This window comes from Balaenoptera ricei, chromosome 9 (assembly GCF_028023285.1).
Source record: "Balaenoptera ricei isolate mBalRic1 chromosome 9, mBalRic1.hap2, whole genome shotgun sequence".
Lineage (NCBI taxonomy): Eukaryota > Metazoa > Chordata > Mammalia > Artiodactyla > Balaenopteridae > Balaenoptera > Balaenoptera ricei.
Genome location: NC_082647.1, coordinates 85442539 through 85514627, shown reverse-complemented (window position 1 = coordinate 85514627; position 72089 = coordinate 85442539).

Genomic DNA, 72089 nt, shown 5'->3' with positions numbered 1-72089 from the left:
GTGGTCCACGTACACAGTGGAAAATTACGCCAATAAAAAATAAAAATTAAATGTAAAAATCCAACAAAAGTAAGGAGACATCAGCTTGTGTGGGTTTGTCCGGGCACACTCCACTCTAATTTATAACCAAGAAACACCACAGGCCGCAAGGGCTTTTCCCTAGTTACCAGGGTGGGGGACATAGAAAGGCTGCCGCCCTCTGGCAGTTACCTGCAAAAGCAGCTTTAAAGCCTGTGCTAATGGTCACTTCATAGGAACAAGTACTGCAGAACTGTAAATGAAACAGGCCCTCAAAATGTCTTGAGGGAGGTAAAGGCCAAAACATTTCAAAATGTGACACATACTTAAAGAGAACACTTTGAAGAACTAAGGGGTAATCACAGCTTGAAAAATAGAAAAGGACATGCCTTAAAGCTCAATTTCAACAGATTATGCGGCACATTCGAATTCAACCACAGACAGGTATCAGCTCACACTTGTCAGAATAACCATCAGCAAGAAAACTACAAACAATAAATGCTGAAGGTGTTGTGGAGAAAAGCATACCCTCAACTTCAAAGGGGACGTAACTTGGAAAGGGCCACGAATGAGAACAGAATGGAGGTGCCTTAAAAAGGTAAACATTGAGCTACCATATGATCCAGCAGGCCCACTCCTCGACGTATAACCTAAGAAGAGAGAACTGGAAAGACACAGGCAGGCAAATCTGCATTGCACACCATTACAATAGCCAAGATATGGAAGTAACCAAAAAGTCCACCAACAGATGGATGGACAAAGAAGAACTCCTCCATGTACAGATGGAATATTCGCTAGTGAAAAAAATGAAACAATGCCGTTTGCAGCACCATAGATGAGTCTAGACGTAATCACGCCACGTGTAGTAAGTGAGAAAGCAAAAGACACATATCCTATCATATCACTTTTAAAAGATACTTAAAAATTGATACCAATGAAGATATTTCCACAGAGAAAGGCAATCACAGATTCATTAAAAAACTTATGGTTCACCAAATAGAAAGGGATGAGGATTGGACACATTGCCACATTGGGGTTAACAGAGATATACAAACCATGTGAAATATATAACCACCAAAGACGTACGGAAGACCAGGAGAAGACTACTCAACATTGTGTCATAACCTACATGGGAAAAGGATGCGAGGAAGAATAGATACATGTATATGTGTGAAAGAACCACATCTTGCACACCTAGAACAAACAAACCATTGTAATCATATATGCTGGGATAAAAAATAAAAAGTAAATTACAAATATGAACAAGAAGTAATGAGACATAAACTTAAAGGGCTTTTCCCTGGCACATTCCATTCTAATTTACAACCTACAACACCACTTCCATTAAGGCTCTGTTTCCCTAGTAACCAAATATGGTAAAGCGGAAATGCTGCCACCTTGTGGCCGTTTCCTGCAAGAGCAGCTTTAAACTCACAGCTAATGGTCACTTAACATTCCCAAGGACTCAGGGCTGTAAAGGACACCTGCCCTAAAAAATTGTGCTGAAGGAGGGAATGGACAAAACAATTCAAAACAGGCAAATGTTTCAAGAAGAGAGTATGAAGAGTTAAGTTTTACTCACGCTCTTTTAAAAAAAAGGAAAATGGATAAAAGCTCAACCTCAGGGAATGTTAGACCCATGCAATCTAATCTACAAAAAGTTTCAACTTACACCAGTTGACTTACTATCAGCAAAAAGTCTACAAACAATAAATGCTGAAAGGGTTTTAGAGAACTGTGTACACTCTACCTGCTGGTGAGACGTGAAGGGGTAACAGCCAATAATGAGAACAGAAAGGAGCTGTGTTTAAAAGTAAAACTGCAGGCACCATTCGATACAGCAGACGCACCATTGGACCTCTCACCTGAGAAGACAAGAATCGAGAAGACACAGGCCGCAAAAGCTGCAGTGCAGCCTTATTCACAATAGCCAAGACAGTGGGGCAATCAAAATGTCCAACAACAGGTGAATGGATAAAGAAGAAGTGGTCCATGTACACAATGGAATAATAGCCATGGAAAACAATGAACCACTGCTCTCTGAGGCACCACAAATGAGTCTGGAGATAATCACGAAACATGAGGTAAGTCGGAAAGCAAAAGACCTATATTCTATGATATCACTTATAGGCGTTATCTAATAACTGACACAAAGGAACATATTTCCACAGAGAAAGACACTCACAGACTTAGAAAACAAACTATGCTCATCTAAAAGGAAAGGTGGGGGGAATGGATAAATTAAGATTAGTGTTACTATATGTATACAAACACATATTATATACATATCTCAAAAAGACCAACCATATAGCAAGGGAGGTGTGCGGAACCCTCAGTAACATTTTACATGGGAAGAGGATCTGTACTTGAATAGACATATATAATGTACAAACGAACCAGATGGTGTACACCTAGGACAAACAATATTCTAAGCTTTACCCCAATTAAAAAAAAATTTAATACCAAGAAGAAATAATGAGACATAAACTTATGGGGCTTTCTCCATGCACATTCCAATGTAATTTACAAACTAGGAACACGACTTCCAGAAAGGCTCTGCTGCCCTAGTAGCCAGATATGGGAATGGAGATATGCTTCCTGCTTGAGGCCACTTCCTACAACAGCAGCCTTAAACCCATTGCTAAAGGTCACTAAATATTCACCAAACTTGCAGTTCGGTAAAAGACACCTGCTTTCTAAAAAAATTCTGCGGTGGAAAATCGACCAAAAATTTCAAAAGAGGGCAACCTTCCAAGAACACAATTTCAAGAGTTCTATTGTACTCCCAATTGTTTCCTTTTTTTTAACAGAAAAGAAAACGGTGGAGAAAAATGATGAGTTTTACGAATTTTCAAAGACATGCAAACCCAAATTACAAAAACCTATCAGCTCACAGCAGCCAGAAGGGCCATTAGCATAAATGCTGCAAACAATAAATGCTGAAGCGATTGTGGAGAAATGCGTACCCTCGATTCTAAGGGGGACGTGGTAAGAGCCAATAATGAAAACACAAAGAAGGTGCTTTGAAAAGGGAAACACGGTGCTACCAGTCAATCAGTCACACCCACTGCTGGGCCTATCACCTGAGAAAATGAGAATCGAAAAGTCACAGCCTGGCAATCCTGCACTCCAACAATATTTACCATAGCCAACACTTGGAAGCAATGAAAATGTCCATCAACCGAGGAATGCACAAAGTAGAAGTGGTCCACGTACACAGTGGAAAATTACTCCAAAAAAATAAAAATTAAATGTAAAAATCCAACAAAAGTAAGGAGACATCAGCTTGTGTGGGTTTGTCCGGGCACACTCCACTCTAATTTATAACCGAGAAACACCACAGGCCGCAAGGGCTTTTCCCTAGTTACCAGGGTGGGGGACATAGAAAGGCTGCCGCCCTCTGGCAGTTACCTGCAAAAGCAGCTTTAAAGCCTGTGCTAATGGTCACTTCATAGGAACAAGTACTGCAGAACTGTAAATGAAACAGGCCCTCAAAATGTCTTGAGGGAGGTAAAGGCCAAAACATTTCAAAATGTGACACATACTTAAAGAGAACACTTTGAAGAACTAAGGGGTAATCACAGCTTGAAAAATAGAAAAGGACATGCCTTAAAGCTCAATTTCAACGGATTATGTGGCACATTCGAATTCAACCACAGACAGGTATCAGCTCACACTTGTCAGAATAACCATCAGCAAGAAAACTACAAACAATACATGCTGAAGGTGTTGTGGAGAAATGCATACCCTCAACTTCAAAGGGGACGTAACTTGGAAAGGGCTATGAATGAGAACAGAATGGAGGTGCCTTAAAAAGGTAAACATTGAGCTACTATATGATCCAGCAGGCCCACTGCTCGACGTAAAACCTAAGAAGAGAGAATTGGAAAGGCACAGGCAGGCAAATCTGCACTGCACAGTATTAAAATAGCCAAGATATGGAAGTAACCAAAAAGTCCACCAACAGATGGATGGACAAAGAAGAACTCCTCCATGTACAGATGGAATATTCGCTAGTGAAAAAAATGAAACAATGCCGTTTGCAGCACCATAGATGAGTCTAGACGTAATCACGCCACGTGTAGTAAGTGAGAAAGCAAAAGACACATATCCTATCATATCACTTTTAAGAGTTACTTAAAAATTGATACCAATGAAGATATTTCCACAGAGAAAGGCAATCACAGATTCATTAAAAAACTTATGGTTCACCAAATAGAAAGGGATGAGGATTGGATACATTACCACATTGGGGTTAACAGAGATATACAAACCATGTGAAATATATAACCACCAAAGACGTACGGAAGACCAGGAGAAGACTACTCAACATTGTGTCATAACCTACATGGGAAAAGGATGCGAGGAAGAATAGATGCATGTATATGTGTGAAAGAACCACATCTTGCACACCTAGAACAAACAAACCATTGTAATCATATATGCTGGGATAAAAAATAAAAAGTAAATTACAAATATGAACAAGAAGTAATGAGACATAAACTTAAAGGGCTTTTCCCTGGCACATTCCATTCTAATTTACAACCTAGAACACCACTTCCATTAAGGCTCTGTTTCCCTAGTAACCAAATATGGTAAAGGGGAAATGCTGCCACCTTGTGGCCGTTTCCTGCAAGAACAGCTTTAAACTCACAGCTGATGGTCACTTAACATTCCCAAGGACTCAGGGCTGTAAAGGACACCTGCCCTAAAAAATTGTGCTGAAGGAGGGAATGGACAAAACAATTCAAAACAGGCAAATGTTTCAAGAAGAGAGTATGAAGAGTTAAGTTTTACTCACGCTCTTTTAAAAAAAAGGAAAATGGATAAAAGCTCAACCTCAGGGAGTGTTAGACCCATGCAATCTAATCTACAAAAAGTTTCAACTTACACCAGTTGACTTACTATCAGCAAAAAGTCTACAAACAATAAATGCTGAAAGGGTTTTAGAGAACTGTGTACACTCTACCTGCTGGTGAGACGTGAAGGGGTAACAGCCAATAATGAGAACAGAAAGGAGCTGTGTTTAAAAGTAAAACTGCAGGCACCATTCGATGCAGCAGGCGCACCATTGGACCTCTCACCTGAGAAGACAAGAATCGAGAAGACACAGGCCGCAAAAGCTGCAGTGCAGCCTTATTCACAATAGCCAAGACAGTGAAGCAATCAAAATGTCCAACAACAGGTGAATGGATAAAGAAGAAGTGGTCCATGTACACAATGGAATAATAGCCATGGAAAACAATAAACCACTGCTCTCTGAGGCACCACAAATGAGTCTGGAGATAATCACGAAACATGAGGTAAGTCGGAAAGCAAAAGACCTATATTCTATGATATCACTTATTGGCGTTATCTAATAACTGACACAAAGGAACATATTTCCACAGAGAAAGACACTCACAGACTTAGAAAACAAACTATGCTCATCTAAAAGGAAAGGTGGGGGGAATGGATAAATTAAGATTAGTGTTACTCTATGTATACAAACACATATTATATCCGTATCTCAAAAAGACCAACCATATAGCAAGGGAGGTGTGCGGAACCCTCAGTAACATTTTACATGGGAAGAGGATCTGTACTTGAATAGACATATATAATGTACAAACGAACCAGATTGTGTTCACCTAGGACAAACAATATTCTAAGCTTTACCCCAATTTAAAAAAAAAAATTAAAACCAAGAAGAAATAATGAGACATAAACTTATGGGGCTTTCTCCATGCACATTCCAATGTAATTTACAAACTAGGAACACGACTTCCAGAAAGGCTCTGCTGCCCTAGTAGCCAGATATGGGAATGGAGATATGCTTCCTGCTTGAGGCCACTTCCTACAACAGCAGCCTTAAACCCATTGCTAAAGGTCACTAAATATTCACCAAACTTGCAGTTCGCTAAAAGACACCTGCTTTCTAAAAAAATTCTGGGGTGGAAAATCGACCAAAAATTTCAACAGAGGGCAACCTTCCAAGAACACAATTTCAAGAGTTCTATTGTACTCCCAATTGTTTCCTTTTTTTTAACAGAAAAGAAAACGGTGGAGAAAAATGATGAGTTTTACGAATTTTCAAAGACATGCAAACCCAAATTACAAAAACCTATCAGCTCACAGCAGCCAGAAGGGCCATTAGCATAAATGCTGCAAACAATAAATGCTGAAGCGATTGTGGAGAAATGCGTACCCTCGATTCTAAGGGGGACATGGTAAGAGCCACTAATGAAAACACAAAAAAGGTGCTTTGAAAAGGGAAACACGGTGCTACCAGTCAATCAATCACACCCACTGCTGGGCCTATCACCTGAGAAAATGAGAATCAAAAAGTCACAGGCTGGCAATCCTGCACTCCAACAATATTTACCATAGCCAACACTTGGAAGCAATGAAAATGTCCATCAACCGATTAATGCACAAAGTAGAAGTGGTCCACGTACACAGTGGAAAATTACGCCAATAAAAAATAAAAATTAAATGTAAAAATCCAACAAAAGTAAGGAGACATCAGCTTGTGTGGGTTTGTCCGGGCACACTCCACTCTAATTTATAACCAAGAAACACCACAGGCCGCAAGGGCTTTTCCCTAGTTACCAGGGTGGGGGACATAGAAAGGCTGCCGCCCTCTGGCAGTTACCTGCAAAAGCAGCTTTAAAGCCTGTGCTAATGGTCACTTCATAGGAACAAGTACTGCAGAACTGTAAATGAAACAGGCCCTCAAAATGTCTTGAGGGAGGTAAAGGCCAAAACATTTCAAAATGTGACACATACTTAAAGAGAACACTTTGAAGAACTAAGGGGTAATCACAGCTTGAAAAATAGAAAAGGACATGCCTTAAAGCTCAATTTCAACAGATTATGCGGCACATTCGAATTCAACCACAGACAGGTATCAGCTCACACTTGTCAGAATAACCATCAGCAAGAAAACTACAAACAATAAATGCTGAAGGTGTTGTGGAGAAAAGCATACCCTCAACTTCAAAGGGGACGTAACTTGGAAAGGGCCACGAATGAGAACAGAATGGAGGTGCCTTAAAAAGGTAAACATTGAGCTACCATATGATCCAGCAGGCCCACTCCTCGACGTATAACCTAAGAAGAGAGAACTGGAAAGACACAGGCAGGCAAATCTGCATTGCACACCATTACAATAGCCAAGATATGGAAGTAACCAAAAAGTCCACCAACAGATGGATGGACAAAGAAGAACTCCTCCATGTACAGATGGAATATTCGCTAGTGAAAAAAATGAAACAATGCCGTTTGCAGCACCATAGATGAGTCTAGACGTAATCACGCCACGTGTAGTAAGTGAGAAAGCAAAAGACACATATCCTATCATATCACTTTTAAAAGATACTTAAAAATTGATACCAATGAAGATATTTCCACAGAGAAAGGCAATCACAGATTCATTAAAAAACTTATGGTTCACCAAATAGAAAGGGATGAGGATTGGACACATTGCCACATTGGGGTTAACAGAGATATACAAACCATGTGAAATATATAACCACCAAAGACGTACGGAAGACCAGGAGAAGACTACTCAACATTGTGTCATAACCTACATGGGAAAAGGATGCGAGGAAGAATAGATACATGTATATGTGTGAAAGAACCACATCTTGCACACCTAGAACAAACAAACCATTGTAATCATATATGCTGGGATAAAAAATAAAAAGTAAATTACAAATATGAACAAGAAGTAATGAGACATAAACTTAAAGGGCTTTTCCCTGGCACATTCCATTCTAATTTACAACCTACAACACCACTTCCATTAAGGCTCTGTTTCCCTAGTAACCAAATATGGTAAAGCGGAAATGCTGCCACCTTGTGGCCGTTTCCTGCAAGAGCAGCTTTAAACTCACAGCTAATGGTCACTTAACATTCCCAAGGACTCAGGGCTGTAAAGGACACCTGCCCTAAAAAATTGTGCTGAAGGAGGGAATGGACAAAACAATTCAAAACAGGCAAATGTTTCAAGAAGAGAGTATGAAGAGTTAAGTTTTACTCACGCTCTTTTAAAAAAAAGGAAAATGGATAAAAGCTCAACCTCAGGGAATGTTAGACCCATGCAATCTAATCTACAAAAAGTTTCAACTTACACCAGTTGACTTACTATCAGCAAAAAGTCTACAAACAATAAATGCTGAAAGGGTTTTAGAGAACTGTGTACACTCTACCTGCTGGTGAGACGTGAAGGGGTAACAGCCAATAATGAGAACAGAAAGGAGCTGTGTTTAAAAGTAAAACTGCAGGCACCATTCGATACAGCAGACGCACCATTGGACCTCTCACCTGAGAAGACAAGAATCGAGAAGACACAGGCCGCAAAAGCTGCAGTGCAGCCTTATTCACAATAGCCAAGACAGTGGGGCAATCAAAATGTCCAACAACAGGTGAATGGATAAAGAAGAAGTGGTCCATGTACACAATGGAATAATAGCCATGGAAAACAATGAACCACTGCTCTCTGAGGCACCACAAATGAGTCTGGAGATAATCACGAAACATGAGGTAAGTCGGAAAGCAAAAGACCTATATTCTATGATATCACTTATAGGCGTTATCTAATAACTGACACAAAGGAACATATTTCCACAGAGAAAGACACTCACAGACTTAGAAAACAAACTATGCTCATCTAAAAGGAAAGGTGGGGGGAATGGATAAATTAAGATTAGTGTTACTATATGTATACAAACACATATTATATACATATCTCAAAAAGACCAACCATATAGCAAGGGAGGTGTGCGGAACCCTCAGTAACATTTTACATGGGAAGAGGATCTGTACTTGAATAGACATATATAATGTACAAACGAACCAGATGGTGTACACCTAGGACAAACAATATTCTAAGCTTTACCCCAATTAAAAAAAAATTTAATACCAAGAAGAAATAATGAGACATAAACTTATGGGGCTTTCTCCATGCACATTCCAATGTAATTTACAAACTAGGAACACGACTTCCAGAAAGGCTCTGCTGCCCTAGTAGCCAGATATGGGAATGGAGATATGCTTCCTGCTTGAGGCCACTTCCTACAACAGCAGCCTTAAACCCATTGCTAAAGGTCACTAAATATTCACCAAACTTGCAGTTCGGTAAAAGACACCTGCTTTCTAAAAAAATTCTGCGGTGGAAAATCGACCAAAAATTTCAAAAGAGGGCAACCTTCCAAGAACACAATTTCAAGAGTTCTATTGTACTCCCAATTGTTTCCTTTTTTTTAACAGAAAAGAAAACGGTGGAGAAAAATGATGAGTTTTACGAATTTTCAAAGACATGCAAACCCAAATTACAAAAACCTATCAGCTCACAGCAGCCAGAAGGGCCATTAGCATAAATGCTGCAAACAATAAATGCTGAAGCGATTGTGGAGAAATGCGTACCCTCGATTCTAAGGGGGACGTGGTAAGAGCCAATAATGAAAACACAAAGAAGGTGCTTTGAAAAGGGAAACACGGTGCTACCAGTCAATCAGTCACACCCACTGCTGGGCCTATCACCTGAGAAAATGAGAATCGAAAAGTCACAGCCTGGCAATCCTGCACTCCAACAATATTTACCATAGCCAACACTTGGAAGCAATGAAAATGTCCATCAACCGAGGAATGCACAAAGTAGAAGTGGTCCACGTACACAGTGGAAAATTACTCCAAAAAAATAAAAATTAAATGTAAAAATCCAACAAAAGTAAGGAGACATCAGCTTGTGTGGGTTTGTCCGGGCACACTCCACTCTAATTTATAACCGAGAAACACCACAGGCCGCAAGGGCTTTTCCCTAGTTACCAGGGTGGGGGACATAGAAAGGCTGCCGCCCTCTGGCAGTTACCTGCAAAAGCAGCTTTAAAGCCTGTGCTAATGGTCACTTCATAGGAACAAGTACTGCAGAACTGTAAATGAAACAGGCCCTCAAAATGTCTTGAGGGAGGTAAAGGCCAAAACATTTCAAAATGTGACACATACTTAAAGAGAACACTTTGAAGAACTAAGGGGTAATCACAGCTTGAAAAATAGAAAAGGACATGCCTTAAAGCTCAATTTCAACGGATTATGTGGCACATTCGAATTCAACCACAGACAGGTATCAGCTCACACTTGTCAGAATAACCATCAGCAAGAAAACTACAAACAATAAATGCTGAAGGTGTTGTGGAGAAATGCATACCCTCAACTTCAAAGGGGACGTAACTTGGAAAGGGCCACGAATGAGAACAGAATGGAGGTGCCTTAAAAAGGTAAACATTGAGCTACTATATGATCCAGCAGGCCCACTGCTCGACGTAAAACCTAAGAAGAGAGAATTGGAAAGGCACAGGCAGGCAAATCTGCACTGCACAGTATTACAATAGCCAAGATATGGAAGTAACCAAAAAGTCCACCAACAGATGGATGGACAAAGAAGAACTCCTCCATGTACAGATGGAATATTCGCTAGTGAAAAAAATGAAACAATGCCGTTTGCAGCACCATAGATGAGTCTAGACGTAATCACGCCACGTGTAGTAAGTGAGAAAGCAAAAGACACATATCCTATCATATCACTTTTAAGAGTTACTTAAAAATTGATACCAATGAAGATATTTCCACAGAGAAAGGCAATCACAGATTCATTAAAAAACTTATGGTTCACCAAATAGAAAGGGATGAGGATTGGATACATTACCACATTGGGGTTAACAGAGATATACAAACCATGTGAAATATATAACCACCAAAGACGTACGGAAGACCAGGAGAAGACTACTCAACATTGTGTCATAACCTACATGGGAAAAGGATGCGAGGAAGAATAGATGCATGTATATGTGTGAAAGAACCACATCTTGCACACCTAGAACAAACAAACCATTGTAATCATATATGCTGGGATAAAAAATAAAAAGTAAATTACAAATATGAACAAGAAGTAATGAGACATAAACTTAAAGGGCTTTTCCCTGCCACATTCCATTCTAATTTACAACCTAGAACACCACTTCCATTAAGGCTCTGTTTCCCTAGTAACCAAATATGGTAAAGGGGAAATGCTGCCACCTTGTGGCCGTTTCCTGCAAGAACAGCTTTAAACTCACAGCTAATGGTCACTTAACATTCCCAAGGACTCAGGGCTGTAAAGGACACCTGCCCTAAAAAATTGTGCTGAAGGAGGGAATGGACAAAACAATTCAAAACAGGCAAATGTTTCAAGAAGAGAGTATGAAGAGTTCAGTTTTACTCACGCTCTTTTAAAAAAAAGGAAAATGGATAAAAGCTCAACCTCAGGGAGTGTTAGACCCATGCAATCTAATCTACAAAAAGTTTCAACTTACACCAGTTGACTTACTATCAGCAAAAAGTCTACAAACAATAAATGCTGAAAGGGTTTTAGAGAACTGTGTACACTCTACCTGCTGGTGAGACGTAAAGGGGTAACAGCCAATAATGAGAACAGAAAGGAGCTGTGTTTAAAAGTAAAACTGCAGGCACCATTCGATACAGCAGACGCACCATTGGACCTCTCACCTGAGAAGACAAGAATCGAGAAGACACAGGCCGCAAAAGCTGCAGTGCAGCCTTATTCACAATAGCCAAGACAGTGGAGCAATCAAAATGTCCAACAACAGGTGAATGGATAAAGAAGAAGTGGTCCATGTACACAATGGAATAATAGCCATGGAAAACAATGAACCACTGCTCTCTGAGGCACCACAAATGAGTCTGGAGATAATCACGAAACATGAGGTAAGTCGGAAAGCAAAAGACCTATATTCTATGATATCACTTATAGGCGTTATCTAATAACTGACACAAAGGAACATATTTCCACAGAGAAAGACACTCACAGACTTAGAAAACAAACTATGCTCATCTAAAAGGAAAGGTGGGGGGAATGGATAAATTAAGATTAGTGTTACTATATGTATACAAACACATATTATATACATATCTCAAAAAGACCAACCATATAGCAAGGGAGGTGTGCGGAACCCTCAGTAACATTTTACATGGGAAGAGGATCTGTACTTGAATAGACATATATAATGTACAAACGAACCAGATGGTGTACACCTAGGACAAACAATATTCTAAGCTTTACCCCAATTAAAAAAAAATTTAATACCAAGAAGAAATAATGAGACATAAACTTATGGGGCTTTCTCCATGCACATTCCAATGTAATTTACAAACTAGGAACACGACTTCCAGAAAGGCTCTGCTGCCCTAGTAGCCAGATATGGGAATGGAGATATGCTTCCTGCTTGAGGCCACTTCCTACAACAGCAGCCTTAAACCCATTGCTAAAGGTCACTAAATATTCACCAAACTTGCAGTTCGGTAAAAGACACCTGCTTTCTAAAAAAATTCTGGGGTGGAAAATCGACCAAAAATTTCAAAAGAGGGCAACCTTCCAAGAACACAATTTCAAGAGTTCTATTGTACTCCCAATTGTTTCCTTTTTTTTAACAGAAAAGAAAACGGTGGAGAAAAATGATGAGTTTTACGAATTTTCAAAGACATGCAAACCCAAATTACAAAAACCTATCAGCTCACAGCAGCCAGAAGGGCCATTAGCATAAATGCTGCAAACAATAAATGCTGAAGCGATTGTGGAGAAATGCGTACCCTCGATTCTAAGGGGGACGTGGTAAGAGCCAATAATGAAAACACAAAGAAGGTGCTTTGAAAAGGGAAACACGGTGCTACCAGTCAATCAGTCACACCCACTGCTGGGCCTATCACCTGAGAAAATGAGAATCGAAAAGTCACAGCCTGGCAATCCTGCACTCCAACAATATTTACCATAGCCAACACTTGGTAGCAATGAAAATGTCCATCAACCGAGGAATGCACAAAGTAGAAGTGGTCCACGTACACAGTGGAAAATTACTCCAAAAAAATAAAAATTAAATGTAAAAATCCAACAAAAGTAAGGAGACATCAGCTTGTGTGGGTGTGTCCGGGCACACTCCACTCTAATTTATAACCGAGAAACACCACAGGCCGCAAGGGCTTTTCCCTAGTTACCAGGGTGGGGGACATAGAAAGGCTGCCGCCCTCTGGCAGTTACCTGCAAAAGCAGCTTTAAAGCCTGTGCTAATGGTCACTTCATAGGAACAAGTACTGCAGAACTGTAAATGAAACAGGCCCTCAAAATGTCTTGAGGGAGGTAAAGGCCAAAACATTTCAAAATGTGACACATACTTAAAGAGAACACTTTGAAGAACTAAGGAGTAATCACAGCTTGAAAAATAGAAAAGGACATGCCTTAAAGCTCAATTTCAACGGATTATGCGGCACATTCGAATTCAACCACAGACAGGTATCAGCTCACACTTGTCAGAATAACCATCAGCAAGAAAACTACAAACAATACATGCTGAAGGTGTTGTGGAGAAATGCATACCCTCAACTTCAAAGGGGACGTAACTTGGAAAGGGCCATGAATGAGAACAGAATGGAGGTGCCTTAAAAAGGTAAACATTGAGCTACTATATGATCCAGCAGGCCCACTGCTCGACGTAAAACCTAAGAAGAGAGAATTGGAAAGGCACAGGCAGGCAAATCTGCACTGCACAGTATTACAATAGCCAAGATATGGAAGTAACCAAAAAGTCCACCAACAGATGGATGGACAAAGAAGAACTCCTCCATGTACAGATGGAATATTCGCTAGTGAAAAAAATGAAACAATGCCGTTTGCAGCACCATAGATGAGTCTAGACGTAATCACGCCACGTGTAGTAAGTGAGAAAGCAAAAGACACATATCCTATCATATCACTTTTAAGAGTTACTTAAAAATTGATACCAATGAAGATATTTCCACAGAGAAAGGCAATCACAGATTCATTAAAAAACTTATGGTTCACCAAATAGAAAGGGATGAGGATTGGATACATTACCACATTGGGGTTAACAGAGATATACAAACCATGTGAAATATATAACCACCAAAGACGTACGGAAGACCAGGAGAAGACTACTCAACATTGTGTCATAACCTACATGGGAAAAGGATGCGAGGAAGAATAGATGCATGTATATGTGTGAAAGAACCACATCTTGCACACCTAGAACAAACAAACCATTGTAATCATATATGCTGGGATAAAAAATAAAAAGTAAATTACAAATATGAACAAGAAGTAATGAGACATAAACTTAAAGGGCTTTTCCCTGGCACATTCCATTCTAATTTACAACCTACAACACCACTTCCATTAAGGCTCTGTTTCCCTAGTAACCAAATATGGTAAAGCGGAAATGCTGCCACCTTGTGGCCGTTTCCTGCAAGAGCAGCTTTAAACTCACAGCTAATGGTCCCTTAACATTCCCAAGGACTCAGGGCTGTAAAGGACACCTGCCCTAAAAAATTGTGCTGAAGGAGGGAATGGACAAAACAATTCAAAACAGGCAAATGTTTCAAGAAGAGAGTATGAAGAGTTCAGTTTTACTCACGCTCTTTTAAAAAAAAGGAAAATGGATAAAAGCTCAACCTCAGGGAGTGTTAGACCCATGCAATCTAATCTACAAAAAGTTTCAACTTACACCAGTTGACTTACTATCAGCAAAAAGTCTACAAACAATAAATGCTGAAAGGGTTTTAGAGAACTGTGTACACTCTACCTGCTGGTGAGACGTGAAGGGGTAACAGCCAATAATGAGAACAGAAAGGAGCTGTGTTTAAAAGTAAAACTGCAGGCACCATTCGATACAGCAGACGCACCATTGGACCTCTCACCTGAGAAGACAAGAATCGAGAAGACACAGGCCGCAAAAGCTGCAGTGCAGCCTTATTCACAATAGCCAAGACAGTGGAGCAATCAAAATGTCCAACAACAGGTGAATGGATAAAGAAGAAGTGGTCCATGTACACAATGGAATAATAGCCATGGAAAACAATGAACCACTGCTCTCTGAGGCACCACAAATGAGTCTGGAGATAATCACGAAACATGAGGTAAGTCGGAAAGCAAAAGACCTATATTCTATGATATCACTTATAGGCGTTATCTAATAACTGACACAAAGGAACATATTTCCACAGAGAAAGACACTCACAGACTTAGAAAACAAACTATGCTCATCTAAAAGGAAAGGTGGGGGGAATGGATAAATTAAGATTAGTGTTACTATATGTATACAAACACATATTATATACATATCTCAAAAAGACCAACCATATAGCAAGGGAGGTGTGCGGAACACTCAGTAACATTTTACATGGGAAGAGGATCTGTACTTGAATAGACATATATAATGTACAAACGAACCAGATGGTGTACACCTAGGACAAACAATATTCTAAGCTTTACCCCAATTAAAAAAAAATTTAATACCAAGAAGAAATAATGAGACATAAACTTATGGGGCTTTCTCCATGCACATTCCAATGTAATTTACAAACTAGGAACACGACTTCCAGAAAGGCTCTGCTGCCCTAGTAGCCAGATATGGGAATGGAGATATGCTTCCTGCTTGAGGCCACTTCCTACAACAGCAGCCTTAAACCCATTGCTAAAGGTCACTAAATATTCACCAAACTTGCAGTTCGGTAAAAGACACCTGCTTTCTAAAAAAATTCTGGGGTGGAAAATCGACCAAAAATTTCAAAAGAGGGCAACCTTCCAAGAACACAATTTCAAGAGTTCTATTGTACTCCCAATTGTTTCCTTTTTTTTAACAGAAAAGAAAACGGTGGAGAAAAATGATGAGTTTTACGAATTTTCAAAGACATGCAAACCCAAATTACAAAAACCTATCAGCTCACAGCAGCCAGAAGGGCCATTAGCATAAATGCTGCAAACAATAAATGCTGAAGCGATTGTGGAGAAATGCGTACCCTCGATTCTAAGGGGGACGTGGTAAGAGCCAATAATGAAAACACAAAGAAGGTGCTTTGAAAAGGGAAACACGGTGCTACCAGTCAATCAGTCACACCCACTGCTGGGCCTATCACCTGAGAAAATGAGAATCGAAAAGTCACAGCCTGGCAATCCTGCACTCCAACAATATTTACCATAGCCAACACTTGGTAGCAATGAAAATGTCCATCAACCGAGGAATGCACAAAGTAGAAGTGGTCCACGTACACAGTGGAAAATTACTCCAAAAAAATAAAAATTAAATGTAAAAATCCAACAAAAGTAAGGAGACATCAGCTTGTGTGGGTGTGTCCGGGCACACTCCACTCTAATTTATAACCGAGAAACACCACAGGCCGCAAGGGCTTTTCCCTAGTTACCAGGGTGGGGGACATAGAAAGGCTGCCGCCCTCTGGCAGTTACCTGCAAAAGCAGCTTTAAAGCCTGTGCTAATGGTCACTTCATAGGAACAAGTACTGCAGAACTGTAAATGAAACAGGCCCTCAAAATGTCTTGAGGGAGGTAAAGGCCAAAACATTTCAAAATGTGACACATACTTAAAGAGAACACTTTGAAGAACTAAGGGGTAATCACAGCTTGAAAAATAGAAAAGGACATGCCTTAAAGCTCAATTTCAACGGATTATGTGGCACATTCGAATTCAACCACAGACAGGTATCAGCTCACACTTGTCAGAATAACCATCAGCAAGAAAACTACAAACAATACATGCTGAAGGTGTTGTGGAGAAATGCATACCCTCAACTTCAAAGGGGACGTAACTTGGAAAGGGCCATGAATGAGAACAGAATGGAGGTGCCTTAAAAAGGTAAACATTGAGCTACTATATGATCCAGCAGGCCCACTGCTCGACGTAAAACCTAAGAAGAGAGAATTGGAAAGGCACAGGCAGGCAAATCTGCACTGCACAGTATTACAATAGCCAAGATATGGAAGTAACCAAAAAGTCCACCAACAGATGGATGGACAAAGAAGAACTCCTCCATGTACAGATGGAATATTCGCTAGTGAAAAAAATGAAACAATGCCGTTTGCAGCACCATAGATGAGTCTAGACGTAATCACGCCACGTGTAGTAAGTGAGAAAGCAAAAGACACATATCCTATCATATCACTTTTAAGAGTTACTTAAAAATTGATACCAATGAAGATATTTCCACAGAGAAAGGCAATCACAGATTCATTAAAAAACTTATGGTTCACCAAATAGAAAGGGATGAGGATTGGATACATTACCACATTGGGGTTAACAGAGATATACAAACCATGTGAAATATATAACCACCAAAGACGTACGGAAGACCAGGAGAAGACTACTCAACATTGTGTCATAACCTACATGGGAAAAGGATGCGAGGAAGAATAGATGCATGTATATGTGTGAAAGAACCACATCTTGCACACCTAGAACAAACAAACCATTGTAATCATATTTGCTGGGATAAAAAATAAAAAGTAAATTACAAATATGAACAAGAAGTAATGAGACATAAACTTAAAGGGCTTTTCCCTGCCACATTCCATTCTAATTTACAACCTAGAACACCACTTCCATTAAGGCTCTGTTTCCCTAGTAACCAAATATGGTAAAGGGGAAATGCTGCCACCTTGTGGCCGTTTCCTGCAAGAACAGCTTTAAACTCACAGCTAATGGTCACTTAACATTCCCAAGGACTCAGGGCTGTAAAGGACACCTGCCCTAAAAAATTGTGCTGAAGGAGGGAATGGACAAAACAATTCAAAACAGGCAAATGTTTCAAGAAGAGAGTATGAAGAGTTCAGTTTTACTCACGCTCTTTTAAAAAAAAGGAAAATGGATAAAAGCTCAACCTCAGGGAGTGTTAGACCCATGCAATCTAATCTACAAAAAGTTTCAACTTACACCAGTTGACTTACTATCAGCAAAAAGTCTACAAACAATAAATGCTGAAAGGGTTTTAGAGAACTGTGTACACTCTACCTGCTGGTGAGACGTAAAGGGGTAACAGCCAATAATGAGAACAGAAAGGAGCTGTGTTTAAAAGTAAAACTGCAGGCACCATTCGATACAGCAGACGCACCATTGGACCTCTCACCTGAGAAGACAAGAATCGAGAAGACACAGGCCGCAAAAGCTGCAGTGCAGCCTTATTCACAATAGCCAAGACAGTGGGGCAATCAAAATGTCCAACAACAGGTGAATGGATAAAGAAGAAGTGGTCCATGTACACAATGGAATAATAGCCATGGAAAACAATGAACCACTGCTCTCTGAGGCACCACAAATGAGTCTGGAGATAATCACGAAACATGAGGTAAGTCGGAAAGCAAAAGACCTATATTCTATGATATCACTTATAGGCGTTATCTAATAACTGACACAAAGGAACATATTTCCACAGAGAAAGACACTCACAGACTTAGAAAACAAACTATGCTCATCTAAAAGGAAAGGTGGGGGGAATGGATAAATTAAGATTAGTGTTACTATATGTATACAAACACATATTATATACATATCTCAAAAAGACCAACCATATAGCAAGGGAGGTGTGCGGAACCCTCAGTAACATTTTACATGGGAAGAGGATCTGTACTTGAATAGACATATATAATGTACAAACGAACCAGATGGTGTACACCTAGGACAAACAATATTCTAAGCTTTACCCCAATTAAAAAAAAATTTAATACCAAGAAGAAATAATGAGACATAAACTTATGGGGCTTTCTCCATGCACATTCCAATGTAATTTACAAACTAGGAACACGACTTCCAGAAAGGCTCTGCTGCCCTAGTAGCCAGATATGGGAATGGAGATATGCTTCCTGCTTGAGGCCACTTCCTACAACAGCAGCCTTAAACCCATTGCTAAAGGTCACTAAATATTCACCAAACTTGCAGTTCGGTAAAAGACACCTGCTTTCTAAAAAAATTCTGGGGTGGAAAATCGACCAAAAATTTCAAAAGAGGGCAACCTTCCAAGAACACAATTTCAAGAGTTCTATTGTACTCCCAATTGTTTCCTTTGTTTTAACAGAAAAGAAAACGGTGGAGAAAAATGATGAGTTTTACGAATTTTCAAAGACATGCAAACCCAAATTACAAAAACCTATCAGCTCACAGCAGCCAGAAGGGCCATTAGCATAAATGCTGCAAACAATAAATGCTGAAGCGATTGTGGAGAAATGCGTACCCTCGATTCTAAGGGGGACGTGGTAAGAGCCAATAATGAAAACACAAAGAAGGTGCTTTGAAAAGGGAAACACGGTGCTACCAGTCAATCAGTCACACCCACTGCTGGGCCTATCACCTGAGAAAATGAGAATCGAAAAGTCACAGCCTGGCAATCCTGCACTCCAACAATATTTACCATAGCCAACACTTGGAAGCAATGAAAATGTCCATCAACCGAGGAATGCACAAAGTAGAAGTGGTCCACGTACACAGTGGAAAATTACTCCAAAAAAATAAAAATTAAATGTAAAAATCCAACAAAAGTAAGGAGACATCAGCTTGTGTGGGTTTGTCCGGGCACACTCCACTCTAATTTATAACCGAGAAACACCACAGGCCGCAAGGGCTTTTCCCTAGTTACCAGGGTGGGGGACATAGAAAGGCTGCCGCCCTCTGGCAGTTACCTGCAAAAGCAGCTTTAAAGCCTGTGCTAATGGTCACTTCATAGGAACAAGTACTGCAGAACTGTAAATGAAACAGGCCCTCAAAATGTCTTGAGGGAGGTAAAGGCCAAAACATTTCAAAATGTGACACATACTTAAAGAGAACACTTTGAAGAACTAAGGGGTAATCACAGCTTGAAAAATAGAAAAGGACATGCCTTAAAGCTCAATTTCAACGGATTATGTGGCACATTCGAATTCAACCACAGACAGGTATCAGCTCACACTTGTCAGAATAACCATCAGCAAGAAAACTACAAACAATACATGCTGAAGGTGTTGTGGAGAAATGCATACCCTCAACTTCAAAGGGGACGTAACTTGGAAAGGGCCATGAATGAGAACAGAATGGAGGTGCCTTAAAAAGGTAAACATTGAGCTACTATATGATCCAGCAGGCCCACTGCTCGACGTAAAACCTAAGAAGAGAGAATTGGAAAGGCACAGGCAGGCAAATCTGCACTGCACAGTATTACAATAGCCAAGATATGGAAGTAACCAAAAAGTCCACCAACAGATGGATGGACAAAGAAGAACTCCTCCATGTACAGATGGAATATTCGCTAGTGAAAAAAATGAAACAATGCCGTTTGCAGCACCATAGATGAGTCTAGACGTAATCACGCCACGTGTAGTAAGTGAGAAAGCAAAAGACACATATCCTATCATATCACTTTTAAGAGTTACTTAAAAATTGATACCAATGAAGATATTTCCACAGAGAAAGGCAATCACAGATTCATTAAAAAACTTATGGTTCACCAAATAGAAAGGGATGAGGATTGGATACATTACCACATTGGGGTTAACAGAGATATACAAACCATGTGAAATATATAACCACCAAAGACGTACGGAAGACCAGGAGAAGACTACTCAACATTGTGTCATAACCTACATGGGAAAAGGATGCGAGGAAGAATAGATGCATGTATATGTGTGAAAGAACCACATCTTGCACACCTAGAACAAACAAACCATTGTAATCATATTTGCTGGGATAAAAAATAAAAAGTAAATTACAAATATGAACAAGAAGTAATGAGACATAAACTTAAAGGGCTTTTCCCTGCCACATTCCATTCTAATTTACAACCTAGAACACCACTTCCATTAAGGCTCTGTTTCCCTAGTAACCAAATATGGTAAAGGGGAAATGCTGCCACCTTGTGGCCGTTTCCTGCAAGAACAGCTTTAAACTCACAGCTAATGGTCACTTAACATTCCCAAGGACTCAGGGCTGTAAAGGACACCTGCCCTAAAAAATTGTGCTGAAGGAGGGAATGGACAAAACAATTCAAAACAGGCAAATGTTTCAAGAAGAGAGTATGAAGAGTTCAGTTTTACTCACGCTCTTTTAAAAAAAAGGAAAATGGATAAAAGCTCAACCTCAGGGAGTGTTAGACCCATGCAATCTAATCTACAAAAAGTTTCAACTTACACCAGTTGACTTACTATCAGCAAAAAGTCTACAAACAATAAATGCTGAAAGGGTTTTAGAGAACTGTGTACACTCTACCTGCTGGTGAGACGTAAAGGGGTAACAGCCAATAATGAGAACAGAAAGGAGCTGTGTTTAAAAGTAAAACTGCAGGCACCATTCGATACAGCAGACGCACCATTGGACCTCTCACCTGAGAAGACAAGAATCGAGAAGACACAGGCCGCAAAAGCTGCAGTGCAGCCTTATTCACAATAGCCAAGACAGTGGGGCAATCAAAATGTCCAACAACAGGTGAATGGATAAAGAAGAAGTGGTCCATGTACACAATGGAATAATAGCCATGGAAAACAATGAACCACTGCTCTCTGAGGCACCACAAATGAGTCTGGAGATAATCACGAAACATGAGGTAAGTCGGAAAGCAAAAGACCTATATTCTATGATATCACTTATAGGCGTTATCTAATAACTGACACAAAGGAACATATTTCCACAGAGAAAGACACTCACAGACTTAGAAAACAAACTATGCTCATCTAAAAGGAAAGGTGGGGGGAATGGATAAATTAAGATTAGTGTTACTATATGTATACAAACACATATTATATACATATCTCAAAAAGACCAACCATATAGCAAGGGAGGTGTGCGGAACCCTCAGTAACATTTTACATGGGAAGAGGATCTGTACTTGAATAGACATATATAATGTACAAACGAACCAGATGGTGTACACCTAGGACAAACAATATTCTAAGCTTTACCCCAATTAAAAAAAAATTTAATACCAAGAAGAAATAATGAGACATAAACTTATGGGGCTTTCTCCATGCACATTCCAATGTAATTTACAAACTAGGAACACGACTTCCAGAAAGGCTCTGCTGCCCTAGTAGCCAGATATGGGAATGGAGATATGCTTCCTGCTTGAGGCCACTTCCTACAACAGCAGCCTTAAACCCATTGCTAAAGGTCACTAAATATTCACCAAACTTGCAGTTCGGTAAAAGACACCTGCTTTCTAAAAAAATTCTGGGGTGGAAAATCGACCAAAAATTTCAAAAGAGGGCAACCTTCCAAGAACACAATTTCAAGAGTTCTATTGTACTCCCAATTGTTTCCTTTGTTTTAACAGAAAAGAAAACGGTGGAGAAAAATGATGAGTTTTACGAATTTTCAAAGACATGCAAACCCAAATTACAAAAACCTATCAGCTCACAGCAGCCAGAAGGGCCATTAGCATAAATGCTGCAAACAATAAATGCTGAAGCGATTGTGGAGAAATGCGTACCCTCGATTCTAAGGGGGACGTGGTAAGAGCCAATAATGAAAACACAAAGAAGGTGCTTTGAAAAGGGAAACACGGTGCTACCAGTCAATCAGTCACACCCACTGCTGGGCCTATCACCTGAGAAAATGAGAATCGAAAAGTCACAGCCTGGCAATCCTGCACTCCAACAATATTTACCATAGCCAACACTTGGAAGCAATGAAAATGTCCATCAACCGAGGAATGCACAAAGTAGAAGTGGTCCACGTACACAGTGGAAAATTACTCCAAAAAAATAAAAATTAAATGTAAAAATCCAACAAAAGTAAGGAGACATCAGCTTGTGTGGGTTTGTCCGGGCACACTCCACTCTAATTTATAACCGAGAAACACCACAGGCCGCAAGGGCTTTTCCCTAGTTACCAGGGTGGGGGACATAGAAAGGCTGCCGCCCTCTGGCAGTTACCTGCAAAAGCAGCTTTAAAGCCTGTGCTAATGGTCACTTCATAGGAACAAGTACTGCAGAACTGTAAATGAAACAGGCCCTCAAAATGTCTTGAGGGAGGTAAAGGCCAAAACATTTCAAAATGTGACACATACTTAAAGAGAACACTTTGAAGAACTAAGGGGTAATCACAGCTTGAAAAATAGAAAAGGACATGCCTTAAAGCTCAATTTCAACGGATTATGTGGCACATTCGAATTCAACCACAGACAGGTATCAGCTCACACTTGTCAGAATAACCATCAGCAAGAAAACTACAAACAATACATGCTGAAGGTGTTGTGGAGAAATGCATACCCTCAACTTCAAAGGGGACGTAACTTGGAAAGGGCCATGAATGAGAACAGAATGGAGGTGCCTTAAAAAGGTAAACATTGAGCTACTATATGATCCAGCAGGCCCACTGCTCGACGTAAAACCTAAGAAGAGAGAATTGGAAAGGCACAGGCAGGCAAATCTGCACTGCACAGTATTACAATAGCCAAGATATGGAAGTAACCAAAAAGTCCACCAACAGATGGATGGACAAAGAAGAACTCCTCCATGTACAGATGGAATATTCGCTAGTGAAAAAAATGAAACAATGCCGTTTGCAGCACCATAGATGAGTCTAGACGTAATCACGCCACGTGTAGTAAGTGAGAAAGCAAAAGACACATATCCTATCATATCACTTTTAAGAGTTACTTAAAAATTGATACCAATGAAGATATTTCCACAGAGAAAGGCAATCACAGATTCATTAAAAAACTTATGGTTCACCAAATAGAAAGGGATGAGGATTGGATACATTACCACATTGGGGTTAACAGAGATATACAAACCATGTGAAATATATAACCACCAAAGACGTACGGAAGACCAGGAGAAGACTACTCAACATTGTGTCATAACCTACATGGGAAAAGGATGCGAGGAAGAATAGATGCATGTATATGTGTGAAAGAACCACATCTTGCACACCTAGAACAAACAAACCATTGTAATCATATTTGCTGGGATAAAAAATAAAAAGTAAATTACAAATATGAACAAGAAGTAATGAGACATAAACTTAAAGGGCTTTTCCCTGCCACATTCCATTCTAATTTACAACCTAGAACACCACTTCCATTAAGGCTCTGTTTCCCTAGTAACCAAATATGGTAAAGGGGAAATGCTGCCACCTTGTGGCCGTTTCCTGCAAGAACAGCTTTAAACTCACAGCTAATGGTCACTTAACATTCCCAAGGACTCAGGGCTGTAAAGGACACCTGCCCTAAAAAATTGTGCTGAAGGAGGGAATGGACAAAACAATTCAAAACAGGCAAATGTTTCAAGAAGAGAGTATGAAGAGTTCAGTTTTACTCACGCTCTTTTAAAAAAAAGGAAAATGGATAAAAGCTCAACCTCAGGGAGTGTTAGACCCATGCAATCTAATCTACAAAAAGTTTCAACTTACACCAGTTGACTTACTATCAGCAAAAAGTCTACAAACAATAAATGCTGAAAGGGTTTTAGAGAACTGTGTACACTCTACCTGCTGGTGAGACGTAAAGGGGTAACAGCCAATAATGAGAACAGAAAGGAGCTGTGTTTAAAAGTAAAACTGCAGGCACCATTCGATACAGCAGACGCACCATTGGACCTCTCACCTGAGAAGACAAGAATCGAGAAGACACAGGCCGCAAAAGCTGCAGTGCAGCCTTATTCACAATAGCCAAGACAGTGGGGCAATCAAAATGTCCAACAACAGGTGAATGGATAAAGAAGAAGTGGTCCATGTACACAATGGAATAATAGCCATGGAAAACAATGAACCACTGCTCTCTGAGGCACCACAAATGAGTCTGGAGATAATCACGAAACATGAGGTAAGTCGGAAAGCAAAAGACCTATATTCTATGATATCACTTATAGGCGTTATCTAATAACTGACACAAAGGAACATATTTCCACAGAGAAAGACACTCACAGACTTAGAAAACAAACTATGCTCATCTAAAAGGAAAGGTGGGGGGAATGGATAAATTAAGATTAGTGTTACTATATGTATACAAACACATATTATATACATATCTCAAAAAGACCAACCATATAGCAAGGGAGGTGTGCGGAACCCTCAGTAACATTTTACATGGGAAGAGGATCTGTACTTGAATAGACATATATAATGTACAAACGAACCAGATGGTGTACACCTAGGACAAACAATATTCTAAGCTTTACCCCAATTAAAAAAAAATTTAATACCAAGAAGAAATAATGAGACATAAACTTATGGGGCTTTCTCCATGCACATTCCAATGTAATTTACAAACTAGGAACACGACTTCCAGAAAGGCTCTGCTGCCCTAGTAGCCAGATATGGGAATGGAGATATGCTTCCTGCTTGAGGCCACTTCCTACAACAGCAGCCTTAAACCCATTGCTAAAGGTCACTAAATATTCACCAAACTTGCAGTTCGGTAAAAGACACCTGCTTTCTAAAAAAATTCTGGGGTGGAAAATCGACCAAAAATTTCAAAAGAGGGCAACCTTCCAAGAACACAATTTCAAGAGTTCTATTGTACTCCCAATTGTTTCCTTTGTTTTAACAGAAAAGAAAACGGTGGAGAAAAATGATGAGTTTTACGAATTTTCAAAGACATGCAAACCCAAATTACAAAAACCTATCAGCTCACAGCAGCCAGAAGGGCCATTAGCATAAATGCTGCAAACAATAAATGCTGAAGCGATTGTGGAGAAATGCGTACCCTCGATTCTAAGGGGGACGTGGTAAGAGCCAATAATGAAAACACAAAGAAGGTGCTTTGAAAAGGGAAACACGGTGCTACCAGTCAATCAGTCACACCCACTGCTGGGCCTATCACCTGAGAAAATGAGAATCGAAAAGTCACAGCCTGGCAATCCTGCACTCCAACAATATTTACCATAGCCAACACTTGGAAGCAATGAAAATGTCCATCAACCGAGGAATGCACAAAGTAGAAGTGGTCCACGTACACAGTGGAAAATTACTCCAAAAAAATAAAAATTAAATGTAAAAATCCAACAAAAGTAAGGAGACATCAGCTTGTGTGGGTTTGTCCGGGCACACTCCACTCTAATTTATAACCGAGAAACACCACAGGCCGCAAGGGCTTTTCCCTAGTTACCAGGGTGGGGGACATAGAAAGGCTGCCGCCCTCTGGCAGTTACCTGCAAAAGCAGCTTTAAAGCCTGTGCTAATGGTCACTTCATAGGAACAAGTACTGCAGAACTGTAAATGAAACAGGCCCTCAAAATGTCTTGAGGGAGGTAAAGGCCAAAACATTTCAAAATGTGACACATACTTAAAGAGAACACTTTGAAGAACTAAGGGGTAATCACAGCTTGAAAAATAGAAAAGGACATGCCTTAAAGCTCAATTTCAACGGATTATGTGGCACATTCGAATTCAACCACAGACAGGTATCAGCTCACACTTGTCAGAATAACCATCAGCAAGAAAACTACAAACAATACATGCTGAAGGTGTTGTGGAGAAATGCATACCCTCAACTTCAAAGGGGACGTAACTTGGAAAGGGCCACGAATGAGAACAGAATGGAGGTGCCTTAAAAAGGTAAACATTGAGCTACTATATGATCCAGCAGGCCCACTGCTCGACGTAAAACCTAAGAAGAGAGAATTGGAAAGGCACAGGCAGGCAAATCTGCACTGCACAGTATTACAATAGCCAAGATATGGAAGTAACCAAAAAGTCCACCAACAGATGGATGGACAAAGAAGAACTCCTCCATGTACAGATGGAATATTCGCTAGTGAAAAAAATGAAACAATGCCGTTTGCAGCACCATAGATGAGTCTAGACGTAATCACGCCACGTGTAGTAAGTGAGAAAGCAAAAGACACATATCCTATCATATCACTTTTAAGAGTTACTTAAAAATTGATACCAATGAAGATATTTCCACAGAGAAAGGCAATCACAGATTCATTAAAAAACTTATGGTTCACCAAATAGAAAGGGATGAGGATTGGATACATTACCACATTGGGGTTAACAGAGATATACAAACCATGTGAAATATATAACCACCAAAGACGTACGGAAGACCAGGAGAAGACTACTCAACATTGTGTCATAACCTACATGGGAAAAGGATGCGAGGAAGAATAGATGCATGTATATGTGTGAAAGAACCACATCTTGCACACCTAGAACAAACAAACCATTGTAATCATATTTGCTGGGATAAAAAATAAAAAGTAAATTACAAATATGAACAAGAAGTAATGAGACATAAACTTAAAGGGCTTTTCCCTGCCACATTCCATTCTAATTTACAACCTAGAACACCACTTCCATTAAGGCTCTGTTTCCCTAGTAACCAAATATGGTAAAGGGGAAATGCTGCCACCTTGTGGCCGTTTCCTGCAAGAACAGCTTTAAACTCACAGCTAATGGTCACTTAACATTCCCAAGGACTCAGGGCTGTAAAGGACACCTGCCCTAAAAAATTGTGCTGAAGGAGGGAATGGACAAAACAATTCAAAACAGGCAAATGTTTCAAGAAGAGAGTATGAAGAGTTCAGTTTTACTCACGCTCTTTTAAAAAAAAGGAAAATGGATAAAAGCTCAACCTCAGGGAGTGTTAGACCCATGCAATCTAATCTACAAAAAGTTTCAACTTACACCAGTTGACTTACTATCAGCAAAAAGTCTACAAACAATAAATGCTGAAAGGGTTTTAGAGAACTGTGTACACTCTACCTGCTGGTGAGACGTAAAGGGGTAACAGCCAATAATGAGAACAGAAAGGAGCTGTGTTTAAAAGTAAAACTGCAGGCACCATTCGATACAGCAGACGCACCATTGGACCTCTCACCTGAGAAGACAAGAATCGAGAAGACACAGGCCGCAAAAGCTGCAGTGCAGCCTTATTCACAATAGCCAAGACAGTGGGGCAATCAAAATGTCCAACAACAGGTGAATGGATAAAGAAGAAGTGGTCCATGTACACAATGGAATAATAGCCATGGAAAACAATGAACCACTGCTCTCTGAGGCACCACAAATGAGTCTGGAGATAATCACGAAACATGAGGTAAGTCGGAAAGCAAAAGACCTATATTCTATGATATCACTTATAGGCGTTATCTAATAACTGACACAAAGGAACATATTTCCACAGAGAAAGACACTCACAGACTTAGAAAACAAACTATGCTCATCTAAAAGGAAAGGTGGGGGGAATGGATAAATTAAGATTAGTGTTACTATATGTATACAAACACATATTATATACATATCTCAAAAAGACCAACCATATAGCAAGGGAGGTGTGCGGAACCCTCAGTAACATTTTACATGGGAAGAGGATCTGTACTTGAATAGACATATATAATGTACAAACGAACCAGATGGTGTACACCTAGGACAAACAATATTCTAAGCTTTACCCCAATTAAAAAAAAATTTAATACCAAGAAGAAATAATGAGACATAAACTTATGGGGCTTTCTCCATGCACATTCCAATGTAATTTACAAACTAGGAACACGACTTCCAGAAAGGCTCTGCTGCCCTAGTAGCCAGATATGGGAATGGAGATATGCTTCCTGCTTGAGGCCACTTCCTACAACAGCAGCCTTAAACCCATTGCTAAAGGTCACTAAATATTCACCAAACTTGCAGTTCGGTAAAAGACACCTGCTTTCTAAAAAAATTCTGGGGTGGAAAATCGACCAAAAATTTCAAAAGAGGGCAACCTTCCAAGAACACAATTTCAAGAGTTCTATTGTACTCCCAATTGTTTCCTTTGTTTTAACAGAAAAGAAAACGGTGGAGAAAAATGATGAGTTTTACGAATTTTCAAAGACATGCAAACCCAAATTACAAAAACCTATCAGCTCACAGCAGCCAGAAGGGCCATTAGCATAAATGCTGCAAACAATAAATGCTGAAGCGATTGTGGAGAAATGCGTACCCTCGATTCTAAGGGGGACGTGGTAAGAGCCACTAATGAAAACACAAAGAAGGTGCTTTGAAAAGGGAAACACGGTGCTACCAGTCAATCAGTCACACCCACTGCTGGGCCTATCACCTGAGAAAATGAGAATCGAAAAGTCACAGCCTGGCAATCCTGCACTCCAACAATATTTACCATAGCCAACACTTGGAAGCAATGAAAATGTCCATCAACCGAGGAATGCACAAAGTAGAAGTGGTCCACGTACACAGTGGAAAATTACTCCAAAAAAATAAAAATTAAATGTAAAAATCCAACAAAAGTAAGGAGACATCAGCTTGTGTGGGTTTGTCCGGGCACACTCCACTCTAATTTATAACCGAGAAACACCACAGGCCGCAAGGGCTTTTCCCTAGTTACCAGGGTGGGGGACATAGAAAGGCTGCCGCCCTCTGGCAGTTACCTGCAAAAGCAGCTTTAAAGCCTGTGCTAATGGTCACTTCATAGGAACAAGTACTGCAGAACTGTAAATGAAACAGGCCCTCAAAATGTCTTGAGGGAGGTAAAGGCCAAAACATTTCAAAATGTGACACATACTTAAAGAGAACACTTTGAAGAACTAAGGGGTAATCACAGCTTGAAAAATAGAAAAGGACATGCCTTAAAGCTCAATTTCAACGGATTATGTGGCACATTCGAATTCAACCACAGACAGGTATCAGCTCACACTTGTCAGAATAACCATCAGCAAGAAAACTACAAACAATAAATGCTGAAGGTGTTGTGGAGAAATGCATACCCTCAACTTCAAAGGGGACGTAACTTGGAAAGGGCCACGAATGAGAACAGAATGGAGGTGCCTTAAAAAGGTAAACATTGAGCTACTATATGATCCAGCAGGCCCACTGCTCGACGTAAAACCTAAGAAGAGAGAATTGGAAAGGCACAGGCAGGCAAATCTGCACTGCACAGTATTACAATAGCCAAGATATGGAAGTAACCAAAAAGTCCACCAACAGATGGATGGACAAAGAAGAACTCCTCCATGTACAGATGGAATATTCGCTAGTGAAAAAAATGAAACAATGCCGTTTGCAGCACCATAGATGAGTCTAGACGTAATCACGCCACGTGTAGTAAGTGAGAAAGCAAAAGACACATATCCTATCATATCACTTTTAAGAGTTACTTAAAAATTGATACCAATGAAGATATTTCCACAGAGAAAGGCAATCACAGATTCATTAAAAAACTTATGGTTCACCAAATAGAAAGGGATGAGGATTGGATACATTACCACATTGGGGTTAACAGAGATATACAAACCATGTGAAATATATAACCACCAAAGACGTACGGAAGACCAGGAGAAGACTACTCAACATTGTGTCATAACCTACATGGGAAAAGGATGCGAGGAAGAATAGATGCATGTATATGTGTGAAAGAACCACATCTTGCACACCTAGAACAAACAAACCATTGTAATCATATTTGCTGGGATAAAAAATAAAAAGTAAATTACAAATATGAACAAGAAGTAATGAGACATAAACTTAAAGGGCTTTTCCCTGCCACATTCCATTCTAATTTACAACCTAGAACACCACTTCCATTAAGGCTCTGTTTCCCTAGTAACCAAATATGGTAAAGGGGAAATGCTGCCACCTTGTGGCCGTTTCCTGCAAGAACAGCTTTAAACTCACAGCTAATGGTCACTTAACATTCCCAAGGACTCAGGGCTGTAAAGGACACCTGCCCTAAAAAATTGTGCTGAAGGAGGGAATGGACAAAACAATTCAAAACAGGCAAATGTTTCAAGAAGAGAGTATGAAGAGTTCAGTTTTACTCACGCTCTTTTAAAAAAAAGGAAAATGGATAAAAGCTCAACCTCAGGGAGTGTTAGACCCATGCAATCTAATCTACAAAAAGTTTCAACTTACACCAGTTGACTTACTATCAGCAAAAAGTCTACAAACAATAAATGCTGAAAGGGTTTTAGAGAACTGTGTACACTCTACCTGCTGGTGAGACGTAAAGGGGTAACAGCCAATAATGAGAACAGAAAGGAGCTGTGTTTAAAAGTAAAACTGCAGGCACCATTCGATACAGCAGACGCACCATTGGACCTCTCACCTGAGAAGACAAGAATCGAGAAGACACAGGCCGCAAAAGCTGCAGTGCAGCCTTATTCACAATAGCCAAGACAGTGGGGCAATCAAAATGTCCAACAACAGGTGAATGGATAAAGAAGAAGTGGTCCATGTACACAATGGAATAATAGCCATGGAAAACAATGAACCACTGCTCTCTGAGGCACCACAAATGAGTCTGGAGATAATCACGAAACATGAGGTAAGTCGGAAAGCAAAAGACCTATATTCTATGATATCACTTATAGGCGTTATCTAATAACTGACACAAAGGAACATATTTCCACAGAGAAAGACACTCACAGACTTAGAAAACAAACTATGCTCATCTAAAAGGAAAGGTGGGGGGAATGGATAAATTAAGATTAGTGTTACTATATGTATACAAACACATATTATATACATATCTCAAAAAGACCAACCATATAGCAAGGGAGGTGTGCGGAACCCTCAGTAACATTTTACATGGGAAGAGGATCTGTACTTGAATAGACATATATAATGTACAAACGAACCAGATGGTGTACACCTAGGACAAACAATATTCTAAGCTTTACCCCAATTAAAAAAAAATTTAATACCAAGAAGAAATAATGAGACATAAACTTATGGGGCTTTCTCCATGCACATTCCAATGTAATTTACAAACTAGGAACACGACTTCCAGAAAGGCTCTGCTGCCCTAGTAGCCAGATATGGGAATGGAGATATGCTTCCTGCTTGAGGCCACTTCCTACAACAGCAGCCTTAAACCCATTGCTAAAGGTCACTAAATATTCACCAAACTTGCAGTTCGGTAAAAGACACCTGCTTTCTAAAAAAATTCTGGGGTGGAAAATCGACCAAAAATTTCAAAAGAGGGCAACCTTCCAAGAACACAATTTCAAGAGTTCTATTGTACTCCCAATTGTTTCCTTTGTTTTAACAGAAAAGAAAACGGTGGAGAAAAATGATGAGTTTTACGAATTTTCAAAGACATGCAAACCCAAATTACAAAAACCTATCAGCTCACAGCAGCCAGAAGGGCCATTAGCATAAATGCTGCAAACAATAAATGCTGAAGCGATTGTGGAGAAATGCGTACCCTCGATTCTAAGGGGGACGTGGTAAGAGCCAATAATGAAAACACAAAGAAGGTGCTTTGAAAAGGGAAACACGGTGCTACCAGTCAATCAGTCACACCCACTGCTGGGCCTATCACCTGAGAAAATGAGAATCGAAAAGTCACAGCCTGGCAATCCTGCACTCCAACAATATTTACCATAGCCAACACTTGGAAGCAATGAAAATGTCCATCAACCGAGGAATGCACAAAGTAGAAGTGGTCCACGTACACAGTGGAAAATTACTCCAAAAAAATAAAAATTAAATGTAAAAATCCAACAAAAGTAAGGAGACATCAGCTTGTGTGGGTTTGTCCGGGCACACTCCACTCTAATTTATAACCGAGAAACACCACAGGCCGCAAGGGCTTTTCCCTAGTTACCAGGGTGGGGGACATAGAAAGGCTGCCGCCCTCTGGCAGTTACCTGCAAAAGCAGCTTTAAAGCCTGTGCTAATGGTCACTTCATAGGAACAAGTACTGCAGAACTGTAAATGAAACAGGCCCTCAAAATGTCTTGAGGGAGGTAAAGGCCAAAACATTTCAAAATGTGACACATACTTAAAGAGAACACTTTGAAGAACTAAGGGGTAATCACAGCTTGAAAAATAGAAAAGGACATGCCTTAAAGCTCAATTTCAACGGATTATGTGGCACATTCGAATTCAACCACAGACAGGTATCAGCTCACACTTGTCAGAATAACCATCAGCAAGAAAACTACAAACAATACATGCTGAAGGTGTTGTGCAGAAATGCATACCCTCAACTTCAAAGGGGACGTAACTTGGAAAGGGCCATGAATGAGAACAGAATGGAGGTGCCTTAAAAAGGTAAACATTGAGCTACTATATGATCCAGCAGGCCCACTGCTCGACGTAAAACCTAAGAAGAGAGAATTGGAAAGGCACAGGCAGGCAAATCTGCACTGCACAGTATTACAATAGCCAAGATATGGAAGTAACCAAAAAGTCCACCAACAGATGGATGGACAAAGAAGAACTCCTCCATGTACAGATGGAATATTCGCTAGTGAAAAAAATGAAACAATGCCGTTTGCAGCACCATAGATGAGTCTAGACATAATCACGCCACGTGTAGTAAGTGAGAAAGCAAAAGACACATATCCTATCATATCACTTTTAAGAGTTACTTAAAAATTGATACCAATGAAGATATTTCCACAGAGAAAGGCAATCACAGATTCATTAAAAAACTTATGGTTCACCAAATAGAAAGGGATGAGGATTGGATACATTACCACATTGGGGTTAACAGAGATATACAAACCATGTGAAATATATAACCACCAAAGACGTACGGAAGACCAGGAGAAGACTACTCAACATTGTGTCATAACCTACATGGGAAAAGGATGCGAGGAAGAATAGATGCATGTATATGTGTGAAAGAACCACATCTTGCACACCTAGAACAAACAAACCATTGTAATCATATTTGCTGGGATAAAAAATAAAAAGTAAATTACAAATATGAACAAGAAGTAATGAGACATAAACTTAAAGGGCTTTTCCCTGCCACATTCCATTCTAATTTACAACCTAGAACACCACTTCCATTAAGGCTCTGTTTCCCTAGTAACCAAATATGGTAAAGGGGAAATGCTGCCACCTTGTGGCCGTTTCCTGCAAGAACAGCTTTAAACTCACAGCTAATGGTCACTTAACATTCCCAAGGACTCAGGGCTGTAAAGGACACCTGCCCTAAAAAATTGTGCTGAAGGAGGGAATGGACAAAACAATTCAAAACAGGCAAATGTTTCAAGAAGAGAGTATGAAGAGTTCAGTTTTACTCACGCTCTTTTAAAAAAAAGGAAAATGGATAAAAGCTCAACCTCAGGGAGTGTTAGACCCATGCAATCTAATCTACAAAAAGTTTCAACTTACACCAGTTGACTTACTATCAGCAAAAAGTCTACAAACAATAAATGCTGAAAGGGTTTTAGAGAACTGTGTACACTCTACCTGCTGGTGAGACGTAAAGGGGTAACAGCCAATAATGAGAACAGAAAGGAGCTGTGTTTAAAAGTAAAACTGCAGGCACCATTCGATACAGCAGGCGCACCATTGGACCTCTCACCTGAGAAGACAAGAATCGAGAAGACACAGGCCGCAAAAGCTGCAGTGCAGCCTTATTCACAATAGCCAAGACAGTGGAGCAATCAAAATGTCCAACAACAGGTGAATGGATAAAGAAGAAGTGGTCCATGTACACAATGGAATAATAGCCATGGAAAACAATGAACCACTGCTCTCTGAGGCACCACAAATGAGTCTGGAGATAATCACGAAACATGAGGTAAGTCGGAAAGCAAAAGACCTATATTCTATGATATCACTTATAGGCGTTATCTAATAACTGACACAAAGGAACATATTTCCACAGAGAAAGACACTCACAGACTTAGAAAACAAACTATGCTCATCTAAAAGGAAAGGTGGGGGGAATGGATAAATTAAGATTAGTGTTACTATATGTATACAAACACATATTATATACATATCTCAAAAAGACCAACCATATAGCAAGGGAGGTGTGCGGAACCCTCAGTAACATTTTACATGGGAAGAGGATCTGTACTTGAATAGACATATATAATGTACAAACGAACCAGATGGTGTACACCTAGGACAAACAATATTCTAAGCTTTACCCCAATTAAAAAAAAATTTAATACCAAGAAGAAATAATGAGACATAAACTTATGGGGCTTTCTCCATGCACATTCCAATGTAATTTACAAACTAGGAACACGACTTCCAGAAAGGCTCTGCTGCCCTAGTAGCCAGATATGGGAATGGAGATATGCTTCCTGCTTGAGGCCACTTCCTACAACAGCAGCCTTAAACCCATTGCTAAAGGTCACTAAATATTCACCAAACTTGCAGTTCGGTAAAAGACACCTGCTTTCTAAAAAAATTCTGCGGTGGAAAATCGACCAAAAATTTCAAAAGAGGGCAACCTTCCAAGAACACAATTTCAAGAGTTCTATTGTACTCCCAATTGTTTCCTTTGTTTTAACAGAAAAGAAAACGGTGGAGAAAAATGATGAGTTTTACGAATTTTCAAAGACATGCAAACCCAAATTACAAAAACCTATCAGCTCACAGCAGCCAGAAGGGCCATTAGCATAAATGCTGCAAACAATAAATGCTGAAGCGATTGTGGAGAAATGCGTACCCTCGATTCTAAGGGGGACGTGGTAAGAGCCACTAATGAAAACACAAAGAAGGTGCTTTGAAAAGGGAAACACGCTGCTACCAGTCAAACAATCACACCCACTGCTGGGCCTATCACCTGAGAAAATGAGAATCGAAAAGTCACAGCCTGGCAATCCTGCACTCCAACAATATTTACCATAGCCAACACTTGGAAGCAATGAAAATGTCCATCAACCGAGAAATGCACAAAGTAGAAGTGGTCCACGTACACAGTGGAAAATTACTCCAATAAAAAATAAAAATTAAATGTAAAAATCCAACAAAAGTAAGGAGACATCAGCTTGTGTGGGTTTGTCCGGGCACACTCCACTCTAATTTATAACCGAGAAACACCACAGGCCGCAAGGGCTTTTCCCTACTTACCAGGGTGGGGGACATAGAAAGGCTGCCGCCCTCTGGCAGTTACCTGCAAAAGCAGCTTTAAAGCCTGTGCTAATGGTCACTTCATAGGAACAAGTACTGCAGAACTGTAAATGAAACAGGCCCTCAAAATGTCTTGAGGGAGGTAAAGGCCAAAACATTTCAAAATGTGACACATACTTAAAGAGAACACTTTGAAGAACTAAGGGGTAATCACAGCTTGAAAAATAGAAAAGGACATGCCTTAAAGCTCAATTTCAACAGATTATGTGGCACATTCGAATTCAAGCACAGAGAGGTATCAGCTCACACTTGTCAGAATAACCATCAGCAAGAAAACTACAAACAATAAATGCTGAAGGTGTTGTGGAGAAATGCATACCCTCTACTTCAAAGGGGACGTAACTTGGAAAGGGCCACGAATGAGAACAGAATGGAGGTGCCTTAAAAAGGTAAACATTGAGCTACTATATGATCCAGCAGGCCCACTCCTCGACGTAAAACCTAAGAAGAGAGAATTGGAAAGGCACAGGCAGGCAAATCTGCACTGCACAGTATTACAATAGCCAAGATATGGAAGTAACCAAAAAGTCCACCAACAGATGGATGGACAAAGAAGAACTCCTCCATGTACAGATGGAATATTCGCTAGTGAAAAAAATGAAACAATGCCGTTTGCAGCACCATAGATGAGTCTAGACGTAATCACGCCACGTGTAGTAAGTGAGAAAGCAAAAGACACATATCCTATCATATCACTTTTAAAAGATACTTAAAAATTGATACCAATGAAGATATTTCCACAGAGAAAGGCAATCACAGATTCATTAAAAAACTTATGGTTCACCAAATAGAAAGGGATGAGGATTGCATATATTGCCACATTGGGGTTAACAGAGATATACAAACCATGTGAAATATATAACCACCAAAGACGTACGGAAGACCAGGAGAAGACTACTCAACATTGTGTCATAACCTACATGGGAAAAGGATGCGAGGAAGAATAGATACATGTATATGTGTGAAAGAACCACATCTTGCACAAATAGAACAAACAAACCATTGTAATCATATTTACTGGGATAAAAAATAAAAAGTAAACTACAAATATGAACAAGAAGTAAAGAGACATAAACATAAAGGGCTTTTCCCTGGCACATTCCATTCTAATTTACAACCTACAACACCACTTCCATTAAGGCTCTGTTTCCCTAGTAACCAAATATGGTAAAGGGGAAATGCTGCCACCTTGTGGCCGTTTCCTGCAAGAACAGCTTTAAACTCACAGCGAATGGTCACTTAACATTCCCAAGGACTCAGGGCTGTAAAGGACACCTGCCCTAAAAAATTGTGCTGAAGGAGGGAATGGACAAAACAATTCAAAACAGGCAAATGATTCAAGAAGAGAGTATGAAGAAGTAAGTTTTACTCACGCTCTTTTAAAAAAAAGGAAAATGGATAAAAGCTCAACCTCAGGGAGTGTTAGACCCATGCAATCTAATCTACAAAAAGTTTCAACTTACACCAGTTGACTTACTATCAGCAAAAAGTCTACAAACAATAAATGCTGAAAGGGTTTTAGAGAACTGTGTACACTCTACCTGCTGGTGAGACGTAAAGGGGTAACAGCCAATAATGAGAACAGAAAGGAGCTGTGTTTAAAAGTAAAACTGCAGGCACCATTCGATACAGCAGACGCACCATTGGACCTCTCACCTGAGAAGACAAGAATCGAGAAGACACAGGCCGCAAAAGCTGCAGTGCAGCCTTATTCACAATAGCCAAGACAGTGGAGCAATCAAAATGTCCAACAACAGGTGAATGGATAAAGAAGAAGTGGTCCATGTACACAATGGAATAATAGCCATGGAAAACAATGAACCACTGCTCTCTGAGGCACCACAAATGAGTCTGGAGATAATCACGAAACATGAGGTAAGTCGGAAAGCAAAAGACCTATATTCTATGATATCACTTATAGGCGTTATCTAATAACTGACACAAAGGAACATATTTCCACAGAGAAAGACACTCACAGACTTAGAAAACAAACTATGCTCATCTAAAAGGAAAGGTGGGGGGAATGGATAAATTAAGATTAGTGTTACTATATGTATACAAACACATATTATATACATATCTCAAAAAGACCAACCATATAGCAAGGGAGGTGTGCGGAACCCTCAGTAACATTTTACATGGGAAGAGGATCTGTACTTGAATAGACATATATAATGTACAAACGAACCAGATGGTGTACACCTAGGACAAACAATATTCTAAGCTTTACCCCAATTAAAAAAAAATTTAATACCAAGAAGAAATAATGAGACATAAACTTATGGGGCTTTCTCCATGCACATTCCAATGTAATTTACAAACTAGGAACACGACTTCCAGAAAGGCTCTGCTGCCCTAGTAGCCAGATATGGGAATGGAGATATGCTTCCTGCTTGAGGCCACTTCCTACAACAGCAGCCTTAAACCCATTGCTAAAGGTCACTAAATATTCACCAAACTTGCAGTTCGGTAAAAGACACCTGCTTTCTAAAAAAATTCTGGGGTGGAAAATCGACCAAAAATTTCAAAAGAGGGCAACCTTCCAAGAACACAATTTCAAGAGTTCTATTGTACTCCCAATTGTTTCCTTTGTTTTAACAGAAAAGAAAACGGTGGAGAAAAATGATGAGTTTTACGAATTTTCAAAGACATGCAAACCCAAATTACAAAAACCTATCAGCTCACAGCAGCCAGAAGGGCCATTAGCATAAATGCTGCAAACAATAAATGCTGAAGCGATTGTGGAGAAATGCGTACCCTGGATTCTAAGGGGGACGTGGTAAGAGCCACTAATGAAAACACAAAGAAGGTGCTTTGAAAAGGGAAACACGGTGCTACCAGTCAATCAATCACACCCACTGCTGGGCCTATCACCTGAGAAAATGAGAATCGAAAAGTCACAGCCTGGCAATCCTGCACTCCAACAATATTTACCATAGCCAACACTTGGAAGCAATGAAAATGTCCATCAACCGAGGAATGCACAAAGTAGAAGTGGTCCACGTACACAGTGGAAAATTACTCCAAAAAAATAAAAATTAAATGTAAAAATCCAACAAAAGTAAGGAGACATCAGCTTGTGTGGGTTTGTCCGGGCACACTCCACTCTAATTTATAACCGAGAAACACCACAGGCCGCAAGGGCTTTTCCCTAGTTACCAGGGTGGGGGACATAGAAAGGCTGCCGCCCTCTGGCAGTTACCTGCAAAAGCAGCTTTAAAGCCTGTGCTAATGGTCACTTCATAGGAACAAGTACTGCAGAACTGTAAATGAAACAGGCCCTCAAAATGTCTTGAGGGAGGTAAAGGCCAAAACATTTCAAAATGTGACACATACTTAAAGAGAACACTTTGAAGAACTAAGGGGTAATCACAGCTTGAAAAATAGAAAAGGACATGCCTTAAAGCTCAATTTCAACGGATTATGTGGCACATTCGAATTCAACCACAGACAGGTATCAGCTCACACTTGTCAGAATAACCATCAGCAAGAAAACTACAAACAATACATGCTGAAGGTGTTGTGCAGAAATGCATACCCTCAACTTCAAAGGGGACGTAACTTGGAAAGGGCCATGAATGAGAACAGAATGGAGGTGCCTTAAAAAGGTAAACATTGAGCTACTATATGATCCAGCAGGCCCACTGCTCGACGTAAAACCTAAGAAGAGAGAATTGGAAAGGCACAGGCAGGCAAATCTGCACTGCACAGTATTACAATAGCCAAGATATGGAAGTAACCAAAAAGTCCACCAACAGATGGATGGACAAAGAAGAACTCCTCCATGTACAGATGGAATATTCGCTAGTGAAAAAAATGAAACAATGCCGTTTGCAGCACCATAGATGAGTCTAGACGTAATCACGCCACGTGTAGTAAGTGAGAAAGCAAAAGACACATATCCTATCATATCACTTTTAAGAGTTACTTAAAAATTGATACCAATGAAGATATTTCCACAGAGAAAGGCAATCACAGATTCATTAAAAAACTTATGGTTCACCAAATAGAAAGGGATGAGGATTGGATACATTACCACATTGGGGTTAACAGAGATATACAAACCATGTGAAATATATAACCACCAAAGACATACGGAAGACCAGGAGAAGACTACTCAACATTGTGTCATAACCTACATGGGAAAAGGATGCGAGAAAGAATAGATGCATGTATATGTGTGAAAGAACCACATCTTGCACACCTAGAACAAACAAACCATTGTAATCATATTTGCTGGGATAAAAAATAAAAAGTAAATTACAAATATGAACAAGAAGTAATGAGACATAAACTTAAAGGGCTTTTCCCTGCCACATTCCATTCTAATTTACAACCTAGAACACCACTTCCATTAAGGCTCTGTTTCCCTAGTAACCAAATATGGTAAAGGGGAAATGCTGCCACCTTGTGGCCGTTTCCTGCAAGAACAGCTTTAAACTCACAGCTAATGGTCACTTAACATTCCCAAGGACTCAGGGCTGTAAAGGACACCTGCCCTAAAAAATTGTGCTGAAGGAGGGAATGGACAAAACAATTCAAAACAGGCAAATGTTTCAAGAAGAGAGTATGAAGAGTTCAGTTTTACTCACGCTCTTTTAAAAAAAAGGAAAATGGATAAAAGCTCAACCTCAGGGAGTGTTAGACCCATGCAATCTAATCTACAAAAAGTTTCAACTTACACCAGTTGACTTACTATCAGCAAAAAGTCTACAAACAATAAATGCTGAAAGGGTTTTAGAGAACTGTGTACACTCTACCTGCTGGTGAGACGTAAAGGGGTAACAGCCAATAATGAGAACAGAAAGGAGCTGTGTTTAAAAGTAAAACTGCAGGCACCATTCGATACAGCAGACGCACCATTGGACCTCTCACCTGAGAAGACAAGAATCGAGAAGACACAGGCCGCAAAAGCTGCAGTGCAGCCTTATTCACAATAGCCAAGACAGTGGAGCAATCAAAATGTCCAACAACAGGTGAATGGATAAAGAAGAAGTGGTCCATGTACACAATGGAATAATAGCCATGGAAAACAATGAACCACTGCTCTCTGAGGCACCACAAATGAGTCTGGAGATAATCACGAAACATGAGGTAAGTCGGAAAGCAAAAGACCTATATTCTATGATATCACTTATAGGCGTTATCTAATAACTGACACAAAGGAACATATTTCCACAGAGAAAGACACTCACAGACTTAGAAAACAAACTATGCTCATCTAAAAGGAAAGGTGGGGGGAATGGATAAATTAAGATTAGTGTTACTATATGTATACAAACACATATTATATACATATCTCAAAAAGACCAACCATATAGCAAGGGAGGTGTGCGGAACCCTCAGTAACATTTTACATGGGAAGAGGATCTGTACTTGAATAGACATATATAATGTACAAACGAACCAGATGGTGTACACCTAGGACAAACAATATTCTAAGCTTTACCCCAATTAAAAAAAAATTTAATACCAAGAAGAAATAATGAGACATAAACTTATGGGGCTTTCTCCATGCACATTCCAATGTAATTTACAAACTAGGAACACGACTTCCAGAAAGGCTCTGCTGCCCTAGTAGCCAGATATGGGAATGGAGATATGCTTCCTGCTTGAGGCCACTTCCTACAACAGCAGCCTTAAACCCATTGCTAAAGGTCACTAAATATTCACCAAACTTGCAGTTCGGTAAAAGACACCTGCTTTCTAAAAAAATTCTGGGGTGGAAAATCGACCAAAAATTTCAAAAGAGGGCAACCTTCCAAGAACACAATTTCAAGAGTTCTATTGTACTCCCAATTGTTTCCTTTGTTTTAACAGAAAAGAAAACGGTGGAGAAAAATGATGAGTTTTACGAATTTTCAAAGACATGCAAACCCAAATTACAAAAACCTATCAGCTCACAGCAGCCAGAAGGGCCATTAGCATAAATGCTGCAAACAATAAATGCTGAAGCGATTGTGGAGAAATGCGTACCCTCGATTCTAAGGGGGACGTGGTAAGAGCCAATAATGAAAACACAAAGAAGGTGCTTTGAAAAGGGAAACACGGTGCTACCAGTCAATCAGTCACACCCACTGCTGGGCCTATCACCTGAGAAAATGAGAATCGAAAAGTCACAGCCTGGCAATCCTGCACTCCAACAATATTTACCATAGCCAACACTTGGAAGCAATGAAAATGTCCATCAACCGAGGAATGCACAAAGTAGAAGTGGTCCACGTACACAGTGGAAAATTACTCCAAAAAAATAAAAATTAAATGTAAAAATCCAACAAAAGTAAGGAGACATCAGCTTGTGTGGGTTTGTCCGGGCACACTCCACTCTAATTTATAACCGAGAAACACCACAGGCCGCAAGGGCTTTTCCCTAGTTACCAGGGTGGGGGACATAGAAAGGCTGCCGCCCTCTGGCAGTTACCTGCAAAAGCAGCTTTAAAGCCTGTGCTAATGGTCACTTCATAGGAACAAGTACTGCAGAACTGTAAATGAAACAGGCCCTCAAAATGTCTTGAGGGAGGTAAAGGCCAAAACATTTCAAAATGTGACACATACTTAAAGAGAACACTTTGAAGAACTAAGGGGTAATCACAGCTTGAAAAATAGAAAAGGACATGCCTTAAAGCTCAATTTCAACGGATTATGTGGCACATTCGAATTCAACCACAGACAGGTATCAGCTCACACTTGTCAGAATAACCATCAGCAAGAAAACTACAAACAATACATGCTGAAGGTGTTGTGCAGAAATGCATACCCTCAACTTCAAAGGGGACGTAACTTGGAAAGGGCCATGAATGAGAACAGAATGGAGGTGCCTTAAAAAGGTAAACATTGAGCTACTATATGATCCAGCAGGCCCACTGCTCGACGTAAAACCTAAGAAGAGAGAATTGGAAAGGCACAGGCAGGCAAATCTGCACTGCACAGTATTACAATAGCCAAGATATGGAAGTAACCGAAAAGTCCACCAACAGATGGATGGACAAAGAAGAACTCCTCCATGTACAGATGGAATATTCGCTAGTGAAAAAAATGAAACAATGCCGTTTGCAGCACCATAGATGAGTCTAGACGTAATCACGCCACGTGTAGTAAGTGAGAAAGCAAAAGACACATATCCTATCATATCACTTTTAAGAGTTACTTAAAAATTGATACCAATGAAGATATTTCCACAGAGAAAGGCAATCACAGATTCATTAAAAAACTTATGGTTCACCAAATAGAAAGGGATGAGGATTGGATACATTACCACATTGGGGTTAACAGAGATATACAAACCATGTGAAATATATAACCACCAAAGACGTACGGAAGACCAGGAGAAGACTACTCAACATTGTGTCATAACCTACATGGGAAAAGGATGCGAGGAAGAATAGATGCATGTATATGTGTGAAAGAACCACATCTTGCACACCTAGAACAAACAAACCATTGTAATCATATTTGCTGGGATAAAAAATAAAAAGTAAATTACAAATATGAACAAGAAGTAATGAGACATAAACTTAAAGGGCTTTTCCCTGCCACATTCCATTCTAATTTACAACCTAGAACACCACTTCCATTAAGGCTCTGTTTCCCTAGTAACCAAATATGGTAAAGGGGAAATGCTGCCACCTTGTGGCCGTTTCCTGCAAGAACAGCTTTAAACTCACAGCTAATGGTCACTTAACATTCCCAAGGACTCAGGGCTGTAAAGGACACCTGCCCTAAAAAATTGTGCTGAAGGAGGGAATGGACAAAACAATTCAAAACAGGCAAATGTTTCAAGAAGAGAGTATGAAGAGTTCAGTTTTACTCACGCTCTTTTAAAAAAAAGGAAAATGGATAAAAGCTCAACCTCAGGGAGTGTTAGACCCATGCAATCTAATCTACAAAAAGTTTCAACTTACACCAGTTGACTTACTATCAGCAAAAAGTCTACAAACAATAAATGCTGAAAGGGTTTTAGAGAACTGTGTACACTCTACCTGCTGGTGAGACGTAAAGGGGTAACAGCCAATAATGAGAACAGAAAGGAGCTGTGTTTAAAAGTAAAACTGCAGGCACCATTCGATACAGCAGACGCACCATTGGACCTCTCACCTGAGAAGACAAGAATCGAGAAGACACAGGCCGCAAAAGCTGCAGTGCAGCCTTATTCACAATAGCCAAGACAGTGGAGCAATCAAAATGTCCAACAACAGGTGAATGGATAAAGAAGAAGTGGTCCATGTACACAATGGAATAATAGCCATGGAAAACAATGAACCACTGCTCTCTGAGGCACCACAAATGAGTCTGGAGATAATCACGAAACATGAGGTAAGTCGGAAAGCAAAAGACCTATATTCTATGATATCACTTATAGGCGTTATCTAATAACTGACACAAAGGAACATATTTCCACAGAGAAAGACACTCACAGACTTAGAAAACAAACTATGCTCATCTAAAAGGAAAGGTGGGGGGAATGGATAAATTAAGATTAGTGTTACTATATGTATACAAACACATATTATATACATATCTCAAAAAGACCAACCATATAGCAAGGGAGGTGTGCGGAACCCTCAGTAACATTTTACATGGGAAGAGGATCTGTACTTGAATAGACATATATAATGTACAAACGAACCAGATGGTGTACACCTAGGACAAACAATATTCTAAGCTTTACCCCAATTAAAAAAAAATTTAATACCAAGAAGAAATAATGAGACATAAACTTATGGGGCTTTCTCCATGCACATTCCAATGTAATTTACAAACTAGGAACACGACTTCCAGAAAGGCTCTGCTGCCCTAGTAGCCAGATATGGGAATGGAGATATGCTTCCTGCTTGAGGCCACTTCCTACAACAGCAGCCTTAAACCCATTGCTAAAGGTCACTAAATATTCACCAAACTTGCAGTTCGGTAAAAGACACCTGCTTTCTAAAAAAATTCTGGGGTGGAAAATCGACCAAAAATTTCAAAAGAGGGCAACCTTCCAAGAACACAATTTCAAGAGTTCTATTGTACTCCCAATTGTTTCCTTTGTTTTAACAGAAAAGAAAACGGTGGAGAAAAATGATGAGTTTTACGAATTTTCAAAGACATGCAAACCCAAATTACAAAAACCTATCAGCTCACAGCAGCCAGAAGGGCCATTAGCATAAATGCTGCAAACAATAAATGCTGAAGCGATTGTGGAGAAATGCGTACCCTCGATTCTAAGGGGGACGTGGTAAGAGCCAATAATGAAAACACAAAGAAGGTGCTTTGAAAAGGGAAACACGGTGCTACCAGTCAATCAGTCACACCCACTGCTGGGCCTATCACCTGAGAAAATGAGAATCGAAAAGTCACAGCCTGGCAATCCTGCACTCCAACAATATTTACCATAGCCAACACTTGGAAGCAATGAAAATGTCCATCAACCGAGGAATGCACAAAGTAGAAGTGGTCCACGTACACAGTGGAAAATTACTCCAAAAAAATAAAAATTAAATGTAAAAATCCAACAAAAGTAAGGAGACATCAGCTTGTGTGGGTTTGTCCGGGCACACTCCACTCTAATTTATAACCGAGAAACACCACAGGCCGCAAGGGCTTTTCCCTAGTTACCAGGGTGGGGGACATAGAAAGGCTGCCGCCCTCTGGCAGTTACCTGCAAAAGCAGCTTTAAAGCCTGTGCTAATGGTCACTTCATAGGAACAAGTACTGCAGAACTGTAAATGAAACAGGCCCTCAAAATGTCTTGAGGGAGGTAAAGGCCAAAACATTTCAAAATGTGACACATACTTAAAGAGAACACTTTGAAGAACTAAGGGGTAATCACAGCTTGAAAAATAGAAAAGGACATGCCTTAAAGCTCAATTTCAACGGATTATGTGGCACATTCGAATTCAACCACAGACAGGTATCAGCTCACACTTGTCAGAATAACCATCAGCAAGAAAACTACAAACAATACATGCTGAAGGTGTTGTGGAGAAATGCATACCCTCAACTTCAAAGGGGACGTAACTTGGAAAGGGCTATGAATGAGAACAGAATGGAGGTGCCTTAAAAAGGTAAACATTGAGCTACTATATGATCCAGCAGGCCCACTGCTCGACGTAAAACCTAAGAAGAGAGAATTGGAAAGGCACAGGCAGGCAAATCTGCACTGCACAGTATTAAAATAGCCAAGATATGGAAGTAACCAAAAAGTCCACCAACAGATGGATGGACAAAGAAGAACTCCTCCATGTACAGATGGAATATTCGCTAGTGAAAAAAATGAAACAATGCCGTTTGCAGCACCATAGATGAGTCTAGACGTAATCACGCCACGTGTAGTAAGTGAGAAAGCAAAAGACACATATCCTATCATATCACTTTTAAGAGTTACTTAAAAATTGATACCAATGAAGATATTTCCACAGAGAAAGGCAATCACAGATTCATTAAAAAACTTATGGTTCACCAAATAGAAAGGGATGAGGATTGGATACATTACCACATTGGGGTTAACAGAGATATACAAACCATGTGAAATATATAACCACCAAAGACGTACGGAAGACCAGGAGAAGACTACTCAACATTGTGTCATAACCTACATGGGAAAAGGATGCGAGGAAGAATAGATGCATGTATATGTGTGAAAGAACCACATCTTGCACACCTAGAACAAACAAACCATTGTAATCATATTTGCTGGGATAAAAAATAAAAAGTAAATTACAAATATGAACAAGAAGTAATGAGACATAAACTTAAAGGGCTTTTCCCTGCCACATTCCATTCTAATTTACAACCTAGAACACCACTTCCATTAAGGCTCTGTTTCCCTAGTAACCAAATATGGTAAAGGGGAAATGCTGCCACCTTGTGGCCGTTTCCTGCAAGAACAGCTTTAAACTCACAGCTAATGGTCACTTAACATTCCCAAGGACTCAGGGCTGTAAAGGACACCTGCCCTAAAAAATTGTGCTGAAGGAGGGAATGGACAAAACAATTCAAAACAGGCAAATGTTTCAAGAAGAGAGTATGAAGAGTTCAGTTTTACTCACGCTCTTTTAAAAAAAAGGAAAATGGATAAAAGCTCAACCTCAGGGAGTGTTAGACCCATGCAATCTAATCTACAAAAAGTTTCAACTTACACCAGTTGACTTACTATCAGCAAAAAGTCTACAAACAATAAATGCTGAAAGGGTTTTAGAGAACTGTGTACACTCTACCTGCTGGTGAGACGTAAAGGGGTAACAGCCAATAATGAGAACAGAAAGGAGCTGTGTTTAAAAGTAAAACTGCAGGCACCATTCGATACAGCAGACGCACCATTGGACCTCTCACCTGAGAAGACAAGAATCGAGAAGACACAGGCCGCAAAAGCTGCAGTGCAGCCTTATTCACAATAGCCAAGACAGTGGGGCAATCAAAATGTCCAACAACAGGTGAATGGATAAAGAAGAAGTGGTCCATGTACACAATGGAATAATAGCCATGGAAAACAATGAACCACTGCTCTCTGAGGCACCACAAATGAGTCTGGAGATAATCACGAAACATGAGGTAAGTCGGAAAGCAAAAGACCTATATTCTATGATATCACTTATAGGCGTTATCTAATAACTGACACAAAGGAACATATTTCCACAGAGAAAGACACTCACAGACTTAGAAAACAAACTATGCTCATCTAAAAGGAAAGGTGGGGGGAATGGATAAATTAAGATTAGTGTTACTATATGTATACAAACACATATTATATACATATCTCAAAAAGACCAACCATATAGCAAGGGAGGTGTGCGGAACCCTCAGTAACATTTTACATGGGAAGAGGATCTGTACTTGAATAGACATATATAATGTACAAACGAACCAGATGGTGTACACCTAGGACAAACAATATTCTAAGCTTTACCCCAATTAAAAAAAAATTTAATACCAAGAAGAAATAATGAGACATAAACTTATGGGGCTTTCTCCATGCACATTCCAATGTAATTTACAAACTAGGAACACGACTTCCAGAAAGGCTCTGCTGCCCTAGTAGCCAGATATGGGAATGGAGATATGCTTCCTGCTTGAGGCCACTTCCTACAACAGCAGCCTTAAACCCATTGCTAAAGGTCACTAAATATTCACCAAACTTGCAGTTCGGTAAAAGACACCTGCTTTCTAAAAAAATTCTGGGGTGGAAAATCGACCAAAAATTTCAAAAGAGGGCAACCTTCCAAGAACACAATTTCAAGAGTTCTATTGTACTCCCAATTGTTTCCTTTGTTTTAACAGAAAAGAAAACGGTGGAGAAAAATGATGAGTTTTACGAATTTTCAAAGACATGCAAACCCAAATTACAAAAACCTATCAGCTCACAGCAGCCAGAAGGGCCATTAGCATAAATGCTGCAAACAATAAATGCTGAAGCGATTGTGGAGAAATGCGTACCCTCGATTCTAAGGGGGACGTGGTAAGAGCCAATAATGAAAACACAAAGAAGGTGCTTTGAAAAGGGAAACACGGTGCTACCAGTCAATCAGTCACACCCACTGCTGGGCCTATCACCTGAGAAAATGAGAATCGAAAAGTCACAGCCTGGCAATCCTGCACTCCAACAATATTTACCATAGCCAACACTTGGAAGCAATGAAAATGTCCATCAACCGAGGAATGCACAAAGTAGAAGTGGTCCACGTACACAGTGGAAAATTACTCCAAAAAAATAAAAATTAAATGTAAAAATCCAACAAAAGTAAGGAGACATCAGCTTGTGTGGGTTTGTCCGGGCACACTCCACTCTAATTTATAACCGAGAAACACCACAGGCCGCAAGGGCTTTTCCCTAGTTACCAGGGTGGGGGACATAGAAAGGCTGCCGCCCTCTGGCAGTTACCTGCAAAAGCAGCTTTAAAGCCTGTGCTAATGGTCACTTCATAGGAACAAGTACTGCAGAACTGTAAATGAAACAGGCCCTCAAAATGTCTTGAGGGAGGTAAAGGCCAAAACATTTCAAAATGTGACACATACTTAAAGAGAACACTTTGAAGAACTAAGGGGTAATCACAGCTTGAAAAATAGAAAAGGACATGCCTTAAAGCTCAATTTCAACGGATTATGTGGCACATTCGAATTCAACCACAGACAGGTATCAGCTCACACTTGTCAGAATAACCATCAGCAAGAAAACTACAAACAATACATGCTGAAGGTGTTGTGCAGAAATGCATACCCTCAACTTCAAAGGGGACGTAACTTGGAAAGGGCCACGAATGAGAACAGAATGGAGGTGCCTTAAAAAGGTAAACATTGAGCTACTATATGATCCAGCAGGCCCACTGCTCGACGTAAAACCTAAGAAGAGAGAATTGGAAAGGCACAGGCAGGCAAATCTGCACTGCACAGTATTACAATAGCCAAGATATGGAAGTAACCAAAAAGTCCACCAACAGATGGATGGACAAAGAAGAACTCCTCCATGTACAGATGGAATATTCGCTAGTGAAAAAAATGAAACAATGCCGTTTGCAGCACCATAGATGAGTCTAGACGTAATCACGCCACGTGTAGTAAGTGAGAAAGCAAAAGACACATATCCTATCATATCACTTTTAAGAGTTACTTAAAAATTGATACCAATGAAGATATTTCCACAGAGAAAGGCAATCACAGATTCATTAAAAAACTTATGGTTCACCAAATAGAAAGGGATGAGGATTGGATACATTACCACATTGGGGTTAACAGAGATATACAAACCATGTGAAATATATAACCACCAAAGACGTACGGAAGACCAGGAGAAGACTACTCAACATTGTGTCATAACCTACATGGGAAAAGGATGCGAGGAAGAATAGATGCATGTATATGTGTGAAAGAACCACATCTTGCACACCTAGAACAAACAAACCATTGTAATCATATTTGCTGGGATAAAAAATAAAAAGTAAATTACAAATATGAACAAGAAGTAATGAGACATAAACTTAAAGGGCTTTTCCCTGCCACATTCCATTCTAATTTACAACCTAGAACACCACTTCCATTAAGGCTCTGTTTCCCTAGTAACCAAATATGGTAAAGGGGAAATGCTGCCACCTTGTGGCCGTTTCCTGCAAGAACAGCTTTAAACTCACAGCTAATGGTCACTTAACATTCCCAAGGACTCAGGGCTGTAAAGGACACCTGCCCTAAAAAATTGTGCTGAAGGAGGGAATGGACAAAACAATTCAAAACAGGCAAATGTTTCAAGAAGAGAGTATGAAGAGTTCAGTTTTACTCACGCTCTTTTAAAAAAAAGGAAAATGGATAAAAGCTCAACCTCAGGGAGTGTTAGACCCATGCAATCTAATCTACAAAAAGTTTCAACTTACACCAGTTGACTTACTATCAGCAAAAAGTCTACAAACAATAAATGCTGAAAGGGTTTTAGAGAACTGTGTACACTCTACCTGCTGGTGAGACGTAAAGGGGTAACAGCCAATAATGAGAACAGAAAGGAGCTGTGTTTAAAAGTAAAACTGCAGGCACCATTCGATACAGCAGACGCACCATTGGACCTCTCACCTGAGAAGACAAGAATCGAGAAGACACAGGCCGCAAAAGCTGCAGTGCAGCCTTATTCACAATAGCCAAGACAGTGGGGCAATCAAAATGTCCAACAACAGGTGAATGGATAAAGAAGAAGTGGTCCATGTACACAATGGAATAATAGCCATGGAAAACAATGAACCACTGCTCTCTGAGGCACCACAAATGAGTCTGGAGATAATCACGAAACATGAGGTAAGTCGGAAAGCAAAAGACCTATATTCTATGATATCACTTATAGGCGTTATCTAATAACTGACACAAAGGAACATATTTCCACAGAGAAAGACACTCACAGACTTAGAAAACAAACTATGCTCATCTAAAAGGAAAGGTGGGGGGAATGGATAAATTAAGATTAGTGTTACTATATGTATACAAACACATATTATATACATATCTCAAAAAGACCAACCATATAGCAAGGGAGGTGTGCGGAACCCTCAGTAACATTTTACATGGGAAGAGGATCTGTACTTGAATAGACATATATAATGTACAAACGAACCAGATGGTGTACACCTAGGACAAACAATATTCTAAGCTTTACCCCAATTAAAAAAAAATTTAATACCAAGAAGAAATAATGAGACATAAACTTATGGGGCTTTCTCCATGCACATTCCAATGTAATTTACAAACTAGGAACACGACTTCCAGAAAGGCTCTGCTGCCCTAGTAGCCAGATATGGGAATGGAGATATGCTTCCTGCTTGAGGCCACTTCCTACAACAGCAGCCTTAAACCCATTGCTAAAGGTCACTAAATATTCACCAAACTTGCAGTTCGGTAAAAGACACCTGCTTTCTAAAAAAATTCTGGGGTGGAAAATCGACCAAAAATTTCAAAAGAGGGCAACCTTCCAAGAACACAATTTCAAGAGTTCTATTGTACTCCCAATTGTTTCCTTTGTTTTAACAGAAAAGAAAACGGTGGAGAAAAATGATGAGTTTTACGAATTTTCAAAGACATGCAAACCCAAATTACAAAAACCTATCAGCTCACAGCAGCCAGAAGGGCCATTAGCATAAATGCTGCAAACAATAAATGCTGAAGCGATTGTGGAGAAATGCGTACCCTCGATTCTAAGGGGGACGTGGTAAGAGCCAATAATGAAAACACAAAGAAGGTGCTTTGAAAAGGGAAACACGGTGCTACCAGTCAATCAGTCACACCCACTGCTGGGCCTATCACCTGAGAAAATGAGAATCGAAAAGTCACAGCCTGGCAATCCTGCACTCCAACAATATTTACCATAGCCAACACTTGGAAGCAATGAAAATGTCCATCAACCGAGGAATGCACAAAGTAGAAGTGGTCCACGTACACAGTGGAAAATTACTCCAAAAAAATAAAAATTAAATGTAAAAATCCAACAAAAGTAAGGAGACATCAGCTTGTGTGGGTTTGTCCGGGCACACTCCACTCTAATTTATAACCGAGAAACACCACAGGCCGCAAGGGCTTTTCCCTAGTTACCAGGGTGGGGGACATAGAAAGGCTGCCGCCCTCTGGCAGTTACCTGCAAAAGCAGCTTTAAAGCCTGTGCTAATGGTCACTTCATAGGAACAAGTACTGCAGAACTGTAAATGAAACAGGCCCTCAAAATGTCTTGAGGGAGGTAAAGGCCAAAACATTTCAAAATGTGACACATACTTAAAGAGAACACTTTGAAGAACTAAGGGGTAATCACAGCTTGAAAAATAGAAAAGGACATGCCTTAAAGCTCAATTTCAACGGATTATGTGGCACATTCGAATTCAACCACAGACAGGTATCAGCTCACACTTGTCAGAATAACCATCAGCAAGAAAACTACAAACAATACATGCTGAAGGTGTTGTGGAGAAATGCATACCCTCAACTTCAAAGGGGACGTAACTTGGAAAGGGCTATGAATGAGAACAGAATGGAGGTGCCTTAAAAAGGTAAACATTGAGCTACTATATGATCCAGCAGGCCCACTGCTCGACGTAAAACCTAAGAAGAGAGAATTGGAAAGGCACAGGCAGGCAAATCTGCACTGCACAGTATTAAAATAGCCAAGATATGGAAGTAACCAAAAAGTCCACCAACAGATGGATGGACAAAGAAGAACTCCTCCATGTACAGATGGAATATTCGCTAGTGAAAAAAATGAAACAATGCCGTTTGCAGCACCATAGATGAGTCTAGACGTAATCACGCCACGTGTAGTAAGTGAGAAAGCAAAAGACACATATCCTATCATATCACTTTTAAGAGTTACTTAAAAATTGATACCAATGAAGATATTTCCACAGAGAAAGGCAATCACAGATTCATTAAAAAACTTATGGTTCACCAAATAGAAAGGGATGAGGATTGGATACATTACCACATTGGGGTTAACAGAGATATACAAACCATGTGAAATATATAACCACCAAAGACGTACGGAAGACCAGGAGAAGACTACTCAACATTGTGTCATAACCTACATGGGAAAAGGATGCGAGGAAGAATAGATGCATGTATATGTGTGAAAGAACCACATCTTGCACACCTAGAACAAACAAACCATTGTAATCATATTTGCTGGGATAAAAAATAAAAAGTAAATTACAAATATGAACAAGAAGTAATGAGACATAAACTTAAAGGGCTTTTCCCTGCCACATTCCATTCTAATTTACAACCTAGAACACCACTTCCATTAAGGCTCTGTTTCCCTAGTAACCAAATATGGTAAAGGGGAAATGCTGCCACCTTGTGGCCGTTTCCTGCAAGAACAGCTTTAAACTCACAGCTAATGGTCACTTAACATTCCCAAGGACTCAGGGCTGTAAAGGACACCTGCCCTAAAAAATTGTGCTGAAGGAGGGAATGGACAAAACAATTCAAAACAGGCAAATGTTTCAAGAAGAGAGTATGAAGAGTTCAGTTTTACTCACGCTCTTTTAAAAAAAAGGAAAATGGATAAAAGCTCAACCTCAGGGAGTGTTAGACCCATGCAATCTAATCTACAAAAAGTTTCAACTTACACCAGTTGACTTACTATCAGCAAAAAGTCTACAAACAATAAATGCTGAAAGGGTTTTAGAGAACTGTGTACACTCTACCTGCTGGTGAGACGTAAAGGGGTAACAGCCAATAATGAGAACAGAAAGGAGCTGTGTTTAAAAGTAAAACTGCAGGCACCATTCGATACAGCAGACGCACCATTGGACCTCTCACCTGAGAAGACAAGAATCGAGAAGACACAGGCCGCAAAAGCTGCAGTGCAGCCTTATTCACAATAGCCAAGACAGTGGGGCAATCAAAATGTCCAACAACAGGTGAATGGATAAAGAAGAAGTGGTCCATGTACACAATGGAATAATAGCCATGGAAAACAATGAACCACTGCTCTCTGAGGCACCACAAATGAGTCTGGAGATAATCACGAAACATGAGGTAAGTCGGAAAGCAAAAGACCTATATTCTATGATATCACTTATAGGCGTTATCTAATAACTGACACAAAGGAACATATTTCCACAGAGAAAGACACTCACAGACTTAGAAAACAAACTATGCTCATCTAAAAGGAAAGGTGGGGGGAATGGATAAATTAAGATTAGTGTTACTATATGTATACAAACACATATTATATACATATCTCAAAAAGACCAACCATATAGCAAGGGAGGTGTGCGGAACCCTCAGTAACATTTTACATGGGAAGAGGATCTGTACTTGAATAGACATATATAATGTACAAACGAACCAGATGGTGTACACCTAGGACAAACAATATTCTAAGCTTTACCCCAATTAAAAAAAAATTTAATACCAAGAAGAAATAATGAGACATAAACTTATGGGGCTTTCTCCATGCACATTCCAATGTAATTTACAAACTAGGAACACGACTTCCAGAAAGGCTCTGCTGCCCTAGTAGCCAGATATGGGAATGGAGATATGCTTCCTGCTTGAGGCCACTTCCTACAACAGCAGCCTTAAACCCATTGCTAAAGGTCACTAAATATTCACCAAACTTGCAGTTCGGTAAAAGACACCTGCTTTCTAAAAAAATTCTGGGGTGGAAAATCGACCAAAAATTTCAAAAGAGGGCAACCTTCCAAGAACACAATTTCAAGAGTTCTATTGTACTCCCAATTGTTTCCTTTGTTTTAACAGAAAAGAAAACGGTGGAGAAAAATGATGAGTTTTACGAATTTTCAAAGACATGCAAACCCAAATTACAAAAACCTATCAGCTCACAGCAGCCAGAAGGGCCATTAGCATAAATGCTGCAAACAATAAATGCTGAAGCGATTGTGGAGAAATGCGTACCCTCGATTCTAAGGGGGACGTGGTAAGAGCCAATAATGAAAACACAAAGAAGGTGCTTTGAAAAGGGAAACACGGTGCTACCAGTCAATCAGTCACACCCACTGCTGGGCCTATCACCTGAGAAAATGAGAATCGAAAAGTCACAGCCTGGCAATCCTGCACTCCAACAATATTTACCATAGCCAACACTTGGAAGCAATGAAAATGTCCATCAACCGAGGAATGCACAAAGTAGAAGTGGTCCACGTACACAGTGGAAAATTACTCCAAAAAAATAAAAATTAAATGTAAAAATCCAACAAAAGTAAGGAGACATCAGCTTGTGTGGGTTTGTCCGGGCACACTCCACTCTAATTTATAACCGAGAAACACCACAGGCCGCAAGGGCTTTTCCCTAGTTACCAGGGTGGGGGACATAGAAAGGCTGCCGCCCTCTGGCAGTTACCTGCAAAAGCAGCTTTAAAGCCTGTGCTAATGGTCACTTCATAGGAACAAGTACTGCAGAACTGTAAATGAAACAGGCCCTCAAAATGTCTTGAGGGAGGTAAAGGCCAAAACATTTCAAAATGTGACACATACTTAAAGAGAACACTTTGAAGAACTAAGGGGTAATCACAGCTTGAAAAATAGAAAAGGACATGCCTTAAAGCTCAATTTCAACGGATTATGTGGCACATTCGAATTCAACCACAGACAGGTATCAGCTCACACTTGTCAGAATAACCATCAGCAAGAAAACTACAAACAATACATGCTGAAGGTGTTGTGCAGAAATGCATACCCTCAACTTCAAAGGGGACGTAACTTGGAAAGGGCCACGAATGAGAACAGAATGGAGGTGCCTTAAAAAGGTAAACATTGAGCTACTATATGATCCAGCAGGCCCACTGCTCGACGTAAAACCTAAGAAGAGAGAATTGGAAAGGCACAGGCAGGCAAATCTGCACTGCACAGTATTACAATAGCCAAGATATGGAAGTAACCAAAAAGTCCACCAACAGATGGATGGACAAAGAAGAACTCCTCCATGTACAGATGGAATATTCGCTAGTGAAAAAAATGAAACAATGCCGTTTGCAGCACCATAGATGAGTCTAGACGTAATCACGCCACGTGTAGTAAGTGAGAAAGCAAAAGACACATATCCTATCATATCACTTTTAAGAGTTACTTAAAAATTGATACCAATGAAGATATTTCCACAGAGAAAGGCAATCACAGATTCATTAAAAAACTTATGGTTCACCAAATAGAAAGGGATGAGGATTGGATACATTACCACATTGGGGTTAACAGAGATATACAAACCATGTGAAATATATAACCACCAAAGACGTACGGAAGACCAGGAGAAGACTACTCAACATTGTGTCATAACCTACATGGGAAAAGGATGCGAGGAAGAATAGATGCATGTATATGTGTGAAAGAACCACATCTTGCACACCTAGAACAAACAAACCATTGTAATCATATTTGCTGGGATAAAAAATAAAAAGTAAATTACAAATATGAACAAGAAGTAATGAGACATAAACTTAAAGGGCTTTTCCCTGCCACATTCCATTCTAATTTACAACCTAGAACACCACTTCCATTAAGGCTCTGTTTCCCTAGTAACCAAATATGGTAAAGGGGAAATGCTGCCACCTTGTGGCCGTTTCCTGCAAGAACAGCTTTAAACTCACAGCTAATGGTCACTTAACATTCCCAAGGACTCAGGGCTGTAAAGGACACCTGCCCTAAAAAATTGTGCTGAAGGAGGGAATGGACAAAACAATTCAAAACAGGCAAATGTTTCAAGAAGAGAGTATGAAGAGTTCAGTTTTACTCACGCTCTTTTAAAAAAAAGGAAAATGGATAAAAGCTCAACCTCAGGGAGTGTTAGACCCATGCAATCTAATCTACAAAAAGTTTCAACTTACACCAGTTGACTTACTATCAGCAAAAAGTCTACAAACAATAAATGCTGAAAGGGTTTTAGAGAACTGTGTACACTCTACCTGCTGGTGAGACGTAAAGGGGTAACAGCCAATAATGAGAACAGAAAGGAGCTGTGTTTAAAAGTAAAACTGCAGGCACCATTCGATACAGCAGACGCACCATTGGACCTCTCACCTGAGAAGACAAGAATCGAGAAGACACAGGCCGCAAAAGCTGCAGTGCAGCCTTATTCACAATAGCCAAGACAGTGGGGCAATCAAAATGTCCAACAACAGGTGAATGGATAAAGAAGAAGTGGTCCATGTACACAATGGAATAATAGCCATGGAAAACAATGAACCACTGCTCTCTGAGGCACCACAAATGAGTCTGGAGATAATCACGAAACATGAGGTAAGTCGGAAAGCAAAAGACCTATATTCTATGATATCACTTATAGGCGTTATCTAATAACTGACACAAAGGAACATATTTCCACAGAGAAAGACACTCACAGACTTAGAAAACAAACTATGCTCATCTAAAAGGAAAGGTGGGGGGAATGGATAAATTAAGATTAGTGTTACTATATGTATACAAACACATATTATATACATATCTCAAAAAGACCAACCATATAGCAAGGGAGGTGTGCGGAACCCTCAGTAACATTTTACATGGGAAGAGGATCTGTACTTGAATAGACATATATAATGTACAAACGAACCAGATGGTGTACACCTAGGACAAACAATATTCTAAGCTTTACCCCAATTAAAAAAAAATTTAATACCAAGAAGAAATAATGAGACATAAACTTATGGGGCTTTCTCCATGCACATTCCAATGTAATTTACAAACTAGGAACACGACTTCCAGAAAGGCTCTGCTGCCCTAGTAGCCAGATATGGGAATGGAGATATGCTTCCTGCTTGAGGCCACTTCCTACAACAGCAGCCTTAAACCCATTGCTAAAGGTCACTAAATATTCACCAAACTTGCAGTTCGGTAAAAGACACCTGCTTTCTAAAAAAATTCTGGGGTGGAAAATCGACCAAAAATTTCAAAAGAGGGCAACCTTCCAAGAACACAATTTCAAGAGTTCTATTGTACTCCCAATTGTTTCCTTTGTTTTAACAGAAAAGAAAACGGTGGAGAAAAATGATGAGTTTTACGAATTTTCAAAGACATGCAAACCCAAATTACAAAAACCTATCAGCTCACAGCAGCCAGAAGGGCCATTAGCATAAATGCTGCAAACAATAAATGCTGAAGCGATTGTGGAGAAATGCGTACCCTCGATTCTAAGGGGGACGTGGTAAGAGCCAATAATGAAAACACAAAGAAGGTGCTTTGAAAAGGGAAACACGGTGCTACCAGTCAATCAGTCACACCCACTGCTGGGCCTATCACCTGAGAAAATGAGAATCGAAAAGTCACAGCCTGGCAATCCTGCACTCCAACAATATTTACCATAGCCAACACTTGGAAGCAATGAAAATGTCCATCAACCGAGGAATGCACAAAGTAGAAGTGGTCCACGTACACAGTGGAAAATTACTCCAAAAAAATAAAAATTAAATGTAAAAATCCAACAAAAGTAAGGAGACATCAGCTTGTGTGGGTTTGTCCGGGCACACTCCACTCTAATTTATAACCGAGAAACACCACAGGCCGCAAGGGCTTTTCCCTAGTTACCAGGGTGGGGGACATAGAAAGGCTGCCGCCCTCTGGCAGTTACCTGCAAAAGCAGCTTTAAAGCCTGTGCTAATGGTCACTTCATAGGAACAAGTACTGCAGAACTGTAAATGAAACAGGCCCTCAAAATGTCTTGAGGGAGGTAAAGGCCAAAACATTTCAAAATGTGACACATACTTAAAGAGAACACTTTGAAGAACTAAGGGGTAATCACAGCTTGAAAAATAGAAAAGGACATGCCTTAAAGCTCAATTTCAACGGATTATGTGGCACATTCGAATTCAACCACAGACAGGTATCAGCTCACACTTGTCAGAATAACCATCAGCAAGAAAACTACAAACAATACATGCTGAAGGTGTTGTGCAGAAATGCATACCCTCAACTTCAAAGGGGACGTAACTTGGAAAGGGCCATGAATGAGAACAGAATGGAGGTGCCTTAAAAAGGTAAACATTGAGCTACTATATGATCCAGCAGGCCCACTGCTCGACGTAAAACCTAAGAAGAGAGAATTGGAAAGGCACAGGCAGGCAAATCTGCACTGCACAGTATTACAATAGCCAAGATATGGAAGTAACCAAAAAGTCCACCAACAGATGGATGGACAAAGAAGAACTCCTCCATGTACAGATGGAATATTCGCTAGTGAAAAAAATGAAACAATGCCGTTTGCAGCACCATAGATGAGTCTAGACATAATCACGCCACGTGTAGTAAGTGAGAAAGCAAAAGACACATATCCTATCATATCACTTTTAAGAGTTACTTAAAAATTGATACCAATGAAGATATTTCCACAGAGAAAGGCAATCACAGATTCATTAAAAAACTTATGGTTCACCAAATAGAAAGGGATGAGGATTGGATACATTACCACATTGGGGTTAACAGAGATATACAAACCATGTGAAATATATAACCACCAAAGACGTACGGAAGACCAGGAGAAGACTACTCAACATTGTGTCATAACCTACATGGGAAAAGGATGCGAGGAAGAATAGATGCATGTATATGTGTGAAAGAACCACATCTTGCACACCTAGAACAAACAAACCATTGTAATCATATTTGCTGGGATAAAAAATAAAAAGTAAATTACAAATATGAACAAGAAGTAATGAGACATAAACTTAAAGGGCTTTTCCCTGCCACATTCCATTCTAATTTACAACCTAGAACACCACTTCCATTAAGGCTCTGTTTCCCTAGTAACCAAATATGGTAAAGGGGAAATGCTGCCACCTTGTGGCCGTTTCCTGCAAGAACAGCTTTAAACTCACAGCTAATGGTCACTTAACATTCCCAAGGACTCAGGGCTGTAAAGGACACCTGCCCTAAAAAATTGTGCTGAAGGAGGGAATGGACAAAACAATTCAAAACAGGCAAATGTTTCAAGAAGAGAGTATGAAGAGTTCAGTTTTACTCACGCTCTTTTAAAAAAAAGGAAAATGGATAAAAGCTCAACCTCAGGGAGTGTTAGACCCATGCAATCTAATCTACAAAAAGTTTCAACTTACACCAGTTGACTTACTATCAGCAAAAAGTCTACAAACAATAAATGCTGAAAGGGTTTTAGAGAACTGTGTACACTCTACCTGCTGGTGAGACGTAAAGGGGTAACAGCCAATAATGAGAACAGAAAGGAGCTGTGTTTAAAAGTAAAACTGCAGGCACCATTCGATACAGCAGGCGCACCATTGGACCTCTCACCTGAGAAGACAAGAATCGAGAAGACACAGGCCGCAAAAGCTGCAGTGCAGCCTTATTCACAATAGCCAAGACAGTGGAGCAATCAAAATGTCCAACAACAGGTGAATGGATAAAGAAGAAGTGGTCCATGTACACAATGGAATAATAGCCATGGAAAACAATGAACCACTGCTCTCTGAGGCACCACAAATGAGTCTGGAGATAATCACGAAACATGAGGTAAGTCGGAAAGCAAAAGACCTATATTCTATGATATCACTTATAGGCGTTATCTAATAACTGACACAAAGGAACATATTTCCACAGAGAAAGACACTCACAGACTTAGAAAACAAACTATGCTCATCTAAAAGGAAAGGTGGGGGGAATGGATAAATTAAGATTAGTGTTACTATATGTATACAAACACATATTATATACATATCTCAAAAAGACCAACCATATAGCAAGGGAGGTGTGCGGAACCCTCAGTAACATTTTACATGGGAAGAGGATCTGTACTTGAATAGACATATATAATGTACAAACGAACCAGATGGTGTACACCTAGGACAAACAATATTCTAAGCTTTACCCCAATTAAAAAAAAATTTAATACCAAGAAGAAATAATGAGACATAAACTTATGGGGCTTTCTCCATGCACATTCCAATGTAATTTACAAACTAGGAACACGACTTCCAGAAAGGCTCTGCTGCCCTAGTAGCCAGATATGGGAATGGAGATATGCTGCCTGCTTGAGGCCACTTCCTACAACAGCAGCCTTAAACCCATTGCTAAAGGTCACTAAATATTCACCAAACTTGCAGTTCGGTAAAAGACACCTGCTTTCTAAAAAAATTCTGCGGTGGAAAATCGACCAAAAATTTCAAAAGAGGGCAACCTTCCAAGAACACAATTTCAAGAGTTCTATTGTACTCCCAATTGTTTCCTTTGTTTTAACAGAAAAGAAAACGGTGGAGAAAAATGATGAGTTTTACGAATTTTCAAAGACATGCAAACCCAAATTACAAAAACCTATCAGCTCACAGCAGCCAGAAGGGCCATTAGCATAAATGCTGCAAACAATAAATGCTGAAGCGATTGTGGAGAAATGCGTACCCTCGATTCTAAGGGGGACGTGGTAAGAGCCACTAATGAAAACACAAAGAAGGTGCTTTGAAAAGGGAAACACGCTGCTACCAGTCAAACAATCACACCCACTGCTGGGCCTATCACCTGAGAAAATGAGAATCGAAAAGTCACAGCCTGGCAATCCTGCACTCCAACAATATTTACCATAGCCAACACTTGGAAGCAATGAAAATGTCCATCAACCGAGAAATGCACAAAGTAGAAGTGGTCCACGTACACAGTGGAAAATTACTCCAATAAAAAATAAAAATTAAATGTAAAAATCCAACAAAAGTAAGGAGACATCAGCTTGTGTGGGTTTGTCCGGGCACACTCCACTCTAATTTATAACCGAGAAACACCACAGGCCGCAAGGGCTTTTCCCTACTTACCAGGGTGGGGGACATAGAAAGGCTGCCGCCCTCTGGCAGTTACCTGCAAAAGCAGCTTTAAAGCCTGTGCTAATGGTCACTTCATAGGAACAAGTACTGCAGAACTGTAAATGAAACAGGCCCTCAAAATGTCTTGAGGGAGGTAAAGGCCAAAACATTTCAAAATGTGACACATACTTAAAGAGAACACTTTGAAGAACTAAGGGGTAATCACAGCTTGAAAAATAGAAAAGGACATGCCTTAAAGCTCAATTTCAACAGATTATGTGGCACATTCGAATTCAAGCACAGAGAGGTATCAGCTCACACTTGTCAGAATAACCATCAGCAAGAAAACTACAAACAATAAATGCTGAAGGTGTTGTGGAGAAATGCATACCCTCTACTTCAAAGGGGACGTAACTTGGAAAGGGCCACGAATGAGAACAGAATGGAGGTGCCTTAAAAAGGTAAACATTGAGCTACTATATGATCCAGCAGGCCCACTCCTCGACGTAAAACCTAAGAAGAGAGAATTGGAAAGGCACAGGCAGGCAAATCTGCACTGCACAGTATTACAATAGCCAAGATATGGAAGTAACCAAAAAGTCCACCAACAGATGGATGGACAAAGAAGAACTCCTCCATGTACAGATGGAATATTCGCTAGTGAAAAAAATGAAACAATGCCGTTTGCAGCACCATAGATGAGTCTAGACGTAATCACGCCACGTGTAGTAAGTGAGAAAGCAAAAGACACATATCCTATCATATCACTTTTAAAAGATACTTAAAAATTGATACCAATGAAGATATTTCCACAGAGAAAGGCAATCACAGATTCATTAAAAAACTTATGGTTCACCAAATAGAAAGGGATGAGGATTGCATATATTGCCACATTGGGGTTAACAGAGATATACAAACCATGTGAAATATATAACCACCAAAGACGTACGGAAGACCAGGAGAAGACTACTCAACATTGTGTCATAACCTACATGGGAAAAGGATGCGAGGAAGAATAGATACATGTATATATGTGAAAGAACCACATCTTGCACAAATAGAACAAACAAACCATTGTAATCATATTTACTGGGATAAAAAATAAAAAGTAAACTACAAATATGAACAAGAAGTAAAGAGACATAAACATAAAGGGCTTTTCCCTGGCACATTCCATTCTAATTTACAACCTACAACACCACTTCCATTAAGGCTCTGTTTCCCTAGTAACCAAATATGGTAAAGGGGAAATGCTGCCACCTTGTGGCCGTTTCCTGCAAGAACAGCTTTAAACTCACAGCGAATGGTCACTTAACATTCCCAAGGACTCAGGGCTGTAAAGGACACCTGCCCTAAAAAATTGTGCTGAAGGAGGGAATGGACAAAACAATTCAAAACAGGCAAATGATTCAAGAAGAGAGTATGAAGAAGTAAGTTTTACTCACGCTCTTTTAAAAAAAAGGAAAATGGATAAAAGCTCAACCTCAGGGAGTGTTAGACCCATGCAATCTAATCTACAAAAAGTTTCAACTTACACCAGTTGACTTACCATCAGCAAAAAGTCTACAAACAATAAATGCTGAAGGGGTTTTAGAGAACTGTGTACACTCTACCTGCTGGTGAGACGTGAAGGGGTAACAGCCAATAATGAGAACAGAAAGGAGCTGTGTTTAAAAGTAAAACTGCAGGCACCATTCGATACAGCAGGCGCACCATTGGACCTCTCACCTGAGAAGACAAGAATCGAGAAGACACAGGCCGCAAAAGCGGCAGTGCAGCCTTATTCACAATAGCCAAGACAGTGGAGCAATCAAAATGTCCAACAACAGGTGAATGGATAAAGAAGAAGTGGTCCATGTACACAATGGAATAATAGCCATGGAAACCAATGAACCACTGCTCTCTGAGGCACCACAAATGAGTCTGGAGATAATCACGAAACATGAGGTAAGTCGGAAAGCAAAAGACCTATATTCTATGATATCACTTATTGGCGTTATCTAATAACTGACACAAAGGAACATATTTCCACAGAGAAAGACACTCACAGACTTAGAAAACAAACTATGCTCATCTAAAAGGAAAGGTGGGGGGAATGGATAAATTAAGATTAGTGTTACTATATGTATACAAACACATATTATATACATATCTCAAAAAGACCAACCATATAGCAAGGGAGGTGTGCGGAACCCTCAGTAACATTTTAAATGGGAAGAGGATCTGTAGTTGAATAGACATATATAATGTACAAATGAACCAGATGGTGTACACCTAGGACAAACAATATTCTAAACTTTACCCCAATTAAAAAAAAATTTAAAACCAAGAAGAAACAATGAGACATAAACTTATGGGGCTTTCTCCATGCACATTCCAATGTAATTTACAAACTAGGAACACGACTTCCAGAAAGGCTCTGCTGCCCTAGTAGCCAGATATGGGAATGGAGATATGCTGCCTGCTTGAGGCCACTTCCCACAACAGCAGCTTTAAACCCATTGCTAAAGGTCACTAAATATTCACCAAACTTGCAGTTCGGTAAAAGACACCTGCTTTCTAAAAAAATTCTGGGGTGGAAAATCGACCAAAAATTTCAAAAGAGGGCAACCTTCCAAGAACACAATTTCAAGAGTTCTATTGTACTCCCAATTGTTTCCTTTTTTTTAACAGAAAAGAAAACGGTGGAGAAAAATGATGAGTTTTACGAATTTTCAAAGACATGGAAACCCAAATTACAAAAACCTATCAGCTCACAGCAGCCAGAAGGGCCATTAGCATAAATGCTGCAAACAATAAATGCTGAAGCGATTGTGGAGAAATGCGTACCCTCGATTCTAAGGGGGACGTGGTAAGAGCCACTAATGAAAACACAAAGAAGGTGCTTTGAAAAGGGAAACACGCTGCTACCAGTCAATCAATCACACCCACTGCTGGGCCTATCACCTGAGAAAATGAGAATCGAAAAGTCACAGCCTGGCAATCCTGCACTCCAACAATATTTACCATAGCCAACACTTGGAAGCAATGAAAATGTCCATCAACCGAGAAATGCACAAAGTAGAAGTGGTCCACGTACACAGTGGAAAATTACTCCAATAAAAAATAAAAATTAAATGTAAAAATCCAACAAAAGTAAGGAGACATCAGCTTGTGTGGGTTTGTCCGGGCACACTCCACTCTAATTTATAACCGAGAAACACCACAGGCCGCAAGGGCTTTTCCCTACTTACCAGGGTGGGGGACATAGAAAGGCTGCCGCCCTCTGGCAGTTACCTGCAAAAGCAGCTTTAAAGCCTGTGCTAATGGTCACTTCATAGGAACAAGTACTGCAGAACTGTAAATGAAACAGGCCCTCAAAATGTCTTGAGGGAGGTAAAGGCCAAAACATTTCAAAATGTGACACATACTTAAAGAGAACACTTTGAAGAACTAAGGGGTAATCACAGCTTGAAAAATAGAAAAGGACATGCCTTAAAGCTCAATTTCAACAGATTATGTGGCACATTCGAATTCAAGCACAGAGAGGTATCAGCTCACACTTGTCAGAATAACCATCAGCAAGAAAACTACAAACAATAAATGCTGAAGGTGTTGTGGAGAAATGCATACCCTCTACTTCAAAGGGGACGTAACTTGGAAAGGGCCACGAATGAGAACAGAATGGAGGTGCCTTAAAAAGGTAAACATTGAGCTACTATATGATCCAGCAGGCCCACTCCTCGACGTAAAACCTAAGAAGAGAGAATTGGAAAGGCACAGGCAGGCAAATCTGCACTGCACAGTATTACAATAGCCAAGATATGGAAGTAACCAAAAAGTCCACCAACAGATGGATGGACAAAGAAGAACTCCTCCATGTACAGATGGAATATTCGCTAGTGAAAAAAATGAAACAATGCCGTTTGCAGCACCATAGATGAGTCTAGACGTAATCACGCCACGTGTAGTAAGTGAGAAAGCAAAAGACACATATCCTATCATATCACTTTTAAAAGATACTTAAAAATTGATACCAATGAAGATATTTCCACAGAGAAAGGCAATCACAGATTCATTAAAAAACTTCTGGTTCACCAAATAGAAAGGGATGAGGATTGCATATATTGCCACATTGGGGTTAACAGAGATATACAAACCATGTGAAATATATAACCACCAAAGACGTACGGAAGACCAGGAGAAGACTACTCAACATTGTGTCATAACCTACATGGGAAAAGGATGCGAGGAAGAATAGATACATGTATATGTGTGAAAGAACCACATCTTGCACAAATAGAACAAACAAACCATTGTAATCATATTTACTGGGATAAAAAATAAAAAGTAAACTACAAATATGAACAAGAAGTAATGAGACATAAACATAAAGGGCTTTTCCCTGGCACATTCCATTCTAATTTACAACCTACAACACCACTTCCATTAAGGCTCTGTTTCCCTAGTAACCAAATATTGTAAAGGGGAAATGCTGCCACCTTGTGGCCGTTTCCTGCAAGAACAGCTTTAAACTCACAGCGAATGGTCACTTAACATTCCCAAGGACTCAGGGCTGTAACGGACACCTGCCCTAAAAAATTGTGCTGAAGGAGGGAATGGACAAAACAATTCAAAACAGGCAAATGATTCAAGAAGAGAGTATGAAGAGTTAAGTTTTACTCACGCTCTTTTAAAAAAAAGGAAAATGGATAAAAGCTCAACCTCAGGGAGTGTTAGACCCATGCAATCTAATCTACAAAAAGTTTCAACTTACACCAGTTGACTTACCATCAGCAAAAAGTCTACAAACAATAAATGCTGAAGGGGTTTTAGAGAACTGTGTACACTCTACCTGCTGGTGAGACGTGAAGGGGTAACAGCCAATAATGAGAACAGAAAGCAGCTGTGTTTAAAAGTAAAACTGCAGGCACCATTCGATACAGCAGGCGCACCATTGGACCTCTCACCTGAGAAGACAAGAATCGAGAAGACACAGGCCGCAAAAGCGGCAGTGCAGCCTTATTCACAATAGCCAAGACAGTGGAGCAATCAAAATGTCCAACAACAGGTGAATGGATAAAGAAGAAGTGGTCCATGTACACAATGGAATAATAGCCATGGAAACCAATGAACCACTGCTCTCTGAGGCACCACAAATGAGTCTGGAGATAATCACGAAACATGAGGTAAGTCGGAAAGCAAAAGACCTATATTCTATGATATCACTTATTGGCGTTATCTAATAACTGACACAAAGGAACATATTTCCACAGAGAAAGACACTCACAGACTTAGAAAACAAACTATGCTCATCTAAAAGGAAAGGTGGGGGGAATGGATAAATTAAGATTAGTGTTACTATATGTATACAAACACATATTATATACATATCTCAAAAAGACCAACCATATAGCAAGGGAGGTGTGTGGAACCCTCAGTAACATTTTAAATGGGAAGAGGATCTGTAGTTGAATAGACATATATAATGTACAAATGAACCAGATGGTGTACACCTAGGACAAACAATATTCTAAACTTTACCCCAATTAAAAAAAAATTTTAAAACCAAGAAGAAACAATGAGACATAAACTTATGGGGCTTTCTCCATGCACATTCCAATGTAATTTACAAACTAGGAACACGACTTCCAGAAAGGCTCTGCTGCCCTAGTAGCCAGATATGGGAATGGAGATATGCTGCCTGCTTGAGGCCACTTCCCACAACAGCAGCTTTAAACCCATTGCTAAAGGTCACTAAATATTCACCAAACTTGCAGTTCGGTAAAAGACACCTGCTTTCTAAAAAAATTCTGGGGTGGAAAATCGACCAAAAATTTCAAAAGAGGGCAACCTTCCAAGAACACAATTTCAAGAGTTCTATTGTACTCCCAATTGTTTCCTTTTTTTTAACAGAAAAGAAAACGGTGGAGAAAAATGATGAGTTTTACGAATTTTCAAAGACATGCAAACCCAAATTTCAAAAACCTATCAGCTCACAGCAGCCAGAAGGGCCATTAGCATAAATGCTGCAAAAAATAAATGCTGAAGCGTTTGTGGAGAAGTGCGTACCCTCGATTCTAAGGGGGACGTGGTAAGAGCCACTAATGAAAACACAAAGAAGGTGCTTTGAAAAGGGTAACACGGTGCTACCAGTCAATCAATCACACCCACTGCTGGGCCTATCACCTGAGAAAATGAGAATCAAAAAGTCACAGGCTGGCAATCCTGCATTCCAACAATATTTACCATAGCCAACACTTGGAAGCAATGAAAATGTCCATCAACCGATTAATGCACAAAGTAGAAGTGGTCCACGTACACAGTGGAAAATTACTCCAATAAAAAATAAAAATTAAATGTAAAAATCCAACAAAAGTAAGGAGACATCAGCTTGTGTGGGTTTGTCCGGGCACACTCCACTCTAATTTATAACCGAGAAACACCACAGGCCTCAAGGGCTTTTCCCTAGTTACCAGGGTGGGGGACATAGAAAGGCTGCCGCCCTCTGGCAGTTACCTGCAAAAGCAGCTTTAAAGCCTGTGCTAATGGTCACTTCATAGGAACAAGTACTGCAGAACTGTAAATGAAACAGGCCCTCAAAATGTCTTGAGGGAGGTAAAGGCCAAAACATTTCAAAATGTGACACATACTTAAAGAGAACACTTTGAAGAACTAAGGGGTAATCACAGCTTGAAAAATAGAAAAGGACATGCCTTAAAGCTCAATTTCAACGGATTATGTGGCACATTCGAATTCAAGCACAGAGAGGTATCAGCTCACACTTGTCAGAATAACCATCAGCAAGAAAACTACAAACAATAAATTCTGAAGGTGTTGTGGAGAAATGCATACCCTCAACTTCAAAGGGGACGTAACTTGGAAAGGGCCACGAATGAGAACAGAATGGAGGTGCCTTAAAAAGGTAAACATTGAGCTACTATATGATCCAGCAGGCCCACTCCTCGACGTAAAACCTAAGAAGAGAGAATTGGAAAGGCACAGGCAGGCAAATCTGCACTGCACAGTATTACAATAGCCAAGATATGGAAGTAACCAAAAAGTCCACCAACAGATGGATGGACAAAGAAGAACTCCTCCATGTACAGATGGAATATTCGCTAGTGAAAAAAATGAAACAATGCCGTTTGCAGCACCATAGATGAGTCTAGACGTAATCACGCCACGTGTAGTAAGTGAGAAAGCAAAAGACACATATCCTATCATATCACTTTTAAGAGTTACTTAAAAATTGATACCAATGAAGATATTTCCACAGAGAAAGGCAATCACAGATTCATTAAAAAACTTATGGTTCACCAAATAGAAAGGGATGAGGATTGGATACATTGCCACATTGGGGTTAACAGAGATATACAAACCATGTGAAATATATAACCACCAAAGACGTACGGAAGACCAGGAGAAGACTACTCAACATTGTGTCATAACCTACATGGGAAAAGGATGCGAGGAATAATAGATACATGTATATGTGTGAAAGAACCACATCTTGCACACCTAGAACAAACAAACCATTGTAATCATATTTACTGGGATAAAAAATAAAAAGTAAACTACAAATATGAACAAGAAGTAATGAGACATAAACTTAAAGGGCTTTTTCCTGTCACATTCCATTCTAATTTACAACCTAGAACACCACTTCCATTAAGGCTCTGTTGCCACAGTAACCCGATTTGGTAAAGGAGAAATGCTGCCGCCTTGTGGCCGTTTCCCACAAGAGCGTCTTTAAACCCACAGCTAATGGTCACTTAAAATTCACAAGGACTCAGGGCTGTGAAGGACACCTGCCGTCAAAAATTGTGCTGAGGTAGGGAACGGAAAAAAAAATTTAATACAGGCAAATTTTTCAATAAAATACTATAAAGAGGTAAGTATTACTCACCGTCTTTAAATAAAAGGAGAATGGATTAAGGCTCAACCTCAGGAATTATTAGACTCATGCAATCTAATCAACAAAAGGGTTTCCAATCACACCAGTCGACTGACCATCAGCAAAAAGTCTACAAAGCATAAATGCTGATGCGGTTGTAGAGAATTGTGTATCCTCTAGCTGCTGGTGAGATGCAAAGTGGTTAACAGCCAGTAATGAGAACAGAAAAGAGCTGCATTTAAAAGTAAAAATTTAGGTACCATTCAATCCAGCAGGCACACCATTGGACCTCTCACCTGAGAAGACAAGTATCGAGAAGACACAGGTTGCAAAAGCTGCAGTGCAGCATTATTCACAATAGCCAAGGCAGTGAAGCGATAAAAATGTCCATCAACAAGTGAATGGATATAGAATAAGTGGTCCAGGTACACAATGGAGTATTAGCCATGGAAAACAAGGAAACCCTGCTCTTTGAGGCACCACAAATGAGCCTGGAGATAATCACAAATCATGAGGTAAGTCGGAAAGCAAAAGAGTTATATCCTATGATATCACTTACAGGCGTTATCTAATAACTGACACAAATGAACACAATTCACAGAGAAATACACTCACAAATTTAGAAAACCAACTTTGCTCATCTAAAGGGAAAGGTGGCGGGAATGGATAAAGGAAGATTTGTGTTACTATATGATATGGATATGATCCAAATACATATTATATACATATTACAAAAAGACCGACCATATAACAAGGGAGGTCTACAGCTTAAACCTAGTGCTAATGGTCCCTAAATATTCACACTCATTGCAGGCCTGTAAATGACACCTACATTTCAAAACAATCCTGGGGTTGAAAATTGACCAAAAAATTCAAAAGACGGCAACGTTCCAGGAAGACACTTTCAAGGCGGATATTGTACTCACAATTTTTTTTCTTTTTTCTAACAGAAAAGAAAAAGGCGTGGAAAAATGATGAATTTTAGACTATTTAACGACATGCATACCCATATTACAAAAACCTATCAGCTCACAGCAGTCAGAATGGCCATTAGCAAAAATGCTGCAAAAAATAAATGCTGAAGGGATTGTGGAGAAATGCGTACCCTCGGTTGTAAGGGGGGGCATGTTAAGAGTCACTAATGAAAACACAATGTAGTTGCTTTGAAAAGGGAAACATTGAGCTACCAGTCAATCAATCAAAACCACTGCTGGACATATCACCTGAGAAAATGAGAATCAAAAAGTCACAGGCAGGGGCTTCCCTGGTGGCGCAGTGGTTGAGAGTCTGCCTGCCAATGCAGGGGACACAGGTTCGAGCCCTGGTCTGGGAAGATCCCATATGCCACGAAGCAACTGTGCCCGTGAGCCACAATTGCTGAGCCTGCGTGTCTGGAGCCTGTGCTCCACAACAAGAGAGGCCGCGATGGTGAGAGGCCCACGCACGGCGATGAAGAGTGACCCCCGCTTGCCGCAACTGGAGAGGGCCCTCTCACAGAAACGAAGACCCAACACAGCCATAAATAATAAATAAATAAATAAATAAAATTTAAAAAAAAAGTCACAGGCTGGCAATCCTTCACTCCAGCAATATTTACCATAGTCAACACTTGGAAGCAATGAAAATGTCCATCAACCGAGGAATGCACCAAGAAGAAGTGGTCCAAGTACACAATGGAATATTACTCCAATACTAAATATAAATTAAATTAAAAACAAACAAACAAAAGTAAGGAGACATCAGCATTTGTGGGTTTATCCGGGCACATTGCACTCTAATTTATAACCGAGGAACACCACAGGCCGAAAGGTCTGTTTCCCTAGTTACCAGAGTGGGGAACGTAGAAAGGCTGCCGCCCTCTGGCCATTACCTGCAAAAGCAGCTTTAAAGCCTGTGCTAATGGTCACTTCATATGAACAAGTAATGCAGGGCTGTAAATGAAAACTGCCCTCAAAATGTCTCGAGGGAGGTAATGGCCAAAAATTTTCAAAATGTGACACATACTTTAAGAAAACACCTTGAAGAACTAAGCTGTAATCACTGTTTGATAAATAAAAAGGATATGCTTTAAAGCTCAATTTCAACAGATTATGGGATACATGCAAATTCAACCACAAAGGGGTATCAGCTCATACCTGTCAGAATAACCCTCAGCAAGAAAACTACAAACAATAAATACTGAAGGTGTTTTGGAGAAATGCATACCCTCAACTTTAAGTTGGACGTAACCTGGAAAGAGCCACTAATGAGAACTGAATGGTGGTGCCTTTAAAACGTACACACTGAGTTACCATATGATACAGCAAGCCCACTCCTTGGACTATAACATAAGAAGATAGAACTGGAAAGACACAGGCAAGCAAATGTGTATTGCAGCAGTATTACAATAGCCAAGACATGGAGACAACCAAAAGGTCCATCAAGAGGTGCGTGGCCAAAGAAGAACTGGTACACGTACAGATGGAATATTAGCCAGGGAAAAAAATAAAACAATGCTATTTGCAGCACCATGTATGATTCTTGAGGTAATCAGGCGAATTGTACTAAGTCAGAAAGCAAAAGACACATATCCTATAATATCACTTATAGATCTTAGCTAAAAATTGATACCAATGAAGATATTTCCACAGAGAAATGCAATCACAGATTCACTAAACTAACTTATGGTTCACCAAATGGAAAGGTGTGAGGATTGGATACCTTAGGATATTGGGGTTAACATAGATATAGAAACAAATGTGAAATGTGTAATCACCAAAGACCTACGTAATACCAAAAGAAGATTACTCAACATTGTATCATAACCTACATGGGAAAATGATCCAAAGAAGAATAGATATATGTATATGTTTAAAAGAACCACATCTTGCACACCTAGAAGAAACAAAA